This window comes from Erpetoichthys calabaricus, chromosome 7, assembly GCF_900747795.2.
Source record: "Erpetoichthys calabaricus chromosome 7, fErpCal1.3, whole genome shotgun sequence".
Taxonomy (NCBI): Eukaryota; Metazoa; Chordata; class Cladistia; order Polypteriformes; family Polypteridae; genus Erpetoichthys; species Erpetoichthys calabaricus.
The window spans coordinates 184272467-184344555 of NC_041400.2; the positions used below are offsets into that span (position 1 = coordinate 184272467).

The 72089-nt window shown below is 43.3% G+C and overlaps 1 protein-coding gene across 1 annotated transcript; it reads left to right on the forward strand.

Moving 5' to 3' along the window:
* The first annotated feature begins 2023 nt into the window (after nucleotides 1–2023).
* Nucleotides 2024–52136, forward strand: acer2 (alkaline ceramidase 2). The gene is made up of 6 exons (XM_028805825.2): nucleotides 2024–2374; nucleotides 17983–18097; nucleotides 23905–24046; nucleotides 29684–29821; nucleotides 41062–41199; nucleotides 49618–52136. The coding sequence occupies exons 1-6, from the start codon at nucleotides 2264–2266 to the stop codon at nucleotides 49802–49804; spliced, it is 831 nt and encodes a 276-aa protein (XP_028661658.1). The 5' UTR covers nucleotides 2024–2263; the 3' UTR covers nucleotides 49805–52136.
* Nucleotides 52137–72089: the final 19953 nt, after the last annotated feature.

The window sequence follows — 72089 nt, forward strand, 5'->3', positions numbered from 1 at the left end:
ATGGTCAGGGAAATGCTACTACTCTCTGGAGACTATCTCAGATAGACTTAAGGAGGAGCTTCTGTCCACAGTCTATTTGTATCCTAAATGAGCACAGTGCCTAGAGCTACATGAAGAAGAAGACATTACATTTATATAACATGTTCCTCACCACTCAGAGGTCTTTATACAGAGAATGGCACCGCACCCACTTCAGCCATTACCAATGTGCAGCATCCACCTTGATGATGTGATGACGGCCATTTTGCACCTGTACACTCACCACATATAAGCTATTAGGTGGCACAGGAGTAAAAGAGATAGCAGTCAGTCAGAGACAGGGGATAATTAGGGAGTCAGAAATGACCAGGTCGTGGTGGACAATTTTGCCTAGACATTGGTGAATACTCTACTCTTTATGAAGGATGTCCATGGAACTTTCATAACCACAGATGATCAGTACCTCAGTTCTCATCTGAAGGACGGTGCCATTTTTACAACATGGTGTTCCTGTTACTGCACTGGGGCATTAGGATCCACACACAGATGCCAGGGTATGTGCCCCCTACTAACCACACCAACACCTCTTTCAGTGGAATCCCCAGCTTTTCCTAGATGGTGTCTTATCCAAGTACTGATGCCCTGTTAACTTTTTCAATATTATTATTCATTTAATTTTTAAAATATGAATATAATACTGCCATTGTACATATTAATATTTGTAGAGTTGAGTATTTACTAGTTATTGTTGTTTTATATTCTAATGCACATTCTTTAAACTAAGCATTTCACTACCTACTGTATTTTACTGTGTATAATTAACTGTAAGTGACAAAATTTAATTGGATTTGATTTGCAAAAACTTTCAAATAACTTTATTCAGCAACATTATAATTGTACTCTTTTTTATGAGGTGGATTATGCTGCTGCTGAAGAATGTGAATTTCCCATTGGGATTAATAAAATATCTATCTATCTATCTATCTATCTATCTATCTATCTATCTATCTATCTATCTATCTATCTATCTATCTATCTATCTATCTATCTATTATTTCCTGCGGTGGGTTGGCACCCTGCCCAGGATTGGTTCCTGCCTTGTGCCCTGTGTTGGCTGGGATTGGCTCCAGCAGACCCCCGTGACCCTGTGTTCGGATTCAGCGGGTTGGAAAATGGATGGATGGATGTATTATTATTTCTTTCTGTTATTCATGTTGGAACTTACAGTTCCAGTGCCTTTCATCCAGATTAATGTTGGTGATTATTTGGATTTTTTTATATGCTGGCATGCATTTTATGTATCTTTTTCATCTTCAGTTTTAACAAGTATTTTAACCTGAAATATTATTTTTTCCCCATGACAGACTATAATATTGGACATGTGGAGATGGACAAATTGGAGTGGTGGCCCTGAGGCTAAGGATCTGCACCGGTACCCAGAAGGCCGCTGGTTCAAATCCCCATTACTGCCAAACTACATGCCACTCTGCTGGGTCCTTGAGCAGGACCCTTAACCTGCAATTGCTCCAGGGGTGCTGTACAATTGGCTGACCCTGCACTCTGACCCCCAGGGGAATGAGAAAAAATAACAGGTTCCTAATACAAGAAATTGTATAAGGTGAAATAACAGCTCTGCTACAGAATTCCAAATGCTTGCCATTTTTTGATTATTTGTAATCTTGCAAACAGACCTTTACCTGTATATATGTCAGGAAAGGCATTTGGCAGTAAAAATTACGCCGAACCCTCAATTAGCGAAGTCTAGCACAGCAACCCCATATAAAAATGGGAATAGCTATGGAACAAGATGATGATTAAGGAGTTTTCTCGCCTGCAATACTGCAGGAAATCGTGGGGGTTCTGCAAACAGCACAAACGCTCGGTGGTGGGCGCTTCTCTTTCAAGCGCTCCTCTCCAGCCTCAAAGAAGCCTCCTCGTCCCGGACTCCCGGACTAGCAAATTGTCAACACACACCAAGTGCTGGCGCCGCGCATGCGCACTTCGCGCTCTACGCTGCAAGTTTGATTGACCGTCCGGGGCTCCTCTCTTTCTTCCTCTCATCGGTTGGTTGTCTGCCGGTGTCCCGTGTCGTGCCCCGTCTTTAATGTCAGGAAGCTAGCGGCGACAGCCAGAGAAAAACAACAAATTATGCCTGATCTAGAGTGACGCGCGCGGACGTGGGGCGAGGAAACAGCTGACATCCGCTCGCTGGTGAGCACAAGTGGCAGCGGGGGCCGCCGTGTGTCACTAGTGGAGCGGAGCAGGCGGCGGCAGCAGCGGCAGCATGAGCAGCACCCCGAGGCTGTGGGAACAGCTGCAGGCGGGCAGTTCCGAAGTGGACTGGTGCGAGGGAAACTACCTCATCTACCCTAGCATCGCTGAGTTTTACAACACGGTGTGTACGCGTAGCGGCCTCTCGTATATATGCGTTGGTGTATGTGCGCTCGAAGTAATGGAAGAGCGCAGCTTTGTGTCGACTTGCTAATCGGAACGCATGAGTGTGTTGTGTCCTCCGTAGGGCGCCTGTTCCGTGGGTCTTTGTGTGTCCGTAGTGGTGAGCGCATCGGACTGGCGTTTGTGTCGGACTTGTCAGGGGGATCTGTGGTGGCACTCGAGAGGTGCATGTGCGCTGCTGACAGAGAGGCTGTGTGTGTACACGTCAGTCCGTGCATGTTTGTTTATGCTGCTGTGTCTCAGAATGCGTGTAACTGTGCGGGGCCACCTCTGCGCTCAGGACTGAGAAGCCTTGTCCGTTATGTTTCTTGACTTTGTTTATTTAGAACTTTTAAGCTTGTTCTGTCATAATGCAGGACAGGCTTTTGCGCTTGCTTGTGTTTTGATGTTTATAGCACGTTTACTTTTGTTCATGTAAAGCGAATGTCATCATGTGTGGAGGCATTAGTTCCGCGCAGTAGCTTTAGCGGTCACTGGTATGTGTGTCGTGCTTCTGTATCTGTTGTGTGTTTTGATTGTGTGCTTGTGTGTGGGGGAAGTACCTAGCAGTGCCCATGCCAGAGGAAGTGTACGGTACTCTGTTGAGTTTTGAGTTTCGGTGTTTTTAGAGTTTGTTTATCAACAAAAAAAATATCCGTTTGTAGAGCAAGAAAGGTGGGCTTATGCGTTTGTTTATTTTTAGTAGTGTGTTTAAGTTTATGTCTGTAAAGTGTCTGAGTGTGTACTTGCATTTAGCATAATCCAGATTTGTAATTGTGACAGAGGAGGTCTGTGTGTGTGACTGTCAAATGGTAGAGTTTGTGTTTGCCTTTTGATAATTGTGTTTCAGTGTAGGTCATGTTGGGGGATTTTCTTTTTTAAATTAGATTAGATAATCTGCAAGGGGAAATTCAGATGCAGGCAGCAGTAGACACATACAAAACAAGGACACATACATGCACACAGTTACACTGATAAACTGTAGCAGAAAACTAACAAGAACATGGGGAAAGGATTCGATTAGGTACATTTTGTTAATCCTAAGGGGAAATTCAGATGCATACAGCAGCAGAAGCATAAAAAAACAAGGATACAGACTTGCAGGAAAATAATACAGCCAATCAATTGATAAATAATTATGTATCGTTCAAATATTTCAAAATGAACTTCACAAGTACATTAGGTGGAAGCATTATGCCTGATAGCAGTGGGCAGTTAAGACTCCCCAGAGGTGCTTCTTAGCACACTGTAGTGGAATGAGCCTGTGGCTAAAAGTGCTGCAAGAGAGCACCTCCTGGAGGGGATTTTCCATAAAGGCATCCGATTTTGCCACCAACCTCTTTTCCAGTATGTCCAGGGCTATAATAATATTCTATATATATAATTCACTAAGTCCATGGCAAGCAAGACGCACGCAAGACAGCCACGCCCGCCAACTCACAGACCATGGCGCAAGAGCGAAAGCATTTGCCAAGAATGTGTTCATTAATCAAGAACGAAAGTCGGAGGTTCGAAGAAGATCACGTACCGTCGTAGTTCCGACCATACACGATGCCGACTGGCGATCCGGCGGCGTTATTCCCATGACCCGCCGGGCAACCAATCGGGTAACCAAAGTCTTTGGGTTCCGGGGGGAGTATGGTTGCAAAGCTGAAACTGAAAGGAATTGACGGAAGGGCACCACCAGGTGTGGAGCCTGTGGCTTAATGTGACTGAACACGGGGAAACCTCACCCGGCCCGAACGTGGCTCACAGGTGCATGCGACTGAGGCGGTGTGTGGAAAATGAACGGTCAACGTGACTCACAAGTGCATGTGGACTGTACACAGACGAAAGCAATTCAGGTGAGGAGTTGGGGGCGGACACATGAGCAGGCAGTGCATACTAAACGATGACTAAGAGATGACTTAAGAAATTGGCAGACTAAAATGGCGGGGGCAGAATGGGCATCAGACAATCGAACTTGCCTATCTAGAGGATGTAAATGTCCTAACACGGGTTCCGTAGGTGAACCCGTGGAAGGATCGTTACCGGTTGTGCCGACCCGTCGTTGGACGGTTAGGACCCGAAACCTCTCGGGCCCGCTTCCCCACCCTCTCTCCAGAGTTCCATCTTTGCATTCACTTACAGTCGTATCCTCAAACCCACCCCGTTTGGAGAACTGTGTCTTTTAGGAAGTGTTCACCCATCAAAACATAATTATGCGGCGTATGCTATGTTTTTTGGAAGGAGTTCTGGTGATGATACGAGTAGCTGCAGCGTTCTGAACCAATTGGAGTTTGCAGTTTGTGAGGAAGACCAGAAAGGATACAATTACAATAATCAATACGAGATGTAACCAGAGCATGGACAAGAATAGCAGTGCTGGTAGCTGAAAAAGATGGATGTAAACGGCTGATATTACATAGATGGAAATATGCAGACCGAGTGACATTATTTATATGTGCCTTGAATTTTAAGGTGCTATTGAGAATAACACTTAAGATCTTAACCTGGGAGGAAGAAGAAATTAAAGAATTATCAACAGTCAATGAAATATTATCACATTTATCTAAAACAGATTTAGTTCCCACCAGAAGAACCTCTGTTTTATCACTAGCAGACAGCCATGATTTAACTTCCTGCAGACAGTTAGAGAGGGAAGAAGGTGGAAGAGTGGCCCTAATACGATTCCGTAGGGCTATACCACAAATAGCATTATAAATGCAAGTTGCAGTTTTATTATTTACGCATATAGCTTAGCTTGAAGCAAGGTCCATATTAATGCAGTTTGCCTGAATGATGGTTCAGTTGGTAAAGATGTCATCACCAAGATTGCACTTGTTTTATTTTATTTTAATTTAGTGAATACTGTGTAATGCACCTGGGCCTGAAGCCTTGAAGTAATAGTGCAACTATCAGTAATAATACAATTATTTATTTTATTGTTATTATTTATTAGTTTAAATATTATGAAGTTTAATGATGGTAAAGTTGTTTAAAAAGTCACTTTAACGTGTCAGTGGACAGAGATTGTTAACATTAACAGAAAGTGTAGTTGTTTTACAAAAATATTTACTATTTATTCCTTTTCTAAGACATGTTCAGTGCAATACAACTTTTGACAAGCACTTCTGGATATTTTACTAAGTCTAAATGCCTCTTTGTATGGTTGAAAATATGTTGTCAAAATTACAGTTTAAGTTTTTGCAAAATTTGTTCAATAAAAAGGTTCTATATTTTAACTGCATCTGTCATGCAATGTGATACCTTCTCTTCATTAGAGCCACCTCCTTGAAAACTGTCACTTTATGGGGCAATGCAAACCTGTATTAAGTAATTGCAGTGGAAAATGTGGTTAACACCCACTCATGCATGGGAAAAAAATACCGTCAAATACCGTGAAACCGGGATAATTTAGAAAAATACCGTGATATAGAATATTGGTCATACCGCCCACCCCTACGAGACAGTTTTGCTTCCGCGGTTTCAGACGTGTGTTGTAGGCGCCCACGTCTATTGTTTTTATCCATGCGGGCTCGCATCTTTGTGGACCCGTGGGGCCTCCGTAGGTGTGTTAGAAGCGCGTGGACCATGCTGTGTTGTGTGGCCATTTAGTTCAGAAGCGCGTTGTAGGCGCATGCGCCTTTCATACTTTCACGCGCCTTCCGTACTATCTTTGTGGACCTGTGGGGCCTCTGTAGCCTCTTCCGTTTGACTCTGGGGTGCAGCGCGGAATCCTCTTTTTTGTGTGGCTGTGTCGTTACCTATGGGCGCGTTGCCTCATTTCTTATTTACGTTAGTTGAGCTCCTTTGTTTTTGAGCTGTGACTCCTTCATTCTCGGTGGATCAGACTTCGCTCGCTGTCGGCGCCTGCGCACTATGTCTCCTGCGTCCATGGGCATGCCATGTACCTGCGTCCATATCCGGTTTACCATTCTCGGTTAGTAATATGGATACATTTTGTAAAAGAGTGTCTGGTGTGGTAGTATGCACATGCTCCAGTGTCTGTCTATCATATGCTGTTTGTGTCTATTATATGACATTTGTGGTTTTTGGTGCTAAAGTGTGTTTATTTATATGTGTAGAGGAGTTGTTCCCAAACTTGGTTCTGGAAACCCCCTCTGGCTGCAGGGTTTTGTTCCAACCAGATTCACAATCTGTAATAATAATTGATAAAAACTGATTTCATTTAGTTAGCTGGTCTTTTTTTCTTCTTCTCTTATTCTACATTCAGAAAAGCACAGCAGCATGTTTATTACATTAGAAGACATTTAGTAATATTTCTGTTTTGTTCTAAAGCTTTAAGTGCTTCACTCTCTGTTTTTGTTTTCCAATTATTTTCTCCTTTTTCTGTATAGTTTTCTCCCTTCATTTAACCGTAAGCAGACACCCAGGAAGATGAAAGCTGAAGCTAGTTTAGAGTCAGACCCACTAATTAGTAAATAATGAATTAAATAACTAGAACACCTGGAAAAAGCAGAATGATTATTAGGATGAAAATACTGTTCTTTTTCTTTTGGCTGCTTCTGTTAGGGGTCGCCACAGCAGATCATCTTTTTCCATCTCTTCCTGTCCTCTTCATCTTGCTCTGTTACACCCTTCACCTGCATGTCTCCTCTCACCACATCCATAAACCTTCTCTTAGGCCTTCCTCTTTTCCTCTTGCCTGGCAGCTCTATCCTTAGCATCCTTCTCCCAATATACCCAGCATCTCTCCTCTGCACATGTCCAAACCAACACAATCTCGCCTCTCTGACTTTGTCTCCAAACCGTCCAACTTGAGCTGACCCTCTAATGTACTGATTTCCAATCCTGTCCATCCTTGTCACACCCAATGCAAATCTTAGCATCTTTAACTCTGCCACCTCCAGCTCTGTCTCCTGCTTTCTGGTCAGTGCCACCGTCTCCAGTCCATATAACATAGCTGGTCTCACTACCATCCTGTAGACCTTCCCTTTCACTCTTGCTGATATCCGTCTGTCACAAATCACTCCTGACACTCTTCTCCACCCATTCCACCCTGCCTGCACTCTCTCTTTCACCTCTCTTCCACAATCCTCATTACTCTGTACTGTTGATCTCAAGTATTTAAACTCATCCACCTTCGCCAACTCTACTCTCCTCATCCTCACCATTCCACTGACCACCCTCTCATTTACACACATGTTTGCTGTCTTGTTCCTACTGGCCTTCATTCCTCTCCTCTCTAGAGCATATCTCCACCTCTCCAGGGTCTCCTCAACCTGCTCCCTACTATCGCTACAGATCACAATGTCATCAGAAAACATCATAGTCCACGGGGACTCCTGTCTAATCTCATCTGTCAACCTGTCCATCACCATTACAAATAAGAAAGGGCTCAGAGCTGATCCCTGATGTTATCCCACCTTCACTGCATCAGTCACTCCTACCGCAGACCTCACCACTGTCACACTTCCCTCTTACATATCCTGTACAACTCTTACATACTTCTCTGCCACTCCCGACTTCCTCATACAATACCACAGCTCCTCTCGAGGCACCCTGTCATATGCTTTCTCCATGTCCACAAAGACAATGCAACTCCTTCCGGCCTTTTCTATATTTCTTCATCAATACCCTCAGAGGAAACATTGCATCTGTGATGCTCTTTCCTGGCTTGAAACTATAATGCTGCTCACTAATCAAGGACATCTATGAAGAGGATGAAAATACTGTTAACAAGTTAAAAAACATATTCCCCATATAACTGCTGTGGGAAACAGCCCGGACACAGACAGACGGACATCGTTTTAAATCCCAACACATGTTTATTTTACAAGTATTTACAAATATTAAAGTGCACAACCCAGTTCTGCAGCACCAATCACCCCAATAGTCCAGGCCAACACACAATGCCCTTCCTCTCTCTCTCACTCTCCCTCTCTGTCTCTCAATGACCTCGTCCTCTTCCACCCGACTCCAGCCATCGAATGGAGGGAGGCGGCCCCTTTTATAGCCACCCGGATGTGCTCCAGGTCCTTCCTGGCAATCTTCCACCGGCACTCCCCAGTGTGGCGGAAGTGCCGGCTGCAACCCCGGAAGCACTCCGGGTGTCCCTAATCCTCTTCCCCCCAGCACTTTCGGGTGTGGCGGAAGTGCTGAGGTCCAAGGCTGCCAAGGCATCCAGGTGCCCCCTGGTGGTGACCACGGACCCCTACAGGGTTGAACTTCAAAGCTCTGTACCCGTGGCCCCCAAAGCAACCAGGGCAGTCCTCCCCTTGTGGTCTGGAGGAGGCACAAGCCCTCCTCCGGTCCTCCTGGGCGTCCCGGCTGGGTACCACCCCCAGCCGCGTGCCACACTGCGTAACACACTTTAACCCTTTGAACCCGGCAGGCTGGAAAACTGGCCTGCCAGAAAGGTGTATATACCCAAAAGGCCGGTTTACCTGTCTGCCCATCTACCGTCATTACCCAGCAGGCCGCTATACCGGTGAGTGCTATGTTATTGTCTATGTCGTATGCACCACTGATGCTGCTTGGTTTTGCTGATCCGATCGCTTTCGTTGTTACATGTGGGTTTATAAGGCGAAACTGAGAATGTCCATCCATCCATCCATTTTCCAACCCGCTGAATCCCAGCCAACACAGGGCACAAGGCAGGAACCAATCCTGGGCAGGGTGCCAACCCACCGCAGGACACACACAAACACACCCACACACCAAGCACACACTAGGGCCAATTTAGAATCACCAATCCACCTAACCAGCATGTCTTTGGACTGTGGGAGGAAACTGGAGCGCCTGGAGGAAACCCATGGAGACACGGGGAGAACATGCAAACTCCAAGCAGGGAGGACCCGGGAAGTGAACCCAGGTCCCCAGGTCTCCCAACTGAGAGGCAGCAGTGCTACCCACTGCGCCACCGTGTCGCCCAACTGAGAATGTTTTATTAGTAAATTCAGAGAGGTTTTGATTGCTTTATTATGCTGAAACATAAAAATCAGTCAAGCAAAGCAAAAAGGGCAGTAGGTAGTACTGCAGTGGGTGGCAAGGAGCAGGTATCAGAGACAAAACACGGCCAAAAGCATTAGAACAGCACCACTGTGGTCAGGCAAACCTTTATTGGCTGTCGGCATGCTGTGAGATTATAATACACTGGTAGGGAGCATGTGCCGCACCCATCACACGGCAAACCACCCAGATTGAGATCCGAGAGCAGCTGTGCAACGGGTGACACTTCAGCACCACACTGAACAGTGCAGAACAAAAATTAAGAGAATGCTTAAGTCAATAAATGAAATATTCAAGTGGAAAATCGTTACTGAATAATACCATTTAATTCATTGAGAACAAAATGATGTAACGATGGTCTAAGGAAACCAAAACTGCAAACACATTGAGGGCTGATTCAACATCACACCGAAAGTCAAAGTCAAAAATTGAAATCACAGGCTGATCCAACTTGCATGAATTTCATCCCGGCAACTCCTAATATGACTCAGTAGTGTGTATGGCCCCCACATGCCTGGATGCACTCCCAACAATGTCTGGGCATACTCCTGATGAGCCAGTGGATGGTGTGTTAGGGGATCTCCTCCCAGACCTGGATATGGGAATCAGTGAGTTTCTGGACAGTCTGTGGCACAGTTGGCGCCCTCGGAAACACTGATACGTAATGTTCCACAGGTTCTCAATTGCATTAAGGTCTGGGGAATGTACAGGCCAGTCATTGGCATCAGTGCTATTGCTTCATCTACTCACTCTGGCCACCAGCGTAAGGTCTGACAATGACTCTGGGGTTTTCATCCTGGTACCTAATAGCAGTCAGGGTACCATTGCCTAGCACACTGAGGTCTTTTCGACCCTTAAAGTATATGACCCCCCCATACCATCACCGACCCACCACCAAACCGGTCATGCTGGATGATATTGCAGGCTACATAACGTTTTCTCAAGACTCTTTCACGTCTGTCACATGTGCTCGGTGTGAACCTGCTTTCATCTGTGAAGAGAATGGGGTGCTAATGGCAGAGCTGCCAATTGTGCTATTTTCTGGCGAATGCCAAACGAGCTACACAGTGACGGGCTGTGAGCACAGGTCCCACTAGAGGACGTTGGGCCCTCATACCACCCTCATGGAGTCTGTTTCTGACAGTTTCCCTCCTCACACACAGGAGCAGATACTGGTCCTGCTGCTGGGTTGATGTTCTTCCACGGCCCTGTCTAGTTCTCCTCATGTAATGGCCCGTTCTCTGATATTTCTTCCTGCTCTTGAAACTGTGCAAGGAGACACAACAAACCTTTTTTGCAACAGACATATGGAAGTGCCATACTAGATGAGCTGGACTACCTGTGCACCCTGAATTGGCTGCAGGTACCGCCTCACGCTACCAATACTGACAAGGACACAATTGATTGGGGTTTGACTGGGCTTGGGGTGCTGGACCGACCTGTATGGTGAAGTCTGGTCAAGCAGATCGACCCCACTTAAAAGCAGGGAAAGATGAAGAGGAAGAAGAGTGTTTACATTCATTAGTATGTAACTGTCAGTAGTGAAATAATTGAGTTGCTGAGCATGAACGTATACTATTGGCACAAGCAGTTCAATATTATGTACAGTACATGTTGTAAATCTCTGAATAAATAATAAAAGAAAAATCTTGACTAATACACTATATATTTCTCATAACAGACTGCAACTGTGCATTCTCAGTGGATATAAATGAAATTAACTAAGTCATTGGGGAGGATTACATAGCAGCTGTATCTGGGACAGAATTACTAAGCCTTTTACAGTCTTGAAGAAAGACGAAAAGCATCTGAAACACGTCAACCAGGCTTCTATGTGAACTGTGTTCATCCTTTTACAACATATGGGGGCTGAATAATAGAATACAGCAGTGGGCAAATTTGTTGGTACCCCTCCGTCAAAAAAGAAGAACCTGCAGTTGTCTCTGAAAAAACTTAAAACATCCATCATTGTTTATTCCACATTTAACAATAATCAGACTTTGCTTTAGAGTTTGGAGTCAACAGAATATTTCAAGTAAAAACACAAATAAAAATGGCATGGACAAAAATAATGGGACCCTTAACCTAATATTTTATTGCACTACCTTTAGAGACACTCATTGCAAACAAGCAATTCCTGGAGCTCTCAATGATATGTCTGCACCCTTCAACAAGTAGTTTGACCCACTCGTCCTGAGCAGACTTCTCCAGCTGTGCCAGGTTCATTGAGTTTTCTCCAGATTGCATGTTTCACTTCTTTCCATAGATATTTGATTTGTTTCAAATCATGGCTCATAGAAAACCTCTTCAGAATAGTCCAATGTTTTGTTCTTAGCCATTCTTGGTGCTGTTAGCTGTGTGTTTTGGCTCATTACCCTGTTGGAAGATGGATGACCTGCAACTGAGGCAGAGCTGTCTGACACTGGGCAGTACGCTTCACTCCAGAATGTCATGATAGTCTGAGATTTCATTGTTCCCTGCACAGACACAAGGCACCTTGTGACAGATGCAGCACATCAGCCCCAAAACATAACTGAGCCTCCTCCATGATTCACAGTAGCTATGGTGTTTCATCTGTGGACAAAGAGCTGATGTGACTTGCCAGAAAGCTCCAGTTGTGTCTTATCTGTCCAAATAACATTCTAACAGAAGCATTGTGGCTTGTTAATATGCATTTTAATAAATTCCAATGTGGAATTTTCATGTTTTTCTTTCAAAAGTGGTCTTCTTCCATTGAGCCCACTGTCACTCAAAAAGTGAAGGATGGCACAATCAGACACTGATGGAGTTCAGCTTGCATCTTCTTTGGAAGTTGTCCTTGGCATTTTGTCTACCATTGTCACAATCCTCCTGCCCATTCTGGGGTCAATTTTCTTCTTGCGGCCACATCCAGGAAGCTTGCCTAGAGTCTCAAGGACCTTAAACTTCTTAATATTTGCAACTGTTGTCACAGGAACATTAAACTGCTTGGAGATGGCCTTCTAGCCTTTTCCTTTAACATGCTTATCTAGAATTTTCTTTCTGATTTTCCCAGACAACGTTCTTCATTATCTTCTTTGGTCCATGTTCAGTGTGGGACACACGATGACACCAAACAGTAGAGTGAATGCTTTTCTCTATTTAAATCAGCTGACTGACTGACTGAACGATTGGAAATTCAAGAAAACAGCTAGTTTGAAAAATCACTAAAAACTGATTAGTGAGGACTTTTTCTAGGGATTTGAACAAATGTGTCCAGGTCATTTTAGAATATCTTTGTAGAATAAATAATACTTGATCTCTTCTCACACTTGCTTTGCTTTACTAGATAACATATCAAAGACGTGCAAGCATACAAGGTACAATTGATTTTCATTTCGTCACTTTCAAGGGGCACACAGCACTTTTTCAATGAGCTGTAAGAGGACCAAAATTTGTCCGTCTGTATTGATACTTGACTTCTTTAGAAGTGATGTTGTATATCTCCTGCTTTGAGACTGCATGGTTACAGACTATTATAAGAAATCTATAATGTATTAGTCAAGATTGTGTTTTGTTTATTACCATATATACTCGCGTATAAGTGTCTTGAAACCCAAAAAATCATAAAATCAGACCCAACTTATATGCCTATTCAAAAATACGACACCCCATTTTTTTTTTTTTTACATCTTCTTGCCTCCTCCAATCTCGCACCACTTTCTCAGACACATTGAATTTTGTTGCAGCAGCACAGTTTCCAATTTCTTTCGCCACTTCAATGACTTTTAATTTAAAACCAGCTTCATAATTTCTTCTAATCAAACGATCCAATATAGATAAGGGATGCTCTTATGATAAACGTGTATGAGGGTGTGAGATACAAAAAACACAAAACATTGCAAACGTTGCTTTGGGATAGTTTGGGTATTACTGTGTGCTCACGTAGGCACAGGTGGGCGTTAGCATATCGTAATATCTTGGATCAATAGCGAGAGTATTCTGCATTCAACTTATATGACCGACATTATAAAATACTGGAAATTATATGGTAAAATCAAGCCCTGACTTATTCGTGGGAGAACTTAAACGTGAGTATATACGGTATTTATAATTTATGCATGGATTTGAACATATACAATATTGAAGTGCTTGTGCCAATGGTATGTGTTTATGCTTAAAGGAATACACTTTTTTTATGTTACTTGCCCCATGTACAGTAATCCCTCCTCCATTGCGGGGGTTGCGTTCCAGTACAGTGACACTAAACTATGTACATGTAATAAGTACTGTACGTAGATAATTAATTATGGTTACTCACCAACAATGACACGACGACTTGTCCGATAACGATGAGTTTAATTTTACTGCACAACAAAGGATAGCGTTACAGCTCTTCTAAAGGAGCCTCTTCAGGCGACTGTTTACACCGCCGTTGTTCTTCTTCCATCACTCTTCAATCCAAATCCCTAAAGCAGATTCCATCCAGACTACTGCCTTATCACGTCCACTTGCAACTCGTTTTGTGCCCTGGTTAAAGGACACTGCGGCCGTAGATCTTATATGCTTTTCCTCCTTTTTAAATAAAAAGAATCGTGGACTCATTGATGCCGTAATGGTGTCCTGCAGCGGTGTAGCTGTTCCCTTCCTTCAACATATCCAAAACTTTTACCTTTTCTGCAATCATTTGCATCTTCTGTTGGCGCTTGGACACGGCCCCTGAAGCAGTAGCAGGAGCACGTTAATGCTGAATGAGTGAGATGAGACTTCCTGGTTAATGCAGCACTCCGTCGCTGAGCCAATCAGCAGCACACAGGAACTTAACTGTGTGCTCTGATTAGGTAGCTTCTCAGTCATCCGCCAATAGCGTCCCTTGTATGAAATCAACTGGGCAAACCAACTGAGGAAGCCTGTACCAGAAGTAAAAAGACCCATTGTCCACAGAAACCCGCGAAGCAGCGAAAAATCCGCGTTATATATTTAGATATGCTTACATATAAAATCGGTGATAGAGTGAAGCCGCGAAAGTCGAAGCGCGATATAGCGAGGGATTACTGTAGTTTGTAGTTATGGTTGAGAAAAATTTGTAATCTAATGTTTTCGTGGAGAATGGACATAACAAAATTTCTAATGGGACCCAGACAATATCAAAAAACATCCATGAAATAAAAAATCTCACGTTACTCGTGTTGCGTAATCCACACAAGTCATTCAGTTGCGCGTTCACAATGTGCTAAACATGTGTGTTTTTTGCTAGAATATTGTTAAAGTAGAAAACACATGGTCCTCCAGTTCTCCCAAAATCAAGGTTCTATCCCCTGAGGGTAACAGGTACTGACAGGTTGTGCACAGCAGAAAGTGGGGTTGTCATTCTTCTTCCTGTCATGGTTGTCTCGCGCTCCGCTGACATAGCTGCTCTTCTTTTTGTCTCTCCCGTGTTGCCCTCTCGATCACTTTCCCTATGCATTTTGCAAAGAAAAGATACGAACCGCAATAAGTGTGTCAAGGTTGCAGTTAGGCACATTCCGTGAATATCAGCAGGGTCACACACAGCATAGGCTGGAGCTGTCAACCTTCTTCTTCCTAGCCTTGTGCTCCACCGATGTTGCAGCGTTTCTTTTTGTCTCTGCCATATCACCTTTTTGATGTGTTTTTCTTTGTAGTTTGCCATACGAAAAACGCATATTTAACAATATTTTTGCAAAAACGTATATTTTACATGTAAACATATGGATGACTTGACTTATGGATTATGATATGAAAAATGTGAGACTTTTTTCATGATATTCTTTGGTATTGTTTTCTGTTGTCCAGCGTTGGTCACCACTGGGTCTTGTCCTATCAGAATCTTTTGTCTAAACATTTTTCTCGGCCATCACTACAATCTTCGTGGGTAAGTAACATATAAAAACAAATATTTTTGGGTGGAGTACTCCTTTAAGCAGTGTCTATATCAGTGTGTTTTTCATAGGGATTTTGTCACTCCATGGCAAAAATATGAGGGACGTTCAAAAAGTTTTATATTTTCGTTGGAAACGATGAAGGAATTGGTTGTGTCTGAGAGTGTCATGTGACTAGGAAAAATGCATTGCAAAGGAAGGTGACTATGTAGAAAAGTGATGTGACTTGTTTTTAAAATTCATAATAGAGTTAAAAAGAAGTGTGGAAACCTTTTTCGAATGTCCCTCGTAGTTGCACCCAGAAACAGTGGTCCTATTTATTGGAAAAACTGTATGGCATGGCCTTGTCTACAGTTCTGTTGCATTCACATTTGCCACTAGAGGATGGTGAACGGGCCTCACTATAAAAGAAGGTAATTTGATAGAGATGGATCATGAAGACCTTTGATTGCTTGTAATGCACCTTCAGCACACAAATAATACGTGAACAGCAATTTGGAGAGCAAGATCGAACAACCACATTGAAACTAGCCTTGGTCTTCCTGTAGCTGGATGGTATATTTAGCCAAACAGTTGTGAAAATAAGAAATGTTCATATGGAATGAATGGAAGTGCATTTAGGCCAGGAGACAGGACCCAAGTGATGGAGAATGGAGGATGCTGGGGAAAAGCGCAAAGACATATAGTGGAAACAGAAATGTTGGTAACCTTTAAGAAGTTTCTGGATGAGATATAGGGACTGCTTACCTATTAACAAAGCAAACACGCTTGATGGACTGAATGGTCTCCACTCCCTTGGCAATTTTCTTATGTCTTTTACTTTAGAAAATGGCTATAGGAAGGTTATTGCATCTATCGTTAAGGATCTGGGAGCCCCAGTGGAACAACAGCGCACAAGAAGTGAAGTATTGTATGATAATCTGTGTATCATCAGTTTTCACTATCTACAAAGATCAGAAGTCAATAATTTGTAGAAGTAGAACCCCCCGTTCATGATCTTCATTACAGTTTCTGCCCACGTCCACTTACCATTTTCATATCACCTTTGGTGGCTGACCAGTCTGGTATCATTTTTCCAGCAGGTCAATGCCTGACTTACAATGCTTACCCCTCCTACAAATTACTATTAGATGTTAATACCTTTTATTTGGCTAGCTGCAACTCCCGATGTGTATTTGGCAAAGCATGTGTTAAACATTCTTAAATACGAGCTACTATGAGATTCCTGCTCTCTGCAGACCATTACCACCCTGGAGGATCACTTACACAAGGCTTAAAGGTGCCACCTTTACACATCAGTGCAACTCCATTCCACTAGGAGTGTTAATCTCTGGGGGGCTTGCTTGAAGATAATGTCTCCCAAATGTGGCCCTTACCTAGACGTACAAATCTTTTTTTTTTCTCTGATATTGGCACCAGTTCTTTCTCAAGTGTGACCTCATCTGTATGCTGTTTTCCATGCAAAATGGATGACTGCTTTTGGGTACAACTGTTGTTTCACCAGAGCAAGAGTGTATCATTTTGAATTTTCTTAATGGCAGAACTCTGTGTCTCTAGAGTCATTGTTAATGGCGTGTCAGTATGGCATCTCTGGGTGTACACATGTATGTGTGTGTCTTCTGAAGTGTACTGCGTTTGGACAGTTGTGTGTGAGGGCTTCTCAGTCTGTATGTATGATCACTAGAGACGTGCACGTGTGTGTATCCACTGTGGCGGGCGGCTGGAACTCTTGACCGGCCGGGATGCCCAGAGTGTGGAAGGACGGGAGAGTATTTTTGGGACAGTTTCTCCCCCGGGCCGACAGAGGGCAGCCCCCCTGGTTTTCAGCAGGGCCATGGGTCATAAGCATGGGAGATCAACCCTGCTGGAACCCATGGCCACCAACAGGAGGGGGCACATGGACCTTTCCAGGGCCTTATTTGGCTGGAAGAAGCACGTTAGGCACCTGGAGTCCTTCCAGGTGCCCTATAAAATGGGGCCAGTCCCACCATTCAGAGGCCAGAGTCGGGAGGAAGCCTGAGAAAGAGTGGAAGAGAATGGACTGGCGGCAAGGAAGAGAATGGACTATGTATTGTGGTGTTGGTGGTTTGTGCACTTTTATTATAAATTAACCGGGTGTTGTGTGTTGAACCTGTGTCCTGCCTGTCTGTGTCCAGGTTAGGGTGGCGTCACACCACTTAGACTAGTGCTGTGTATGTACTTATTAAACTCTTTGAAATGTAAAACGAAGGCTACAAGTTATAGGAAACATACAATTTCTTTGTCTTTGTCTTTGAATGCGTGAAAGAAATCGTCTTCTGTTCCCTATTTTCAAGCTGCTGTAGTCAGCAAATATGGAGGATTTATATCTGTGAAGAATGTTGTGTTTCATTAGCCGCACTCCGTAACTGTGCTGGCTTTTAAAAGTGCAAAAAAAGAGCATCCAGATAATAAACAGAAATGTTAAGGGGCTCATTTTCTTTGATTTCACAGTTTTTGTTTTTTAATTTAACTTCTCATTTTGATTCATCTTTGTCTTCTATGTATATTTGCAAGTATTTTACACCCCAGATATTTTTTTCAATACGTTTTTCTTCATAAGTTCTTCTTATTTTCATTATTTCCTTCTGTTTTTTTGCTTTGCTTTACTTCTGCTTCCTTAGTACAAGTCATGTTTGGGTACTGGGGATGTGGGGAGGGTTCAATTTTATTTATGCATTGATTTTAAATTTTCTTGCAGTTGACTCTTTTTTTTATTCCATGTTGTATTTCATTTCAGATCAGCAACATATTATTTTTTATTTTGCCACCTCTGCTAATATGCTTATTTCGTCAATATGCAATACATTTCAACAGTGGGATTTATCTCATTTGGACCCTGCTGGTTGTGGTGGGTAAGTGGAGCCTCTTAATTTAAAACCTCCTAAGGTTAGGATTTCTTCACATAGAGATGTGGATGTGAAGGAACAAAATTAAATCAGTATAATTGTGGATGATTCACTTTTGTGGGGCATGGTGGACACACCACAGCCATTTTAAATGTGGAGGGATGATACTACATTACAGATGACTGGTGAAAAGAATGAATGGACAGGATTATACATTCAGGTTGCTCTTTCAACAGTGGGTGGAAATTTCAGAAAGTGTGGCCCAGTTCTGGTGGTGTCTTTGTTTCACTTGCAGAAAAAAATAAGCAAAGAAATCTTCTAATTCATATTACAACTTCACACCTAATTTATCCAACTCTGGGTTGCAGGAACCCAGAGCAGTAATACGTGTTGTGAAAGGGTGCGTCCCGGACACAGACAGGCACACACGTTTCAGTCCATCACCACACGTTTATTTACACTAATCACACTATATACAAAAGTCACTATGCACCACACCAACAAACCCCCACAGTCACCCAAAGTCCTGGCTCTTCCAACAGCCTTCCTTTCTTCTTCACACAACACTCAGGGCCTCTCCTTGCCGCCTCCTCTGACCTTGTCCACCTCCTCACCCGACTCCAGCCTTGATTGCCGGGCGGCGGCTCCTTAAATAGGCGGCTGATTGCGGGCCGCACCCAGCCACCTGTGACATAATTCCTCTGCTAGCTGAGACCTCCCGGGACCAGCGGACCGTTCCGCGAGGACGAGAATCCCTTGGCGGCAAGCCGACACACTGTAGCCTAGGGCCCGATCCTGCAAAGAAAACAGAAAAACAAGGGGCAGGGACATTGCCCTGACGCAGCCCCTCGGCTCGTCTTTTCGGTTGGGCCAACGCTATCCGCTCCGATTGGCACCCCAATGCTCCCTCTTTCGGCTTCCACCTCGGCGCCTTCCACGATCCCCGCCACGGGACCACCAGTGGGATCACGCTTTGTTTCCACCTCCCAAGCTGCGGTTTTCTCCTCTGCAGAGGACGGCCCTTCACGGGACGTGCGCACCCAGCAGCACATCCTCCCATATCGGAGGAACTGGCTTCCCCAAGCCGCTTCCTCCGTTTACTTTGGGACGCCGCGACGGTTCGGATCTGCCCATTGTAAGAGTGCAGACCCAGCCCCGCTGGCATCCGGAGCTTCACGGGGTCAATCTCCCTTACCTTCCCCGCTGTGCCTCTCCGTCCAGGAGCTCCTGCAGCGCGCCGATCCTCTCCTGCATGCGGCTCTCGATCCGACGCCACTGCCATCCCTCTTGACTCCAGCGTCTCCGCCCGGAGGGCACATTGCTCGGCTGGTGGCGACAGCACAAGGCGCAGTTGTTCTTGCAGGCCCTGTAAAATTGCCGCCAAGGAGAGAGAAGCAGCCGGCGGTGGGCTTACCTTATGAGTAGTTCCACTTACTGACTGCTCTCTATGGGCCCTTCCCTGTGGCCCACTCAGGTTTCTTCCTGGCATGAGATGGATATTCCCTGCTCCCGCCTCTGACCAATCGTTGGCGGGACGGCAGGACACGCTGTCCAATCCTGTGCCTGTTACAAGGAGGGACTTCCGGTCTGCGGCCTGAAGTTCAGGGCAACTCCGCGGCTGCTGCGGCTGTTGTGTGTGCAGCGTCTCCTTCCCGGCAGCCCTCCTTGCTGCTGCCGCGCTCTCGAGCTGCCCCTGAAACCATAATAAGTCCAACGGCGGACCTCCCGTGGTCCGCGACACACCTGGTACGTACGGGGTTGGGTGCACGCCGCACCTGCGGCACGTGGGCGAGGTTGCCTGCTGTGCTGGGCCTTTCACAAAACTCTCCAACAATACAGGTCCCCACCTTGACCCAGGTGGAGCATCCTGCCGGCTACGCCACTGTGAAAGGGTGCGTCCCGGACACAGACAGGCACACACGTTCCAGTCCATCACCACATGTTTATTTACACTAATCACACTATATACAAAAGTCACTATGCACCACACCAACAAACCCCCACAGTCACCCAAAGTCCTGGCTCTTCCAACATCCTTCCTTTCTTCTTCACACAACACTCGTGGCCTCTCCTTGCCGCCTCCTCTGACCTTGTCCACCTCCTCACCCGACTCCAGCCTTGATTGCCGGGCGGTGGCTCCTTAAATAGGCGGCTGATTGCGGGCCGCACCCAGCCACCTGTGACAGTGTATAAGTTTAATATGTCATTGTGCTCTGTGCAAATATATTTTATAAATGCCTTTTTCTACTTGCATGCACAGTTGACACAGAGCCAGATTTAGCACAGGGGTTCATTATATAAGAACTGCTAGGCAAGCATTATAAGACAAGACAGTCAAGGACAACTGTCAGACTGACGGCCATTGTATACTATTTTTGTATGTCAAAGTCACCATGAAGCAACTGCCTTGTTTGGGATTGCATGATCCACCTAAGTGGGGGCCTGCACATGAAGAAAGAGTATAAAGCCTTGGAGACACCTTTGAAGCTGATGGATGGATGGAAGATAACGTCATCCGATCCTGAAAATCCTTCTAATGGAGGGCGAAAATGGCAGACTCAACACATTCGGGCCCCAAATCCCGAACTGGTTTCTTGCCATTGGCTTCCTTCGTCTGTTATGCAGTGTAAGCCGTCATTAAAAAAAGCTAAGTTATTTCTCCTATGTGATTTCTTACGGCCATATCACTAAGTGATCGCCTTTTTATATTATATCTATATAGATTCGGGTTATGTAACGCGCCACAATTACAAAAGGACTCATTCCAACAAGGGAGCTAGCGCTCTCTGCTGGATACAAGAGCAAACTCTGAATGTGGCACCTGTCCATCGGCAATGCCAATTTATGGACACATCACACACACACAGGGCCTGTTTGTAATGTCAGTTATGCCGACCTTAACATCTTTAGAGATGTGAGATTAAATAACAGCAGCAATAATTTATTTCTTGTATAGCCCAAAATCTCACAGGTGTCTTTAGCAGGCCCTGTTTTTTGACGGCACCCCAGCCTTGACACCCTAAGAAGGCAAAACTCATGCAGACATGAAAAATACACATATGCTTCATACAAGCAACAACCAAGCATAGGATTTATACCCAAGGCACTGGACCCATGATGCATCAGTGTTAAGCACTGTGGCCTCCTGCTGCCCTCTTCAGATCCATTTGCTGAACACAAACATTTTGCAGTTTTGCATTTTTAAAAATTTTTGAATTGAATTAATTAAATTATGGGCAGCACGGTGGCGCAGCGGGTAGCGCTGCTGCCTCGCAGTTGGGAGACCTGGGGACCTGGGTTCGCTTCCCAGGTCCTCCCTGCGTGGAATTTGCATGTTCTCCCCGTGTCTGCGTGGGTTTCCGCCGGGCACTCCGGTTTCCTCCCACAGTCCAAAGACATGCTGGTTAGGTGGATTGGCGATTCTAAATTGGCCCTAGTGTGTGCTTGGTGTGTGGGTGTGTTTGTGTGTGTCCTGTGGTGGGTTGGCACCTTGCCTGGGATTGGTTTCTGCCTTGTGCCCTGTTTTGGCTGGGATTGGCTCCAGCAGACCCCCGTGACCCTGTGTTTGGATTCAGCGGGTTGGAAAATGGATGGATATATTCCCAAGATGCCAACTATTAAAATAAAACATGACTTCGATTGCAACAGGCTGGTGGGAAAATGGTGATATTTATATGCTGTCACTTTGGCTCTCCTTATAAATGACAATACCATAGAGAGTGAATAATAACCACATGCACAGTCAAAGTGACGGCACGTGAAGTCTGAAAGGTTTCAGTCTGTGGCCGACTTGTTTGTTTTCATTGAGATCAGCTGAATTCCATCCGTGTTTGGCTATGTCTAGACCCTTTCAGAGTGAATGGCCTATAGTTTACTTTTTAGAACTGCATTTGCTGACATTCCCTAAGAATCTAGCAGGGCTCGTCTGTCAGGAAATTGCAAGGCAAGAACTTCTCCCAGGCTCATGTCGTGTGACCAATTTAAAGCAAACAAACAAAAAAAAAAGTGCTTATGGGGAAGAAAATATGTGTATTCACGGTTATAAGATAGCCACAAATTACAGGTCCTATCATTTTTTTAATCACGTTACATTTCTCAATTTTGCACCACAGTGCAGGATGCAGATATAGGACACTGGAGCACTCTGATAAGACATGGCCATCTCAAATGTACAGGGCTCAGCCTAGTTTGTTTTGTTGCCATATTATGCATTGCCCGTAGTACAACTGCAGTTTTTAAAACTGAAATGCACCACTTAAGGAAGAAATTTAGTAATTCTACTTGGTTTACAATTTTAACAATCAGATGTACAGAGCAGTTCTATCAAAAGATGGAGCCGAGGATTTAGAAGCTAGCTAGACAGCTTGAGAAAGAAACACATCACCACTTTAAGCTTTCTTATAAACTTCAGGATGATTTTAGAAAGGATTCCACATTATGTACATAATTCAAATATTATAACTCAAATTCATTGTTATACTATGTGTGAGAGAGAGAGATGTTAGGAGCAGGCACTGATAACAGTGCATTGCTGCACCCACCACATGACAAACTAACTCAGGATCCCAGATTAGGACCCGAGTGTAGCCAAGCAACGGGTGACCCCTCAGCACTGCACTAGTTCAGATGGAATGGAACCAGTGTGAGATGTTTTTTATGGTGGCTGGAGTGCCAGTTCTACCACCAACCCCAGGTTTTTCCCTGCAGGTTGGAAGGCCTACATGCAGGGCTGGATGCAGATTAGCATCATACCCAATTGCAGGCTAAGGGCCTTGCTCAAGGTGCCCAATGAAGTAGAGTCACTTTTGGTGTTTATGGGATTTGAACCGGCAACCTTCCGATTGCTAGTGAAAATCCCTAGCCTCAGAGCCACCACTTATGTTATATTATATTATATTGATGGACAATGGAACTAGGAGTGCTAAGCTGCCTAATTTTGGTTTACTGTATTCTGTGCTGTTGTGTTTTACATAACATATGCAGTGAGTTTTGCCAAGAAAATTGGTGTTTGATTTGGGATATTCAAACTTGCAAATAAGAATTTGTTTGTTTTCCTTACATGAGACAATATTCATTAGAACATTTTTTTAGAATAGTCTAAATAAGAACCAGCCATTCAGCCCAAAGCTTTCTAGTCCTTTCCACTTAATTCTTCCAAAATAACACTAAGTGTAGTTTTGAAAGTCCCTGAAATCCTACTGTCCGCCTCACTACCTGGTCACTTATTCCATGTATCTATGGTTCTCTGTGTGAAGAAAACTTCCTAATGTTTGTGTGAAATTTACCCTTAACAAGTTTCCGAATGTGTCCCCATGTTCTTGATGAACTCATTTTACAGTCACCATCTTGATCCACTGGACTAATTGCCTTCATAATTTCAGACACTTCAGTATCAGTCTCTGCTTGTAGCTCATACCTCGTAATCCTGGCATCAGCCTAGTTGCTCTTCTGTGGACTTCCTCTAGTGCTGCTCTGTCTTTTGTTTCTGAATTGGAGAACAAAACTGAACACAGTGAGGCCTCACCAGTGCCTTGTATAACTTAACGCATAAACCTCCCCCCTTAACTTGTACTCCACACTTTAGGACACTACATAACCTAACATTCTATTAACTTCCTTGACAGCTTCTTAATGAGGTTTAACATTGATTATGTGAAACTCAGTTATATTTTTGTGTTCCTAGTACAATTAATGTTTACTTATAGTGAGTTTAATTTATAACTGATAAGATACAAAATTAACAAAGATGAACATGTATATGATAAACATCTCACCCGCTCTTTATTTTATTTTTATTTGTTTTTCTTAAATAGGTATTGGTTCTGTTTACTTCCATGCGACACTTAGCTTTTTGGGACAAATGCTAGATGAGCTGGCTATTCTTTGGGTCTTGATGTGTGCCATTGGCATGTGGTTCCCGAAGAGATACTTGCCAAAGATTTTCAGAAAAGACAGGTAATGAAAACTTCACAATTGCAAAAATTAATATATTTTTTAAACTGAGATCTGTGTATGAAATAGTTCAATGATTAATGAATGGACATTTATTGCTGGGCTCTAGTTACGGTAAATCCGGTTAGATCCACTTTGTCTCCTGTCTGTTTAAGCAGATCTGTAGGATGGGATCATTGAATGTGTTTACTTGTACACACAAAACCAGAATAAGGTGAGTAACCAGTTAAGGCAGAGGTGTGGGTTTTTTTTTTTTTTTTTTAAAAAGTGGAGTTACAGTGCATCCGGAAAGTATTCACAGCGCATCACTTTTTCCACATTTTGTTATGTTACAGCCTTATTCCAAAATAGATTAAATTCATTTTTTTCCTCAGAATTCTACACGCAAAACACCCCATAATGACAACGTGAAAAAAGTTTACTTGAGGTTTTTGCAAACTTATTAAAAATAAAAAAACTGAGAAATCACATATACATAAGTATTCACAGCCTTTGCTCAATACTTTGTCGATGCACCTTTGGCAGCAATTACAGCCTCAAGTCTTGTTGAATATGATGCCACAAGCTTGGCACACCTATCCTTGGCCAGTTTCGCCCATTCCTCTTTGCAGCACCTCTCAAGCTCCATCAGGTTGGATGGGAAGCGTCGGTGCACAGCCATTTTAAGATCTCTCCAGAGATGTTCAATCGGATTCAAGTCTGGGCTCTGGCTGGGCCACTCAAGGACATTCACAGAGTTGTCCTGAAGCCACTCGTTTGATATCTTGGCTGTGTGCTTAGGCTTGTTGTCCTGCTAAAAGATGAACCGTCGCCCCATTCTGAGGTCAAGAACGCTCTGGAGCAGGTTTTCATCCAGGATGTCTCTGTACATTGCTGCAGTCATCTTTCCCTTTATCCTGACTAGTCTCCCAGTCCCTGCTGCTGAAAAACATCCCCACAGCATGATGCTGCCACCACCATGCTTCACTGTAAGGATGGTATTGGCCTGGTGATGAGCGGTGCCTGGTTTCCTCCAAACGTGACGCCTGACATTCACACCAAAGAGTTCAATCTTTGTCTCATCAGACCAGAGAATTTTCTTTCTCATGGTCTGAGAGTCCTTCAGGTGCCTTTTGGCAAACTCCAGGCGGGCTGCCATGTGCCTTTTACTAAGGAGTGGCTTCCGTCTGGCCACTCTACCATACAGGCCTGATTGGTGGATTGCTGCAGAGATGGTTGTCCTTCTGGAAGGTTCTCCTCTCGTCACAGAGGACCTCTGGAGCTCTGACAGAGTGACCATTGGGTTCTTGGTCACCTCCCTGACTAAGGCCCTTCTTCCCCGATTGCTCAGTTTAGATGGCCGGCCAGCTCTAGGAAGAGTCCTGGTGGTTTTGAACTTCTTCCACTTACGGATGATGGAGGCCACTGTGCTCATTGGGACCTTCAAAGCAGCAGAGATTTTTCTGTAACCTTCCCCAGATTTGTGCCTCGAGACAATCCTGTCTCGGAGGTCTACAGACAGTTCCTTTCACTTCATGCTTGGTTTGTGCTCTGACATGAACTGTCAACTGTGGGACCTTATATAGACAGGTGTGTGCCTTTCCAAATCATGTCCAATCAACTGAATTTACCACAGGTGGACTCCAATGAAGCTGCAGAAACATCTCAAGGATGATCAGGGGAAACAGGATGCACCTGAGCTCAATTTTGAGCTTCATGGCAAAGGCTGTGAATACTTATGTACATGTGCTTTCTCAATTTTTTTTATTTTTAATAAATTTGCAAAAACCTCAAGTAAACTTTTTTCACGTTGTCATTATGGGGTGTTGTGTGAAAAATTCTGAGGAAAAAAATGAATTTAATCCATTTTGGAATAAGGCTGTAACATAACAAAATGTGGAAAAAGTGATGCACTGTGAATACTTTCCGGATGCACTGTACATGCGCATGCACACTTACAGAGTTCACCTTTGGCAAAAATGGTCCGAAACACTAAATAGCACTTAAAAAAATGATTAAACATCATCACCCGCTGCTGTGAATCCTAAAACAACCAGTGTGGAGCCTGTGTCTGCTGAGCAGTGTGGGGAATGTTTCTTTTAAAAGTAACTTGATTACATTGTTTGTTCTTACAACAAAAATAAAAAAATCTTCTACTGTATAATGAAACACTGAAGTTTGTGTATCCAGTCACTCAGAGCAATATGATTGGTCAGTTAAGCTTTGGTGACACATTGAAAGAAGAAGTACTAGAGTGAGGCACAGGTGAACTAAAGGTGTAAGAGGCATGCTGAGAGACTCGGAAAAAGAGTCGCCTTCAGAGATGGAAAGTATAAAACCGGAGAGGAGGAAAGAAATGTGCTTTGAAAATAATAAAAGGGTGTGAGACGCATTCTTTTGCTTGCTTGAGGAAAGAAGATGTAAAAAAAATGTAAGTGCCGCATTTTTAAACGGGCGTATAAGTTGGGGTCTGATTTTATGATCGATTTTTCGGGTTTCAAGACCCGACTTATACGTGAGTAAATACGGTATTCTAACATTTGTTTTTGATAGGTGCCATGGATAGTGTTATTTAATTACTTATTAGAAAATGTAATGCGTTGCAAATGGTGTGTTACTTTTGCATTACATTTTCTTCTTTTATTTGAAAAACTTTTGAGTGGCCAGCATGCATCCATCAACCAACCTGCTATATCCTAACTACAGGATCACGGGGGTCTGTTGGAGCCAATCCCAGCCAACACAGGGTGCAAGGCAGGAAACAAACCCCGAGCAGGGTGCCAGCCCACCGCAGGGCACACACTAAGCACGCACTAGGGACAATTTAGGACCACCAATGCACCTAACCTGCATGTCTTTTGGACTGTGGGAGGAAACCAGAGCACCTGGAGGAAACCCTCGCAGACACGGGGAGAACATACAAACTCCACACAGGGAGGACCCGGGATGTGAGGCCGGGTCTCCTAACTGCAGGGCAGCAGCGCTACCCGCTCTTTGATATCCAATCAAATGTAAACATTGTAATCATCATGTGTCATAAATTGTAGCTCTGTATCCTTACATGCATTTTGATCTTTTTGCTACATCTCTTTAGCGTTTCTGATTTAAGTCTGTGTATGAGTAAAGCTGTTGTCATTACAAGACTTCTATTTGAATCTCATGTCATACTTGCTGAATGCAGGTGCTGAAAATCTCAGGCCATATCAAATTATGTGGCTGCAGGACAATTTTCCAGCATAGATGCACTCGCCCCTTTTTCATTTATGTTTACATTTATTTGCTTAGCAGATGCTTTTATCCAAAGCGACATACAAAAGAGGTACACTTAATCGAGCAACATTAGAAATAGGGCCTGTTTGTTCAGCAAGTGTAGTAGGACAGGTAACATATATAACTACCGTATATACGTTCTCCCACAGATGAGTCGGAACTTGATTTTATCGTATAATTTCTGGTATTTTATAATGTTGGTTGTATAAGTCGAATGCGGAAAACTCACACTATTGATCCAAAAGATTATGATATGCTAACGCCCACCTGAGAGAGTCACCATGGAGCACACTGCCTTTTTTTACTTTGTGGGTGCGGCAGTGCGCTGTATCACCACGTGCTCCTAACCTCTCTCTCATTCTCTCTCTCTATAGTGCCTACATGACCACACGGTAATCCCCGAATTATTCCGAAGCAACATTTGCACTGATTTGTGTTTTTTGTATCTCACACCCTCATACACGTTTATCGTAAGAGCATCCCTTATCTACATTGGAGCGTTTGATTGATCAGAAGAAAATATGAAGCTTGTTTTAAATTAAACGTCGTTGAAATAGCGAAAGAAATTGGTAACTGCGCTGCTGCAACAAAATTCGATGTGTCTGAGAAACTGGTGAGAGATTAGAGGAGGCAAGAAGATGAAAAAAAAAATTTAAGTGTTGTTTTTTTTGAATGGGCGTATAAGTCGAGGTCTGATTTTATGATCATTTTTTTGGGTTCCAAGACCCGACTTATACGTGAGTATATACGGTAATACATTTTTTTCATTTCAAAGAGTTAGATATTCACATAACATTTGGGTTTTCAATTGCTTCTTAAATATGAGGGACATTGAAAACGTTTCCACACTTTTTTTTTTAACTCTTATTTATTAAGAATTTCAAAAACAAATTACATCACTTTTCTACATAGTCATCTTCCTTTGCGATGCAGTTATCCCAGTCACATGACGCTTTCAGACATGACCAATTACTACTCCTCCCGCCTTCACCGTTTCCAACGAAAATGTAAAAGTGCAGAAACTTTTTGAACGTCCCTAGTACATTGAGAGCATCATTGTTTGGATAGAGGTGGGCAGCACGTTCAACCCTTTTTCTGTCTGCCAGTGATGTGCTGCCTTAAGGAAGCCGGTTCTGTATGAAGTGTTAATAATTTCCATGAGTCCAATCATAATCTCGGCACTTTTTTTCTATTTTGTTATGGATTGTAAAACATGAGACATCAGACATATGAGCCTCTATTCTGTTTTTGAGGTCCAAAACACTCATGTTCTTTATTCCTTGTCTCTGCTTTATATGCATTGTACTTCCAAGCTCATTGGTTGTTGGTGCCCCTGCAGACAGGGCTGGCCCCTACAATTTAACACAAAATCAGACCTGTTAAAGTTTGTCCGGTGGATCGTGGACTAGTTGGAGTGGGTTGCTGTCTGTGTCAGTTTGTGTGAGTGGCAGTTCCAGGAGCCTCAGACTCACTAAGGCTATGTAAATGAAGTCTGCATCTGAAAATCGCTCGAAGAGTCGTCTAATATGACATGGCTTTAAAGGAAGGAAATCCATCCATTTTCCAACCCGCTGAATCCAAACACAGGGTCACGGGGGTCTGCTGGAGCCAATCCCAGCCAACACAGGGCACAAGGCAGGAAACAATCCTGGGCAGGGTGCCAACCCACCGCAGGACACACACAAACACACCCACACACCAAGCACACACTAGGGCCAATTTAGAATTGCCAATCCACCTAACCTGCATGTCTTTGGACTGTGGGAGGAAACCGGAGCGCCCGGAGGAAACCCACGCAGACACGGGGAGAACATGCAAACTCCACGCAGGGTGGACCCGGGAAGCGAACCCGGGTCTCCTAACTGCGAGGCAACAGCGCTACCACTGCGCCACCGTGCCGCCCAGGAAGGAAATATTTACCTTAACTATTAGTAAATGTAGGTTAGTTAATTGCAAAAATTAAAATGCTATCTGAATGCTGTATACATTTTTTATTTATTTTTGATAGTGTAAAGTATTTAGAGGGTAACCCCAAAGTAAGGTAATTAGAAACATGATTCATTTTTTCAGGAAGTAATCCCTTTACAATTTGAGAAAAGTAATTTGTAATAGATTACTCTCTTTGAGTTACCATCCCAACTCTAGAGATGAGTTTCGGATTTGTGTTTAGTATGTTTACCTCTTCAACACCGACAAGAAATACGTACATTTGGTTTCCATTTTTAGTGGCAAGAGAATTTCAGTGTTGTGGACAGCAGTAAAACCAATAGTGTGCCTGTAAACTAGAATAAATGTTTAACTGCACATTTTATTAGTGAGTATGGATTTAATAAATACTTAAGTGGAGTTAGACTCGTCTAAGTTAACTGTCCTGTCTTCCATTTCCCACAGGAGCAGATTTAAAGCGGCAATCGCCATTCTTTCAGGAATAACAACCTGTCTTGCATTTGTGAAACCAGTCATCAACTCTGTGTCCTTGATGACCCTGGGCATTCCTTGTACGGTGTTGCTGATTACAGAATTGAAAAGGTGAGATTTTGTTTCTCTCTACTGTTGGATTATGGATTGTTGCAAAAACATTTTGCATTACATGAAGTGATTTAATTGGACATTGTGCAACTTTATCTAGTGCATCTAGTGTACATGTGCATGCTTGCTTCAGATAACACTAAACAGAATTCACTTCAGTTCAGTGCAGTTTAATTTAAAGCATTATTACAGACACACTGAGAATGATTTATAAATAACTAACAAATCCATGCAATATCAAAGTACACATTATATATTGTAACAAAGGCACTATATAGGCGCCCGACCCGGCACAGATGGACACAGATGCATGTAATAAATGCACAAAGCCTTGATTTTTCTTCACCCATGGGCGCACGTCGTCCCCGTGACCCACAGGCAATACACAGTCCAACACAGCAACAACCTTTCTTTTACCACCACTCCTCCGCAAGTGTAGTCTTCCTCTTCCTCCCGACCCTGGCTCCCTGAGTGGTGGTGGCTGGCCCTTTTTATAGCCCACCCGGAAGCGTTCTAGGTGCTTGACCACCTGGTCCTAATTGCACTTCCGGGTGGGGCTGAAGATTCGTCCAGCTGGGCTGCTGACTCCATGCAGCTCCCCCTAGCGGCCACCCGAGCCCCCAACCAGGCTGTGGAGGACTCCATCTCCCATGGAGCCCTGCGGGATGTTGGGGAATCACCGTTGGCCAGGGAGGCTGCCACAAAGCGACCCGGGGAAGGTACTGAGCTGTCCATGGCTGCTCCCCTGGAACATAAGTAGCAGGGGCGTCCCTGGCGGGCATGGGACCCGGCTGTCCGCCACTATATATATATTTATAAAATTTCACTAGAGAACTACTTAACAGATTTAGATGTTTTTAAGTTTCTATAGTTTGCTTGAACATTCCGGTTGATTTTGTGACTTCTCTCATTGCGTTAAGTATCATAGTTTGCTTGCGGTTCCGATTTATTTGCACAAATCTGAGAGAGACACAGGCCGAGGGGAAGTGTACCTTACCTCTGCTTAGCTAGCAAACAAGAGAACTGCTTAATGGATTTGGATCTGGCTTTTTTCTGGAATTTGCTTGAACATTCTGGTTGATTTTGCAACTTCTTTCATCGAGCTAAGAATCACAGTTCACTTGTAGGAGTGATATATTCACGCTAACCCAAGACAGAGGCTGCGGGCCGAGGGGAAGGGGAAGAGTGACATCAGGATTGGGGAGTTGGTCTACCTCTGCGTTTTGGAGTGTACCTTGTCTCCGCTTAGCTAGCAAAACCTTTTGTTTATTGATTTTTAAAGCTTGTCCTGTTTCACTGATACACGGGCTAGTCTGAAATAAAATGCATAGTCACACGGAGAGAGACATTCATTGACTTCTAACTGCTCCCAGATTAGGAATTAAAAAGTACAATTATATCAGTTTAGTTTACGAAACAAAAATCAATTTAATCTAAGTCATGGCTAGTGGTGAACTAGATGATAACATCAAATGTGTGCCTGCCACTTTTATGACCTTCAGCTGTGTAAATGACAAATTATTCTGTGTTTAGTATTTTCTAGACTTGATGGTGACATTGCTTTGTTTTAAATAATCTATCTTTTCTATCCAGTAGCCTCAGGAGTTAATATACTTTTCATCTGTTTAAGAACACTATATTCTGTCAAGTTATTATTTTCATTGTTTCGACTTGAGTAAACATTTGTCTTGGCTGCTGGCCTACACTTTTCATGCACATGTTGTTCTATATTAGCTAAGTGTTCAGATTTCCTAATATATTTTTTATCCCTTACATTGTCATCTTACAAAAATCTATTGAGACAGCCCTGCAGTAGGTGGCTGGCAAATAGCTATATACTGTAAATGCATAGCTAAAATAGCAACTCATACAGTTTTCTGAAAATACTTTACTTAATTCTTGGTTTATTATAATACAATACAATATTTTACAAGAATAGTAACTAGTTAACTTGCTGTATTTTTGTTGTAGTAGAATGTGATGTAGTATGTAGTAGCTGTACTTTCACGAGTACAGAGTACAGGTCACCCCCTTGCGATTTTTTGGGAGGTTTGTGTTTTGTGGATTCTCCTGTTTGCGGATTTGTTATCAATAAATAAATTGTCAACATTCAGCCCGACTGCAGACAGACAGCAGGACACATGGAAGTCCAAACACAAGCTTTTTTTATTTTCCCAATGCACAGTCCTTTGTACAGCACACACAGTGCACAACTTTCTTTCTTTCTTTCTTTCTTTCTTTCTTTCTTTCTTTCTTTCTTTCTTTCTTTCTTTCTTTCTTTCTTTCTTTCTTTCTTTCTTTCTTTCTTTCTTTCTTTCTTTCTGCTGCCCTCACTCCTCCACTCGCAAGCTCCATTCTCTGCCTCCTGGCTCCGGCTCTCCAATTGGAGTGAGGCAGCCCCCTTTATAGTGCACCCGGATGTGCTCCAGGTTATCCCTAACGTTCTTCCTGCAGCACTTCCTGGTGTGGCGGAAGTACTTCTGGGTGCCCATGCAGCACTTCCGGTTTGCCTGGATTCTGGTACAGTCAATCTGAATTATTTGTGTTTAGTTTAAACAGTTTCATCCATAATCACCTAAAATTTTCAGGATACAAAACCTTTTGTCCAGTGTAATATTAATTTTGGACTAACTGCTTACTATATATCTAAACTTGAAGTGCTTTGCTTGTGGTGTTTTTATTAAGACTGAACTTTGTTAACTGCAAAGTAATCAGTTATTAAGATGAATGGCCTCTACTAATGAAAAAATAATACACTAATACAGTATAGCGTAATGCTTTATTAATTTTTTGTGAAACAAATCTTTGGTGCTCCTACAAATAAGAATTTTATTTAACACACTTTGCTTTGTAATAGCACTAAGGATTTAAAAGTCAAAGCAGTTTTTAATATCTTAATAATACTGATTAATCATCATGTGATTTTGTTAAGAACATAAATTTAAAATTACTAAAAAAATGAATTGCCCAAAATTACACAGCTATTTTTGACTCTCCTAGTCCCTATATTTATGCATGCTAGTCTTTATTTAAAATGGTGGTTTCTGTTAACTGTAGTCTTTTATCAAACCCCTCATTTCTTGCTTACAATCCTTTTATTTTTCATTCTGTATTGATATATAATAAGATGTGGACTAAGCAGACTAGTAGTTATTTTAATTAAGAAACTAAACTTTTGTAAAATCGATGCTTTAGTAGATTGCACCACTTTTAGCCTCAATGTTTACATTGACTAACCAAGTAGAAGAAGAAATAAACACACATACTGTAACTGGAATACAGCTGAGAACCTTCCTTCTGCTCTGTATTTTTTGCTGCCAATTGTTGAAATGTTGTAACTTTCTTTATTTGTGACACACGTAATGCAAAAAGAAATCACTATATATATTGAAAATATAGAAAACAACAGGGAAATAATGAGGGGTTGGGGACCAGCCAGTGCTCCATTTATTATATTGAAGAAAATGGAAAAGACGGGCCTGTAATTAAATGAATTGCAGACACTGCACATCTGATGTCGTATCTCTCTCTAGGCTGCTCAGTTCCAAGTTGTTGGAGCTTTGGACCCTTTTGAATCTTAATCTTTTGTTCATACATGAACTTGGCCTTCTTGGACTTTTGCTCTTTAAATCACCTGTTGGGAGCGGAAGTGGTGGGATCTTCTGGGGCCAAACTGGAAGTGACCTTAATGGTGTTCATCTTCTGGGCTGCTGTTGTAAGAGAAGAGGTTGTTAGTAGCTGTGTTTCCCCACGTCGCCGCTCGTTTGCAAGTCCTTAACTCTGAATTTTCGCTTGGACGCTTCTGATTTATCTATGTGTAATGATATATAAAGCGTGATTCTAAAATTGTTTCTTTTTGTTTTTGTGATGAAATTTTTATTGATAAATGTTAATAAGTAGAAGGGAACATGAGTCAATTGTTAAACAACATGAGGTTAAATGACAATAGCCTCAGCCAAAAAGGAGGAAAACCAGAGAAATATAATAAGGCGGTTTAAGTAATCATTTACTGTAAATAGTAGACTAAAATAAAGAAACTCACCCTCAACAACTCTCACCCAAGTCAGTCCTACAGAGATAAATGAGACTTGAGAACAATTAGGGATGCCTTTGTGGAACTGAGGAGAGAGGCATGCACCCCGCAGCAATTTAATGGTCACGGTAACCAAAGAGAATTCTCTCCACCAGACATAATTGAAAGATAAAGAACAACGAGGTCCCCGCAGCGTCACATGGTGGTGCCCACGGTACCCAGCAGGGTTGTGAATCCAAACTCCATCTCCCATGATGCCCTGCGGGAATCTGGGGCACCTCTATGCTGCAGGGAGGACTCCATCTAACGTCTTGGATGTGTTGAACGGGATAAGCTGCCGGCTGTCCATCACAATATATTTTGTCTTTTTTCTCTTTCTTCATCCTGTAAAGCACTTTGAGCTACATCATTTGTATCAAAATGTACTATAGAAATAAATGTTGTTTGTTGTTGTTGATTAGGTCGAGAAGGCGACAAAAAAGCCAAGCGGCTACTGCAACTTTTTCTGTTTTCACAGCTATTGCTGGCACTGCTACACCAAGAGATGTGTGGGTACGAGAAAGTAATGGTGGCCCCGTGACTGTTGTCACACTTGTAGCTCTCCTCCATTGTTGTTTTACCCCACTGCCGGTGGTGGCTGGTGATAGCAGCACTCAGCCCATGGGCATAGGAAAAAAAAACAACACTTGAATTCAGATCTCACCGTTCTCAATCATGTCGCATGGCCACAAATCAGATTTGTATCAGATCTAAGACCACATATAAAAAGGACTCAAATCTGATTTGAAAAGATTGGATTTCTGTGTCCAAACAGCTCTGGAAACACCAGATTTGCGTCACATTAATGCAAAAAATCGTATTGGAGTCACTTCAGCCTTAATGTGAACATAGCCTTACTTTTTAAAAAATAAATTGTAACCTGATATTCTTTTTCAATTAAAGGTTTGTAAATAGTTCTTGAATAAAAGATTTGCCTTGAATGAAAAATGTCTACTATAGGATCACAACCTGTCTGAACGTTCCTTTGTAACTTTAGTAAAGGATTATTGATTACCTACAGATGTGGGCTGAATGCTTAGTTTGCGTTGGGCTCCACAGAATCAAGAGTAGAACAGTCAGGGAAACAAAACAAAATTGGAAAAGAATTGTCTTGCATGCATATCCACATTACAAAGTGTGCTGCTTCAGGTGCTGGTGAAAGAAACTCAAGTATAGTAGCACAAGGGTGGGACATAAAATTCCACCCCACTTTTGAGGAAAAGCACATCAATTCTTTGCCTTTGACCAGGAAGAAGCTGCCAACAACCTTTCAGCAAGTTTTTAACAACTCCCAAAAGTGTTGTCTTTCCTTAGGAAAGTATTTGTTTAAATTTTGAGTTCCAGATGTTCACAATGGGCCTGTTTAAATTTTATTCTTCCTTACTGTTCCTTGTCTTAAGCTAAACTTTCTCTAAACCTGTACATAGCGCTGCGGAGAAGAACTACAGCATACAGCAGGTGACATCTCCCATGTTCTCTGTTTTGAAGAACACATCTGTAGGTCAAATCTTGATATGACGTAGTAACAAAAACTTGTTCTGGTTTTAGCACCTCTCAACCTGCCACAAAAAAATTCAGATTTCCATTCAATTTACTTTATTTTTGTGTAGTTTCTTTACAGAGCACTTTGACAGGTTCTCAAGTAAAATGCAAATGTAAACCTTATAAATTACTAACTACATAATGAGTATTACATAAAGATACAACTTTGTTTAAACAGACAGGACAGCAAAGTAGTTTGAAACTGATTCACATAAATGGAACCCAACAATATCTGCCCATTAATTGACTGTCGCACTATGGTCCGTTGACCATTGTGGAAAGCGAGAAACAAAAAAATCCAGTCCGCAGTGTCCCTGGAGAAAATAAACCACTGAGTGGTTCAACCAAAATCCTGCCTGTCCCCTCCTGGGCAGTCTATGCCGTGCCGTCTAATCTGATGACATAAATTGTAGAAAACTGTCGCTAAGAAAGGTTTCTGAGGGATGTTGACATATCAATCCTTGTCCGCTTTATACTGAAGAAAATAAACTCTGGAGGGTCCACAGTCAGTTGTAACAGTGAAAGTCAAAGACTACTTCAGACACAAAAAAAAAAATAAAAGCCGTGTCACCCCGTTATGCTTTGAATTAATCATTTCTACCGAGTCTTGAACTAAATGAAGTGTCAAGTCCTTTCTCCTGTAAAATTTCCCCATATTGTTGTGCACTGCTGTCTGAAAGAGTTTTAAAAGTATGAATTAGGGGAGCAGTGGAGCAGAAACTCTGACAACCTTTAAGAAAAATCTGGATGAGATACTGGGACAGCTCAGCTATTAGCTAAACAAACGAGCGTGATGAATGGATGGGCGGCACAGTGGCGCAGTGGGTAGCGCTGCTGCCTCGCAGTTGGGAGACCTGGGGACCTGGGTTCGCTTCCCGGGCCCTCCCTGCGTGGAGTTTGCATGTTCTCCCCGTGTCTGCGTGGGTTTCCTCCCACAGTCCAAAGACATGCAGGTTAGGTGGATTGGCGATTCTAAATTGGCCCTAGTGTGTGCTTGGTGTGTGGGTGTGTTTGTGTGTGTCCTGCGGTGGGTTGGCACCCTGCCCGGGATTGGTTCCTGCCTTGTGCTCTGTGTTGGCTGGGATTGGCTCCAGCAGACCCCCGTGACACTGTGTTCGGATTCAGCGGGTTGGAAAATGGATGGATGGATGAACTGAATGGTCTCCTCATGTTTGTCAAATGTTCTAACCATAGAAAACTAAGTCAGTGACTGCTTTTTAACACAGTAAAAATTTTAAAGGTTTAAATACTATTTGGGATTGGTGCTGGCCTCCTAAGGAGAGGCGATGGAGAGCTCATACCTACTTAAGTGATTAGTTGGGCATCTGACTGCTGGGGTGTTTCACTTAAAAGTGGGCTTGTTCTATTTCATGCCCGCTTTTAGGAAATAGGTGCTATTATAGGGTGAGGTGCTTCTTAGGCTTGTAATAGCAGTTTAACCAATGCATACAAAAGTAGATTAACTTGGATAAAAGTAAGTTATAATAAAATAGAAAGATTTTGACTTGGTGTGGGCTGCAGTCATAATTACTTAAGTTTAAACAAATGTAAGTACAGGCCCGGAATATTCTGTTGAAACTCCCGTTAGGATGAAGCAATCTGAACCAAAAAGTATGCTATATACCTTGACGTATGTGAAATCGATTGCATTACATGCGATGCTGGAAGTGGTTTCTGTTTTCTGCCAGGCAGATTTCGATGCGGCGCTTCATGTTCCTGAACTTATCAGCAAGCGTCTCGGGGGGAATAGCAGCAATTTCACGTTGGATGTTTTCCTTCAAATCTTCCACAGTGCAAGGCTTGTTCCGATAGACTTTTCCTGTGTGCAGACCCCAGAGGAAGAAGTCTGGTGGTGTCCAAAGCCCCTTTGAAATTACCCTGTTGTCGAAGAAGGACTCGATTTCTGCCATGCTCCTTGCCGATGTGTGACACGTTGCTCCATCTTGCTGGAAGTAACCTTCCGTTAATTCACGATCATCCATTTGATTCTGACATTGTTTAAACGAATTGGTGACCCAATAGGTTGGCACCATGAAGACGTGCTGCTCAATACTGTACACCACCATCCTGATGAGAAATCGAGTGACTGAGTGGAGGGGTACGGGCAGTAGGCACCCAGACGTTGCAAATGGAGGTTAAACGTCGCAGCAGCTGTCCGGCGCCAACTCATCGCTCCGACGCAGGGGCATCCCAGCTTGTTCAAAGCTCCATATACCGAGGAGCACATTGCACGTTGCTTCGTTCAGATTGCTTCGTCCTAGCGAGAGTTATTACCGAATATTCAGGGCATCTTTCTAGTGAATAGATAGATAGATAGATAGATAGATACTTTATTAATCCCAATGGGAAATTCACATTCTTCAGCAGCAGCATACTGATACAATAAATAATATTAAATTAAAGAATGATAATAATACAGGTGAAAAAAACAGACAATAACTTTGTATAATGTTAAATGTTAACGTTTACCCCCCCCTGGTGGAATTAAAGAGTCGCATAGTTTGGGGGAGGAACGATCTCCTCAATCTGTCTGTGGAGCAGGACAGTGACAGCAGTCTGTCGCTGAAGCTGCTCTTCTGTCTGGAGATAACATTATTTAGTGGATGCAGTGGATTCTCCATAATTGATAGGAGCCTGCTGAGCGCCCTTCGCTCTGCCACAGATGTTAAACTGTCCAGCTCCATGCCAACAATAGAGCCTGCCTTCCTCACCAGTTTGTCCAGGCGTGAGGCGTCTTTCCTCTTAATGCTGCCTCCCCAGCACACCACTGCGTAGAAGAGGGCGCTCGCCACAACTGTTTGATAGAACATCTGCAGCATCTTATTGCAGATGTTGAAGGAAGCCAGCCTTCTAAGGAAGTATAACCGGCTTTGTCCTTTCTTGCACAGCGCATCAGTATTGGCAGTCCAGTCTACTTTATCATCCAGCTGCACTCCCAGATATTTATAGGTCTGCACCATCTGCACACAGTCACCTTTGATGATCACTGGGTCTATGAGGGGTCTGGGCCTCCTAAAATCCACCACCAACTCCTTGGTTTTGCTGGTGTTCAGGTGTAGGTGGTTTGAGTCGGACCATTTAACAAAGTCATTGATTAGGTCCCTATACTCCTCCTCCAGCCCATTCCTGATACAGCCCACGATAGCAGTGTCATCAGCGAACTTTTGCACATGGCAGGACTCCGAGTTGTATTGGAAGTCCGATGTATATAGGCTGAACAGGACCGGAGAAAGTACAGTCCCTTGTGGCGCTCCTGTGTTGCTGACCACAATGTCAGACGTGCAGTTCCCAAGACGCACATACTGAGGTCTGTCTTTAAGATAGTCCACGATCCATGCCACTAGGTATGAATCTAATCCCATCTCTGTCAGCTTGTCCCTAAGGAGCAGAGGTTGGATTGTGTTGAAGGCGCTAGAGAAGTCTAGAAACATAATTCTTACAGCACCACTGCCTCTGTCCAAGTGAGAGAGGGATCGGTGTAGCATATAGATGATGGCATCTTCCGCTCCCACCTTCTCCTGATATGCAAACTGCAGAGGGTCAAGGGCGTGTTGAACCTGTGGCCTAAGGTGGTGAAGCAGCAGCCTCTCCATGGTCTTCATCACATGTGATGTCAGAGCAACAGGCCGAAAGTCATTCAGCTCACTAGGACGTGATACCTTTGGGACTGGGGTGATACAAGATGTTTTCCAAAGCCTCGGGACTCTCCCCTGTTCCAGGCTCAGGTTGAAGATGCGCTGTAGAGGACCCCCCAGCTCCGATGCACAGACCTTCAGCAGTCGTGGCGATACTCCATCTGGACCCGCTGCTTTGCTGGCACGAAGTCTCCTCAGCTCTCTGCTCACTTGCGCTGTTGTTATTATGGGTGGGGATGTTTTTCCTATGCTGGTATCAGCAGAAGGATGTGTGGAGGGTGCAGTACTCCGAGGTGAGAGTGAGAGTGGGTTAGGGTGGTCAAACCTGTTAAAAAAGTTGTTCATTTGGTTTGCTCTCTTCACGTCTCTCTCAATGGTGGTACCCCGCTTCGAGCTGCAGCCAGTGATGATCTTCATCCCATCCCACACTTCCTTCATGCTGTTATTCTGCAACTTCTGCTCCAGCTTTCTCCTGTACTGCTCCTTCGCCGCCCTGAGTTGGACTCGGAGTTCCTTCTGCACGCGCTTGAGCTCATGCTGATCACCGTCTTTAAAAGCCCTTTTCTTCTGATTCAAAAGGCCCTTGATGTCACTTGTAATCCATGGCTTGTTGTTAGCATAGCAGCGTACTGTTCTTACTGGAACTACAATGTCCATACAGAAGTTGATGTAGTCAGTAGTGCAGTCAACAACTTCCTCAATGTTCTCATTATGAGATCCCTGCAGGATATCCCAGTCTGTAGTTCCAAAAAGTTCTCTCAGAGTATTCTCAGCCTCCGGGGTCCACTTCCTGAATGATCGTGTGGTTACAGGTAGGACTCTAACTTTTGGTTTATAGTGAGGCTGAAGCAGAACCAGGTTATGATCTCCTTTCCCAAGCGCAGGCAGCGGGGTGGCGCTGTATGCATCTTTAACGTTTGCATACAGTAAATCAATAGTCTTATTTCCCCGGGTGTTACAGTCCACATACTGGGAGAATGCAGGCAATGTTTTGTCCAGCGTCACATGGTTGAAGTCTCCAGCGATTAGCACAAGCGCCTCAGGGTGCTGCGTTTGTAACTTAGCAACAGCGGAATGGATGATGTCACTCGCTGACTCCACGTCTGCCCGAGGAGGAATGTATACAATAACAACAATGACATGTCCAAACTCTCTGGGCAAATAGTAGGGACGTAAACTTACGGCCAACAGTTCGATATCCCTGCAGCAAGTGGAGATTTTGACGTTAACATGTCCAGAGTGACACCACTGTGTATTAACATAGAGAGCGAGTCCTCCTCCTTTGTGCTTACCACAGGTACTTGCGTCTCTGTCCGCTCTAACTGTGCTAAACCCGGGTAGCTCCACGTTGGCATCTGGGATGGTGTTATTTAGCCACGTTTCGCAGAAACACAACAAACTGCATTCTCTGTAGGTCCTTACATTTTTCACCAGCGCAGCCAGTTCGTCGATCTTATTTGAGATTGAGTTTACATTCCCCAGAATCACAGAAGGCACCGAAGGCTTGAAACGCCACTTTCTTGCAAGCCGCTTCTTTTTTAGCTTAGTGCCGGCTCTGCTGCCACGATACCACCTTCTTACCTCGTCGGGTAAATATGGAACCACACCGGCACTTGCATTTGTTCTCAGCGCCCGAAGTTGAGTACTTGAATAGGCGAGTCTCGGCGTGTTAAAATCCATGCCCACGTTGTAAAAGTAAGTGTGTCCAGGGAAGGAATCCACATAAAATAAAGTGGTAGGAGTGATCAATAAATAAAAATAGAAAGATAAAAGTAGAAAAGTACACATACATATACAGTCATACACGGAGCTGCTGAAAAGGCTGCCACTCACGGCGGCGCCGGATGCATCATGAATCTCCCTGTATATTCCAGTTTTCACCCTTAAGTGTTCCTTTGGATTATTGATTTTATACCATATAACTGATATGAGACATTTTGTTTATTTGTGAAAATGTTTTCTTATTTCTCTCCATTTGTCTTTCAACTAAGGTGCGAAAACCTGCGTGTTTTCAAATTGGGCCTATTTTCTGGCTTGTGGTGGATGTTGGCGCTCCTTTGCTGGGTCAGTGACAGGATTTTCTGTGAGATGTGGTCTTCTGTGAACTTCCCGTACTTACATTGTGCATGGTAAGTTCTTGTTTATAACGGTTTGTAAATGTGACCTTTTTTTTTTTTTTTACTAAATAGGAGGCAATTGCTATAAATCTTGTACCGCAAATCTTGAAAAATGTCACTGCCATTAAGACATTTTGATATTTAAAAGGCAAAACTCTTAAGGAAAAAAGTCGACATACACAGTGTTTTAGTCAGGAGACACTTCACTGAAGGAGTAAGGATTGATAACTTTAAGAGGCTAACCATTTCCTGATCCTCTGGTTGTCCAAGTGGAATGAGTGTGGCCAACTGTTACCATTTCTTGGCCCTCAGGTAGTATGTGTCAATTATGATTTTTACTGTTTGATTATTATAACTTTTTAATGTTATCTTTTATTCTTAACAAGCATTTTAATTAAAGACTTTTGATCTGTGACCCAGTCATTCCTAGCTGTAAGTGGTGCTGATATGTACAACGTTAGAATTGAGAATTGGCATTTCGCAGAATTAGAGAAAACATCCTGACTTCAGGGTCCTGTTTATCAGTAACCTATATGGACATGCAAACTGCTCCCTAATCTATCTATCGGTTCACCGACAAATGCGCGATAATTAGTAATAATAATAATAATAATACATTTTATTTATATAGCGCCTTTCCCATGCTCAAGGCACTAAAGAACGACAGCGTATACAGTGTATAGCATTGTACAAACCAGATAAATAAATAAAGAAAATTAAGACAGTGAATTCTGAAAAAAAAAAAAAAAAATAAAGTAGTACAGTAATCCCTCCTCCATCGCGGGGGTTGCGTTCCAGAGCCACCCGCGAAATAAGAAAATCTGCGAAGTAGAAACCATATGTTTATATGGTTATTTTTATATTGTCATGCTTGGGTCACAGATTTGCGCAGAAACACAGGAGGTTGTAGAGAGACAGGAACGTTATTCAAACACTGCAAACAAACATTTGTCTCTTTTTCAAAAGTTTAAACTGTGCTCCATGACAAGACAGAGATGACAGTTCCGTCTCACAATTAAAAGAATGCAAACATATTTTCCTCTTCAAAGGAGTGCGTGTCAGGAGCACAGAATGTCAGAGAGATAGAGGAAAACAAACAAATCAATAGGGCTGCTTTTAAGTATGCGAAGCACCGCGGCACAAAGCTGTTGAAGGCGGCAGCTCACACCCCCTCCGTCAGGAGCAGGGAGAGAGAGAGAGAGAGAGAGAGAAAAACAAACAGTCAAAAATCAATACGTGCCCTTCGAGCTTTTAAGTATGCGAAGCACTGTGCAGCATGTCGCTTCACGAAGCAGCTGCACAGAAGGTAGCAACGTGAAGATAATCTTTCAGCATTTTTAGACGAGCGTCCGTATCGTCTAGGTGTGCGAACAGCCCCCCTGCTCACACCCCCTACGTCAGGATCAGAGAAAGTCAGCGCAAGAGAAAGAGAAAAGTAAGCTGGGTAGCTTCTCAGCCATCTGCCAATAGCGTCCCTTGTATGAAATCAACTGGGCAAACCAACTGAGGAAGCATGTACCAGAAATTAAAAGACCCATTGTCCGCAGAAACCCGCGAAGCAGCGAAAAATCCGCGATATATATTTAAATATGCTTACATATAAAATCCGCGATGGAGTGAAGCCGCGAAAGGCGAAGCGCGATATAGCGAGGGATTACTGTAGTATAAAAGCATAAAAAGTTCTACTTAAATATGGTTTGTAAAACTTAATTTAGATGTCAATATTATGAGATATGAGAAATAAAACATTTTGCTATATATTACATGATACCTGGCTACATATTAGTGGGTCAGCACAGTCAATAGGCTTTCCACAGCTTGTTGATACAGAGATTTTGATTTTCGCGGTTTTGTCGGGCGCGCATTTGTCCATCGCGCATTTGTTGGGTCACACTATCTATCTATCTATCTATCTATCTATCTATCTATCTATCTATCTATCTATCTATCTATCTATCTATCTATCTATCTACAGTATCTGTCTGTCTGTCTAATCACGTTGTCACACACGTGCACATGGCAGGCAGCTAAAGGACTCAAATGAAGGTAATTCCACGCCAGACCAGGGGATGGCAGGGTGCACTGATCCTTCCTCTTTTTCATCGGCAGACCGACCGCGGGAAATTTTGTCCGGAATCGATGATGTCACTTTTGGTTCCGGCCCCAAGGACGTCATCGAAACCAGGCGAAATATGTATTTTTTTTTTGATCCATTTGTACAACTTTCTAAAATGCCATTTTTCACTTTGTCAATCTGGGGTATTGAGCTTTGCTTGATGAAGGAAAATCAATTTAAATTTAACGTAAGGTTACAACATAAACAAAAGTGAAAACAAGGTGAAGGGGGTCTGAAACCTTTTTGAATGCACCGATATGACTTGTAAAATTTTCATTAATACAGTATGACCTTTAAATATAGGAAAAGGGATATTAGCATAACTATCAAACTGATCCCAGTGTCAAGAAAACTATTAGGGAAGCAATTCCATTACTATGAAAAATGTCATCTGCCCCATGCCAGAAATGAGGATCCCACATCAATATCACTGCAGTTTATTTGACTTGTTCATGTCGTTTGGACACACAGGACTCAAAAACCACAGCAATTCTCAGGAGATGAAGCAATCGCAACTCATGCCCATGTGTACATTTTACACATCATACTCACTTAAAACCACCTGTTTTTTAGCACCGTAGTCCCAATGGGACTCATTTAAAAACACCTGCTTCTTAACTCACTAGTCCCATTTGGCACCTCCAGACCTTTGAAGGTTAAATTCAGTCAAACCTTTTTCATTTCAAATTGCACACCTTACATTTTCAACCTTTTTTTTGTTTAGAATGGATTGCCCGGGGTCCTCACTACATAGAGTTTGTATGTTCTCCCCGTGTCTGCTTGGGTTTCTTCTCATTTTCTAAAGATATACAGATTACGTGGATTGGTGATGTTATTAGCCCTGGTGTGTGTTTGTGTGTGAGTGTGAATACCCCGCTATGGACTGGTGCCCTTTCTAGGGATCGTGTCTGCCTTGCTCTTAATAATTCCTAGGATAGGCTTCCACTTTCCTTCAATCCTGCTCTGGATATTCAGGTTTAGAAAATGGATAGATGGATGAAAATGAATGTATTTAGTGTTTTATGGGGATTGGGAGGTAGGTGGTATCTACACAGTAGAAATATATTTTGTCCTTTTAATTCTATTTATAAAACATGCAAAATAATTCATGTGCAAAAAGTAATTTTTTATTCAGTGTTTCCCTTGAACATTTCTTAATGTTACACCATTCATGCATCTCTTGTAGTATAGGTGTAGTTTTTATTTTGTAGTGCTTTCTTTTTCTTTTTCTTTTTTTTTGCATGCATTTTGCTGATGACATTGTGTTGTGTAGCAGCAGAAAAGAGTAAGTGGAGAAGAAGTTGGAAGAATGGAGAAGAGCTTTGGAATTCAGAGAGTTGAGGATAAATAGGAAGAACAAAATAGAGTAATTGACGTTTAATGATTCTGATGATCAGAATTCAGAAGTTAGCTGCAGGGAGAGCTATTGAAAAGAGTGGATACATTTGGATCAGTGGTAGCTTGAGATCCCCTCCTTTAACCGTCACCTTATCGTGGTGGAGGGGTTTGCGTGTCCCAATGATCCTAGGAGCTCTGTTGTCCGGGGCTTTATGCCCCTGGTAGGGCCACCCAAGGCAAACTGGTCCTAGGTGAGGGATGAGACAAAGAGCGGTTAAACAAACCTCCTATGAAGAAAAACCATTTTGGACGGCGTTTTCCCTTGCCCGGACGCGGGTCACCGGGGCCCCACTCTGGAGCCAGGCCTGGAGGTGGGGCTCGATGGCGAGCGCCTGGTGGCCGGGCCTGCACCCATGGGGCTCGGCCGGGCACAGCCCGAAGAGGCAACGTGGGTCCCCCTTCCCATGGGCTCACCACCTATGGGAGGGGCCAAGGAGGTCGGGTGCAGTGTGAGTTGGGTGGTGGCCGAAGGCGGGGACCTTGGCGGTCCGATCCTCGGCTACAGAAACTGGCTCTTGGGACGTGGAATGTCACCTCTCTGAAGGGGAAGGAGCCTGAGCTAGTGCGCGAAGTTGAGAGGTTCCGGCTAGATATAGTCGGGCTCACCTCGACGCACAGCTTGGACTCTGGAACCAATCTCCTTGAGAGGGGCTGGACTCTCTACCACTCTGGAGTTGCCCCCGGTGAGAGGCGCCGAGCGGGTGTGGGTATACTTATTGCCCCCCGACTTGGAGCCTGTACATTGGGGTTTACCCCGGTGAACGAGAGGGTAGCCTCCCTTCGCCTTCGGGTGGGGGGACGGGTCCTAACTGTTGTTTGTGCGTATGCACCGAACAGCAGTTCGGAGTACCCACCCTTTTTGGAGTCCCTGGAGGGGGTGCTAGAGGGCATACCTTCTGGGGACTCCCTCGTTCTGCTGGGAGACTTCAATGCTCACGTGGGCAATGACAGTGAGACCTGGAAGGGCGTGATTGGGAGGAATGGCCCCCCTGATCTGAACCCGAGCGGTGTTTTGTTATTGGACTTCTGTGCTCGTCACGGATTGTCCATAACGAACACCATGTTCAAGCATAGGGGTGTTCATATGTGCACTTGGCACCAGGACACCCTAGGCCTCAGTTCGATGATCGACTTTGTGGTCGTGTCGTCGGACTTGCGGCCACATGTCTTGGACACTCGGGTGAAGAGAGGGGCGGAGCTGTCAACTGATCACCACCTGGTGGTGAGTTGGCTTCGATGGTGGGGGAGGATGCCGGTCAGGCGTGGTAGGCCCAAACGTGTTGTGAGGGTCTGCTGGGAACGTCTGGCAGAGCCCCCTGTCAGAAGTAGCTTCAACTCCCACCTCCGGCAGAACTTCGACCACATCCCGAGGGAGGTGGGGGACATTGAGTCCGAATGGGCCATGTTCCGTGCCTCTATTGTTGAGGCAGCTGACCGGAGCTGTGGCCGTAAGGTGGTCGGTGCCTGTCGTGGCGGCAATCCCCGAACCCGCTGGTGGACACCGGCGGTGAAGGATGCCGTCAAGCTGAAGAAGGAGTCCTACAGGACCCTTTTGTCCTGTGGGACCCCGGAGGCAGCTGATAGGTACCGGCAGGCCAAGCGGAATGCGGCTTTGGTGGTTGCTGAGGCAAAAACTCGGGCGTGGGAGGAGTTTGGGGAGGCCATGGAGAATGACTTTCGGACGGCTTCGAGGAGATTCTGGTCCACCATCCGGCGTCTCAGGAAGGGGAAGCAGTGCAGTGTCAACACTGTATATGGTGGGGATGGTGCGCTGCTGACCTCGACTCGGGACGTTGTGGGTCGGTGGGGGGAATACTTCGAAGACCTCCTCAATCCCATTAACATGCCTTCCAATGAGGAAGCAGAGCCTGGGGACTCAGAGGTGGGCTCCCCCATCTCTGGGACTGAGGTCACCGAGGTGGTCAAAAAACTCCTTGGTGGCAGGGCCCCGGGGGTGGATGAGATACGCCCGGAGTTCCTCAAGGCTCTGGATGTTGTAGGACTGTCTTGGCTGACACGCCTCTGCAACATCGCATGGACATCAGGGACAGTGCCTCTGGATTGGCAGACCGGGGTGGTGGTCCCCCTCTTTAAGAAGGGGGATCGGAGGGTGTGTTCCAACTACAGAGGGATCACACTCCTCAGCCTTCCTGGAAAAGTCTATTCAGGGGTCCTGGAGAGGAGGGTCCGTCGGATAGTCGAGCCTCGGATTCAGGAGGAACAGTGTGGTTTTCGTCCTGGTCGCGGAACAGTGGACCAGCTCTATACCCTTAGCAGGGTCCTGGAGGGTGCATGGGAGTTTGCCCAACCAGTCTACATGTGTTTTGTGGACTTAGAAAAGGCATTCGACCGTGTCCCTCGGGGAATCCTGTGGGGGGTACTCCGAGAGTATGGGGTACCGGCCCCCCTGATAAGGGCTGTTCAGTCCCTGTACGATCAGTGCCAGAGCTTGGTCTGCATTGCCGGCAGTAAGTCGAACCCGTTTCCAGTGAGAGTTGGACTCCGCCAGGGCTGCCCTTTGTCACCGATTCTGTTCATAACTTTTATGGACAGAATTTCTAGGCGCAGCCAGGGTGTTGAGGGGGTCCGGTTTGGTGGGCTCAGGATTGGGTCACTGCTTTTTGCAGATGATGTTGTCCTGTTTGCTTCATCAGGCCGTGATCTTCAGCTCTCTCTGGATCGGTTCGCAGCCGAGTGTGAAGCGGCTGGGATGAGAATCAGCACCTCCAAATCCGAGACCATGGTCCTCAACCGGAAAAGGGTGGAGTGCCCTCTCAGGGTTGGTAGCGAGATCCTGCCCCAAGTGGAGGAGTTCAAGTATCTCGGGGTCTTGTTCACGAGTGAGGGAAGAATGGAGCGTGAGATCGACAGGCGGATCGGTGCGGCATCCGCAGTAATGCGGGCGTTGCATCGGTCTGTCGGGGTGAAAAAGGAGCTGAGCCGCAAGGCGAAGCTCTCAATTTACCAGTCGATCTATGTTCCTACCCTCACCTATGGTCATGAGCTATGGGTAGTGACCGAAAGAACGAGATCGCGAATACAAGCGGCTGAAATGAGTTTCCTCCGCAGGGTGTCTGGGCTTTCCCTTAAAGATAGGGTGAGAAGCTCAGTCATCCGGGAGGGGCTCAGAGTAGAGCCGCTGCTCCTCCGCATCAAGAGGAGTCAGATGAGGTGGCTCGGGCATCTGATCAGGATGCCTCCTGGACGCCTCCCTGGTGAGGTGTTCCGGGCACATCCAACCGGGAGGAGGCCCCGGGGAAGAACCAGGACACGCTGGAGGGACTATGTCTCTCGACTGGCCTGGGAACGCCTTGGGATTCTCCCGGAAGAGCTAGAAGAAGTGGCCGGGGAGAGGGAAGTCTGGGCATCTCTGCTCAAGCTGCTGCCCCCGCGACCCGACCTCGGATAAGCGGGAGACAATGGATGGATGGATGGATGGTAGCTTGAGATGGAAAACTAGATGTGGAGATAAATCGTAGAGTACAGTGTGGATGGAACAATTGGAAGAAAGTATAAAGGAGTATTATGTGATCGAAGAATTAAGGTGAAGGTTAAAGGTAAAGTTTTTAATAAGGTGGTAATACCAGCTTTAGACAGATGGCTCCTAGGTAAACATCACAAAAAGCAGGTCTGCATATAGTGTTTATTGATTTGGAGAAGGCTTATGACAAAGTGTCACGTCAAGAGGTCTGGAGGTTCATGAGAGAGAAAAGAGGACCAAAGAAGAAGGTGAGGATTGTCAGGGATTGTCAGAGTAGTGTTGGGGTAACAGACAAGATCCCAGTAAGAGGAGGTCTGCACCAGGGGCCTTCTTTAAGTCCTAACCTCTTTGGTCTTTCTATGGATGTGTTGAATCATGGGATAAAAGACCAATCCCCCTGGTGCAGGCCTTTTTGCTGATGACATTGTGTTCTGTAGCACCAGAAAAGAGGGATTTGAGAAGAAGTTGGAAGAATGGAGAAGAACTTTGGAATTCAGAGAGTTGAAGATAAATAGGAAGAAGAAAACAGATTATTTGAGATTTTAGTGATAATCAGGATTTAGAAGTTAGCCTGCAGAGATAGCTATAGAATAGAATGGATAAATGTAAATATCTAGGATGAATGGTAGCTTAAGATGGAAAATTACATGCAGAGATAAACCATAGAGTGCAGTGTGGATGGAACAATTAGAAGAAGGTATCAGGGATATTGTGTGGTCAAATAATTAAAAGTGAAGGCTAAAGGTCAGGTTTTTAAGACCATTGTAAGACCAGCAATAGAGAGACAACTGATAGAGGATCATCGAGAAAAACAAAGGTTTGCACATGGCATTTATGATAGAGTGCCACATCAAGAGGTCTGGAGGTGGTCAGCAAAGAGGTTATTAGATGAAGAGTAGAGCTGACCAAAGTGTTGGTAGAGCTGCAATTCAGCCATTCACTGAAGTGTTCACTCAACATGCTTTGTGTGCCACTAAAAACCTCACAAAATGGGCAGTGCCCACTTTGTGCTACAGTTTCCTGTTCACCATTGGTTGCTGCCATGCCCCCACTGCTGTAAAGACCATCTCCAACTACTGTGACCCTTAACTGGATTAAGTGGGTTTGAAGATGAATGTATGGACAAAACCGTTTCAGTGAAGACACCTCTTTTCTGCTTCAGTGTTCTATAGCAAAATCTTTTTCTTTCTTCAAATCTGAGGCACCGTCTCACATGGTGAACAGTAATATTACTTTGTGACAGTTTTAAAATGTGCCCAACTACTTTGAATGCTCTATTTCCTTTCACAGTTTCTCCACATCTTCTGATCATATGTTGGGTAATCTGAATGACAAAGTGGAGTCAGAAAATGGATTTATTAGATGTGTGTGATGCTGATATTTAATCAGACTTTTCAGAGCTCCTTCACTATTTAATGATGTGCTTTTTCTTTAGGCATATCCTCATCTGCTTGGCTTCCTACCTGGGTTGTGTCTGCTTCGCCTACTTTGATGTCGTCACCGAAGCCCCCGAGCAGGGTCCTGTCATTAAGTTTTGGCCAAGTGAGAAATGGGCCTTCATTGGAGTTCCATACGTTACTTTACTCTGTGCAAACAGGAAGTCTTCAGTTAAAGTGACATAAATACAGTCACGTGATTAACTGGGGGTCCAGCTGAGGAAGAGACGTTTGCTTGTTTTTCTTTCTCATTTGTACCTTTTTGAGAACCGTAAACTGAACTGTATGTTGTATAATATGTATTGATATATTTTTGCAGGTTATCTTTCGTAAAAACAGTACTTTATCTTCAAGGAAATTATTAAATTATATATTCATGTATATTTTTATACAGATTGTTTAATATTCTAAGTCTCTAAACTCTTTGAAGAATAGTCTTCTGTACAGGGGGCTGAGCACATTTCTTTTGTAATGCAGTTAGTTTGTCATTCATCTTTGTAACAAATTGAATGCCAGCAGATATTTGCATTTTTACTCCACAAGAATACTGCTACAGTATATTATTGAATATACTATATGGTGCATTGTTTTATATCTTTAAAAATAAGTTATTTATAAAGGTATATTTTTACCATAAAATGTTAACATTATATTGTCAGGATAAATGTTTACAATTCTCCTCTTGTTAAAGGAATGCTTCACCCAAAAATTATGTTTTATTTTTCTCTGTTACCCTGGGTTGTTTGTAGAAATGTTTAAGAAAAACATTTAATCTCATGCTTTCATCAAGAATGGACAGAACACATTTCCTATACAATGGGGGCCCATGTTAAACTACTGTAAACAAAATGAAAAATATCAAATTAGGCCGATGTCACATTACACGATTTCAAGTCATGGGGTAAGTCAAACCTTTCCGACTTCAGTTGCTGATCTCGTCGCCAGACTGTTTCTAGTTACACAGCTGAAAATTGCTGGGCATGTCAAATTACATGACTGGATTCCAAATTTCCAGCACAGTCTTGCTTGCCCTTTTTGTGATTGCCAATGATAATAATAATAATAATTCATTACATTTATATAGCGCTTTTCTCAGTACTCAAAGCGCTATCCACAGGGAGGAACCGGGAAGCGAACACACATAATAATGTGCTTGTCTGACAGAGCCGGTACTGTATGACGGGTTAACAGGTATGGGGAGTTCAGCCACAATCTCTGCCCTCTTCTTCTGTTTTCCATTGTGTTGTGGTACTTAAAACACAAGACATCAGACAGACTGGCTTCTTTTCTGTTTTGTATGGTCCAAAACACCTAATCGTTGCATTATGTGCGTTGTACTTCCAGATGAACATTGATTGGTTGTCCACTTTGATGCACATCGAGCCCACCCCAAAGACTAAAGACAAGATCAAACTTTAGAACCTCAGAAAAATTTAGACGAGAACAGGCCATTCAGTCCAACAAAGCTTGCCAGTCCTGTCCACTTAATTCTTCCAAAATAAAAGTAGAGTTTTGAGGGTCTCTAAAGTTCTACTGTCTACCACACTACTTGGTCACTTATTTCATGAGTCTGTCTAATGCTTCTCTTTGTGGGGGAAAAAAAAAAACTTCCTGATATTTGTACGGAGTTTACTCTTTAAAAGTATTTTTCTTAATGTCCTTCTGTGTTTTTACAACATTAGAACAATCTAGATGAAAACAGGCCATTCACCCCAACAAAACTCATCTAAACGAAAACAGGCTACTCATCCCAACTAAACTCATCAGTCCTATCCACTTAATTTTTCCCTAAATAAAATCAAGTCTAGTTACTTATTAATTCTAAACCTGGGTGAGCTACAGTCTAGTCGGAGATTGCGAGACTGGCCTTCATAGAAGTACGTTTCAGACTTATGACATTAAGTAAATGGAAGCTATGACTGAAAGAGAGAACTCGTCTAACGTGACATTACCTCCACTCAACTCAATCATCCACATTTCAGGTACCCGATCATGTGCTCACGATGTCCCAAACATGTAATTTGGCTAAAATATTGTTAAATATACAACACAGGAGGAATACCTAATAATATATGTGATTTTTGGTTGATGTATTCCTTTTAACTCCGGGGTTTCTCTGACTTTTATTTCAGAGGTTCAGGCACTAAATAGCACTTCAGATATTAAGTATGGTATCTCTTTATCTTTCTCTCTTGTTAACAGACTGATTTTTTTGACTGATTTTTTGAGAATGTTTTAGTATGCAGTTACACTTACTGTATGTGGCTAGTAGACAAATGTATTTTTCTTTTTATTGACCCTAAGTTGAGCTCTTACATTTTTAGTAAGCAGTTGTTACCAAACAGTAAAGTTTTTTTTTGTTTGTTTGTTAAAAATGAATACTATCAAATGTATGAAACACTCCTTATATTTCTCCTTGTCCAAATTCATTAGCTCGAGATTCTTCTTAAAATTCTGAATACGATGATCATATATGTCAGAAGTAAACATTCTGGGTCCCCAGTGAGTACAGACGTCACTTATGTTTAATTATTCAGGATGAATTTCTGACCCATGACTAATCCTATTGAGTCTGCTGTTGTTCATTTTGGTTTACTCGGTGGTAGAAACATTTTCCTGGATGGGATTCTGCAGTCCATTCCCGGTCTCTGGCACATAAGCCGGACTTCTCTTAGTACACCTTGATTAGGCAAAAATTTGTCTTCATAAAGCATGTTGTTCTTTAATGCTACAAATTCAATGATTCTGTAATAGTTTATTTTGAGGCATCTATAATGACCTGGTTCTGAAACTAAAAAATAAAACTACAGTAGAAACAAATAGTGTAGATATTGTGATTGGTGAACACAAGCATTGTGAAAGTGTATTAAAGCCTCTTAAGAGCCGTAAAGCAGACCAGAACTTTCACAGGCAAACCTAGAAGAGGTTCAACCAGGATTGGTTTTCCTTCCCAACCACTATCTGCAGGATTCATCCTGAGCAACCCTTCACTCGCCAACTCCCCCAACTGTGCTATGCACCAGCGACTTCACGTGTCTGCCGCACGCGTATGTGGATTTCACTTTCACCAAACAACAAATCTTTTAATTCTCGCAGATAGGCCTCTTCATTGGAAAGAAACACTACTTTTCCCTGATGGCAACACAAATTATACGATCTACAAGTCTCTGAGTTAAAGTTTAAAGCCAAACAACAGCTACATACTTCTGTCATATCACTGATGTCCATATATTCGATCTCTTTTCGCTTTTACCTTTTCGTCAATATCGCATTGAATTTTGATTCTGTCTTTGGAATTACATCGTGACAACACAATGTATAACTGCCCATGAGTGAATATCGTTTCTTTCTCTCTACATGAACTGTGCCTGACAATAGCATTCACACAAATGAGAAATGATTGAACCGTGTGTGTGGTTGTAAATGTTTTAGATGTGGACAGGACTTTTCCAAACCTTTTTGCATAAAGTCTTGTCTTGTGGGGCTTGAAATCTTCTCTCACAGGATTTCACTTTCACCAAACAACAAATCTTTCAATTCTCGCGGATACGCCTCTTCATTGGGAAGAAGCACTACTTTTCCCTGATGGCAACACAAATTAGACGATCTACAAGTCTCCGAGTTAAAGTTTAAATCTGAACAATATATTCCATCTCTTTTTGCTGTTCCGTTATTTCACCGAGTAATAATTTCCGTTTGTTTGCGCTAATGCGATCTTTACTATCATTTTTTGAGACTTTCGAATTTTCATACTTCCATTATCTCTAATCTGCTCTGCATGTGTATTGCGCCAATGTTTTTGAATTCATTATGATGTTCTACTTTGTCATCTACTCTTTGTCTTTTATTTCCGGTCCTAGGTGCAGTTAAATCTCTTGGCACAAAGTCTCGTCTCACGGGATGTGAAAGTGTCTCTCTGAGAAAGTCACATCTCGTCTCTCTACCCAAGATTTTTTTATTATAATAGAGAGATGTCTTACAAGAGGGAGAAAGCATGAAAACTCCAGCTTGATGAGGCAAATGAAAGTGCAGATTTGTTTTTTATCAAATGAGAATATTTATTGAGAAAGGAAAAATATTACAAAAATACCTAAGAGAACAAAAATGGAGTTGCCTAAAACACAGTCCAATGTAAACAAATCCCAATAATGATAACCCAAAGACGGAGCAGAAAAACATCAAAATCAATAAATCTATGTATGTAAAACAATACTCAACATTCGACTCCAAACTTAAGTGCACCTCTGCCTGAGATCCTCCTTTCCGGGATTTCAGTAACTAGAGGGAGGTCTCAGGGGTGGTGATGTCAGTGGTGTCCCCACCTCTTGGGGGTACAACCCACTGAAGATATGGAATGTTAGTACACAATTACAGAAGAGGAAATAAAACCAGCAAAAATAACAAAGACATGAAAAATAAGAAATGAAATATAACAATAACAGTAGAACAACAAACAGATACCAGCCACAGAAAAAACTGTAGAAACCTGAAACTCTCATATCGTGGTGCACAGGAGCTACAGCAGTCTTTGGGCAGTTTGAAATCACCTTTTCAGGTCCAGGCTCAAAAATGTTGTGTCCACCTCTCTTAAAGGAATATTTTTTATACGTTACTCGCCCCATGTAGTCTGTAGTGTAGGCAGAGGAAAAATTTTAAGTTCTGTTTTCCTGCAGATTGGAGGTAGCAAGTTTCTGACAGAATAGCCGTGTGTAGTGATCAACGCAGACAATATTAAAAAGTGAATATAAAGTGCTATGTTAATCGTGTTGAAATATCCACATGTGAAGTTATCCAGTTGTATGCTCAAAACGTCTCAAACACATGCATTTTTAGAAAAACGTTAAATAAAGAGCTTCCGGAAAATGCTCTTGTGAACTAAAACAGAACATAGTTAGATGCAGACGAGAATTTGAATTGTCTCCTGTTATTACATATACTGTATATTCATATCCACTGGAAAACCTCAGGATTATTTAATGACAATCCGTAAACCTACCCAGGTGGAATGACCATCTTGGATATGCACTAGTATGGTGCATGTTCTCTTCCTATCAATTTTTTCATTCATTTTTCTCTTAACTTTTAATCTTTAGGTATACACTGTCCATACCACGTGATTAAATAACCTGTTGCTGGGCTTTACCTGTGGCCAATGAATGAGTCAGGTCATTCATTCATTCTTTTAATCCACTTTTCCAAGACTGGGTCACGGGGGTAACAGTCTCTGAGGGTCATATGTTCCTTTCCCCAGCCACACTTGCCAACTCATACCTTGGGATTAGCAACAGTATCAGAATGTATGGCAGCGCATTTGAGCAACAGAGAAAAAAATTAAGGACACAGTGAAAAGGTGTATTTTGTTATTAAAGTGGATGTTTCGGCTTTAATCTCGAAATGTCCACTTTAACCTTGTAATTTACTTTATCATTAAAGTAGACCATCATAATAGTCATCTTAAAACTGACCCAGTTGTAAATAGCTATGTATTTCCGGGGCTTCCTCCTAACCTGACAGCAGCGATTGCCACACAGAACATATTAAATTTACGATATTCCAGCTCTCGGCACATTTAGAATCCTTAGATTTATACTTGATATCACTTTCATGATGAAATGCACTAATGTATTATGTTACATTTTACAAATAAGTTGTTAATTTCATTTAAATAATGAATACTGATAATAATTACACATGTTGTTATGTTACACAATAATTACACGGTCTGTTTTGCAGGGAGTCACGTCGCTGGTATTCCCTGCCTGGAGTTTGCATGTTTTCCACCGTGTGCTCTGGTTTCTTTCCAAAGATATGCAGATCTGGTGACACTAAAATGACGCCAGTGTATGTGTCTGCTTGTATTGACCTTGTGATGAGCTGATGCCCCGTCCAGGAATTGTTTCTACCTCGTCCCAATGCTTGCTGGAATGGGCACATTCCTGGATTGATGGATGTAAGCATTAAACATCCTTTTCAGAGATATTGCGGTAAGGTGTCATCGGAATTTTTAATGGATGTTCCAGGCAATTCACAACACAGCGAAGCCAAACTTGTTCTCACCGAGATAATATGTTGTACTGCCATCTGGTGGATTCTTCCAGATGTACGTAAAGTATGCACGCAAGTATAAACAGTAAAATGCTTGCGTAGCAGGAGCGTCTGCTGGAGCATGCTTCGTGTCGCGTGAAGTATAAACCTGGCCTTAGGGTTATTGTCCTGTTAGAATGTGAACCTTGGGCCCAGTCTGAGGTCCAGTGAACCGTAGAGCAGGTTTTCATTAAGGGTATCCATACTTTGCTCTGTTCAGCATCCCCTCCACCCCATTTAGTCCCCCAGTCCTCAAACCCAAGGCGAGATGATGCCACCACGACACTTCACCGTTAAAAAAAGTATTGTGCAGGTGACGACCGGGGCCTGGTGTCCTCCAGATGCTGACATGTACAATTGAGACAAGACAGTTTAATGTTGGTTTCATCAGGCCAGAGAGTCATTTTTTTCCCCACATTCTGAGAGTCCTTTGGGTGCCTTTTTGCAAACTCCAAGTGGGCTTTCATGTGTCTTTTACTGAGGAGAGGCTTCTGTCTGGCCACTCTGAAATAAAGCCCAGATCGGTTGAGTGTGGCAGTGATGCTTGTCCTTCTGGAAGTTTCTCCCATATCCATTCAGGTTCTCTGGAGGTCAGCCAGAATGACCTTTGGGTTCTTGGTCACCTCTCTTACCAAGGCCATTCTCCTATGATTGTTCAATTTGCCAGGCAGTAGGAACGGGTTGTTGTTGTTCCCAATTTTTTCCATTCAAGGATTATGGAGGTCACTGTGCACTTGGGAACCATCGATGCTGCAGGAACTCTTTTTCTCGACTTCCCCAGATTTGTGCCTCAACACAATGCTCTCCAGCAATTCCTGAGATCTCATGGCTTGGTTTTTGCACAATTGGGGGACCTTCTATAGACAAGTGTGGGCCTTCCCTAAACATGTCCAGTCAATTGAACTGAAATCTAAAAATGCTGTAGAAACATCTCAGTGATGATCAATATACTGTAAACGGGAAGCACCTGAGCCAAATTTCAAGTGTCTTAGCAAGGAGTTCAAAGGTTTGTGTCAATGTGGTATTTCTTATTTTGTATTAATTAGGATGTAAGCAAAATGATCCCTTTTATTGGCTAACTAAAAACATTACAATATACAAGCTTTTGAGGCAACTCAGGCCTCTTCTTCAGGCAGAAACTGGAGGTCCCTGTGTTTATATACACACTAGGACAAGTAACAACACTGAAAAATCTTTAAGTGAGACATCTTAAATGTAATAAATGAATAGACCTCTTCAGGCTAAGGTTCATTTAACAAGAGAGAAGAACAATGTCTGGTCAAGATCTTTGGATAAGATAACTGTCCAACAAAGTCTTTTGAAGTTTCTGATGAGTTTTCCCATACAATGTGGATCCGTAGTCAGGTTGTCTGTGTCAGTCCGAGAGATGCAAACAATCCTCACACTTGGCCATAAAACTCTTGTCTCTATTCAAACGATGTTGTAACGTGTTCAATTTTAGCATGAGTTCCACTTCTTTTCTCTCTTGCTGTGTTCTGAAGTTGCCCATAAGCCCTGTGACTTTAAAGTCCCTCTCCCAGTGTCCATGGCTGTTGAAGTGGGCCGCTACAGGAACATCTGTGTTGCCATGCTTGATGTGGAACCTGTGGAAATTCATTCTCTGCGGAGTGTTTGTCCAGTTTACTCCCACATAGAGTGCAGTGTCAGGACATTTCATACAGAGAATTAGGTAGACCACATTAGATGATCTGCAGCACTGGTTCCCAAACTCGGTCCTGGGGACCCACTGTGGCTGCAGGTTTTTGTTCCAACCAGATTCACAATTGGTGATACTGTAATAATCGATAAAAACTGATTTCATTTAATTAGCTGGTCTTTTTCACTCTTCTCTTATTCTGCATTCAGAAAAACACAACAGTATGGATTTTACATTTATAAGACATTTAGAAATATCTCTATTTTTTCTAAAGCTTTAAATGCTTAACTCTCTTTTGTTGTTTTCCTATTATTTTCTCCTTTTCCTGTGTAGTTTGCTCTCTTCATTTAACCCTAATACAGTAATCCCTCCTCCATCGTGGGGGTTGCGTTCCAGAGCCACCCGCGAAATAAGAAAATCCGCGAAGTAGAAATCACATGTTTATATGGTTATTTTTATATATTTTAAGCCCTTATAAACTCTCCCACACTATTATCAACATTTCACACACAATTATACAGCATAAACCCTTTGTATTCTCTTAGATATTAGGTAAGATTTCGTTGAAATTATGTATGTAAACACAGCTTTATATACAGTAAAACCTAAATATTATTTTAAGATATCAAGCGTCTCCGATATCAATACGTTACAGCCATTACGACAGACAGGCCACCAGCAATAAATACGTACAATGCAAGAAAATTGTATACAGTAAAATGTGTGTACAGCGACACTAAACTATGTACATGTAATAAGTACTGTACGTAAATAATTAATTATGGTTACTCACCAACATGACACGACGACTTGTACGATAACAATGAGTTTAATTTTACTGCACAACAAAGGATAGCGTTACAGCTCTTCTAAAGGAGCCTCTTCAGGCGACTGTTTACACCGCCATTGTTCTTCTTCCATCACTCTTCAATCCAAATCCCTAAAGCAGATTCCATCCAGACTACTGCCTTATCACGTCCACTTGCAACTCGTTCTGCGCCCTCGTTAAAGGACACTGCGGCTGTAGATCTTATATGCTTTTCCTCCTTTTTAAATAAAAAGAATTGTGGACTCATTGATGCTGTAATGGTGTCCTGCAGCGGTGTAGCTGTTTCCTTCCTTCAACATATCCAAAACTTTTACCTTTTCTGCAATCATTTGCATCTTCTGTTGGCGCTTGGACACGGCTCCTGAAGCAGTAGCAGGGGCACTCGTTGAGTGAGATTAGACTTCCTGGTTAATGCAGCACTCCGTCGCTGAGCCAATCAGCAGCACACAGGAACTTAACTGCGTGCTCTGATTGGGTAGCTTCTCAGCCATCCGCCAATAGCGTCCCTTGTTTGAATTCAAATGCGTCCCTTGTTTGAATTCAAATGGGCAAATCAACTGAGGAAGCACACGTACTGTAGACCGCAGACATCCGCGAAGCAGTGAAAAATCCGCGATATATATTCACATATGCTTACATTTAAAATCCGCGATGGAGTGAAGCCGCGAAAGACGAAGCGCGATATAGCGAGGGATCACTGTAGTGACGATTAATAACCAGCACAGCAGACAACAGGATGATGAAAGCAGCAATGACTTCATTGTCAGACCCGCTAATTAGTAAATAATCGATTAAATAACCAGAACACTTCGAAAAGCAGAATGAAAATCAGATTGAAAACACTGTTTACGACTTAAAAAAAACTATTTATTCCCCATATAACTACTTATTACATTTTAATAAAAATCTACCTAACTTAATGACTCACTCAATACCTAATGACTCACTTGATTAGGCTACGAGTCCAATGGAAAATAGAAGTCGGTTGGAACAGAAACCTGCAGCCACAGGGGGTCCCCAGGACCGAGTTTGGGAACCACTGATCTGCAAGGAAACGATCCCGTTATGTGATGTTCTAGTCGGCAGAGTGGTATAACTCCATGGTCTTTATTACAAATGTGAGCACACGTTTTACATCTTTTCTGTAGGCAGGGAGATGTGCCATTTTCTGTTGGTCCACTTAGGGAGTTTCGGACAATTAGTTGCTGCAGGTTTGGTGGTTGTCTGTATGCCAGGAGGGGAGGTTCTGGAAATACATTTTTCAGCATTTTGTTATTGTGTAGCATTGGCTGAAGTTCTTTTATAATTTTTCGAAGTGCTTCAAGATGTGGGTTGTAGGTGACAACGGTTCTTGTTGTCTTTGTTTTTATATTCCAGAAGGTTGTCTCTGGGTATGGCAGTAGCTCTTCTTATTTGAGTGTCTTGTGACAACTGGCTCGGACACAGACAGGCAGACACGTTCATGTCACCCAACACACGTTTATTTACACTAATATTTACAGTCTTACTGTGCTCACAGACCCCAAAGACCCCAAAGACCCCAAAGTCCTGGCCTCTCAACAATGCCTTCTCTCTCTTCAGGCCGCCTCCTTGCCGTCCTCCCGACATCATCTTCCTTCCTCCCGACTCTTGTCCATGACTGGAGGGAGGCGGCCCCTTTTATACACACCCGGATGTGCTCCAGGTGCTCCCCGGCAATCTTCCACCGGCACTCCCCAGTGTGGCGGAAGTGTCGGCTGTGTACCCGGAAGCACTCCGGGTGTCCCTTCTTCTCTTCCCCCCAGCACTTCCGGGTGTGGCGAAAGCGCTGGGGTCCAGGGTCCCCAAGGCATCAGCGCACCCTCTGGCGTTGGCCACAGGCCCCTACAGGGTAGAGCTTCCAAGTTCTGTACCCCAATACAACCAGGGTGGACGCCCCCTCACGTTCTGGAGGAGCAATAAGCCCTCCTCCTGTTCTCCTGGGCGTCCCGGCCGGGTGTGAGCCCCGTCTGGGTGCCACAGTGTATAACCTTGTCTGATGAAATCTTGTCTGAGCTCCTGCAGTTGTTTATCTCGGCCTGTCAGGTTGTATCGTATTGAGCCTTATATGCTTGGGGTGGAAGCTGTGACTTCTCAGGTAGGTCCGTCTGTCTGTCAGTTTGTGAAAAACAGAAGTTACAAGGGAGTTGTCTTTCAGTTGAACGGTGGTGTCAAGGAAGCTGACTTCTGTTTTTGAGTAATTCAGCTTCAGCTTTATGTTGGGGTGGAAAGAATTCTATTCATTTTAAAAATGGAGGAGGTCCTTTTCACTGGCAGTCCAGATTATGAAGATGTCATCTATGTAACGGAGATTACAACATTGGTTTTAAGACGCAAATTGACATAAAATCTTCCTCCAATTTTACCATAAATAGTTTTGCATAGTGAGGTGCAAACCGACAGCCCATTGCAGTCCTCATTTGTTGCAAGTAGAGGTCTTGTCCAAATGAGAATTAAGGATGAGTCGGAGTGAATTTTATCATTGGTATAACTGACTCTGTTGGGTAAGTCATGTTGTCTGAGGTATGTTTCACATGCCAATATGTCATCATCATGGGGGATGTTTGTGTAAAGTGACTCAACACCCATTGTGACCAGTGAGGTTCCTTCAGGTAAGGGGCCTATAGCAGACAGTTTTTTTAAGAAGACAGTGGTGTCCTGGACATAGCTGGTTGTATTGCGGGCGAGGGGTTTAAGGATGTGCTCCACCCAACCTGAAACATTTTCTCTAAGGGAGTCAATTCCTGAGATTATAGGGTTTCCTGGGTTCCCTTCTTTGTGGATTTTAGGAAGTATGTAGAGCTAACCCATTTTGGGTTTCTCAGGAATTAAACTGTTTACGTGATCTCTGATGTCAAGAGGAAAGCTACTTGCTATCTTTTTTACAACAACAACATTAATTTATATAGCACATTTTCATACAAAAAGTAGCTCAAAGTGCTTTTTAGTTCCTTCTTGTAGAGATTCTGTAGAGATCTGACTTCTCACTACATCCATAATGGCTAGCATGGTACAACACCCTAGTATTAATTAGGAGAAATGTTTGCAGACGTCCTCGTTTGGGGTGTTTAAGTGTTGTTTCATGAGGAAAAAAACCTAATGTAAATGATTTGAGCACAATAATACGATACAATACAACTTATATTTATTTAGTGCTCTTCACTGACGGCAGGCGCAGAGCACCGTGAACAAGTTCTCAGTAGAACGCAAGTATAAATTATACTAATTACCTAAATACAGAGTTAGTGGAAATAAAGACACAGATTTGTTCAAGCACACCGAAAACAAAGTAGAAACTGATTAACAGAGATGGAAACCAACGATATCCATCCATGAATTCACTGATGACCTACAGACGTGAACAAATGTGTTGGACCTTTACAGCTCACTAAAAAGTGCCGTATGGCTCCTGAAAAGTGATGACATGAAGAGCAATTGTCCCCTGTGTACCTGCCTGCCTTTGATGTGTCATCAAGTGACAAGAGCTCAACTGTGACAAGAGATCAAGAGTTACTTATTCTACAAAGAGATTCTAAAATGGCCTGCACACATTTATTGGTAGCCCTAGAAAAGATCATAAATAACTGCATTTAAGTGATTTTTCAGACCTGCTGTTTTCTTGAATTCGTATCCTACATGTCATGCAGACAGTCATTCAGCAGATTTAAATGGAGAAAAGTCGTCACTCTGAGGATTGGTGATATCGTGTGTCCCACAGTGAAAATGGACCAGAGAAATAGCAAAGGAGAGAGTTGACTGTGGATATTAAAATTAAAATGACAGACCAGCATGTTGAAGGCAAAGGCTAGAAGACCATCTCAAAGCAGCTTGATGTTCCAGTGACAACAGTTTCAAATATTAAGAAGTTTAAGGTCCATGGGACTGTAGTCCATCCCCCTGTATGTGACCTGCAGAAGGAAAGCCGACCCCAGAATAGGCAGAAGGATAGTGAGGATGGCAGACAAAAAGCCAAGGACAATGTCCAAAGAGATCCAAGCTGAACTCCAAGGTTGAGGTCCATCACTGTTTGATTGCACCATTCATCGATTTTTGAGTGACAGTATGCTCAATGGAAGAAGACCCGGGAAGACTCCACACAAAAAAGCCAAATTGGAATTTGCTAAAATACATCTTGACAAGCCACAATGACTTCTTGGAGAATGTCCTTTGGACAGATGAGACAAAACTGGAGCTTTTTGGCAAATCACATTAGCCTTTTGTCCACAGATGACAAAATGAAGCTTTCAAAGAGCATAGCTACTGTGAAAAATGGAGGAGGCTTTTTGAGGTTGCTGTGTTGGGTCTAGCACAGGGTGTCTTGAGTCTGTGCAGGGAACAATGAAATCTCAAGACTGTCAAGATATTCTGGAGTGAAACGTCCTGCCCAGTGTCAGAAAGCTCTTTCTCAGTCACAGGTCATGGATCTTCCAAAGGGGTAAAGAGCCAAAACACACAGCTAACAGCACCAAGAATGTCTGAGAACTAAACATTGGACTATTCTGAAGTGGCCTTCTAGGAGCTCTGATTTGAATCCCATCAAACATCTATGGAAAGAACTGAAACATGCAATGTGGAGAAGACCCCTTCACACCTGACACAGCTGGAGTGGTTTGTTCAGGACGAGTGGGCTGAATGACCTGTGGACAGGTACAGAGGGTCTCATGGAGAGTTCCAGGAATCGCTCGTGTGCACTTATTGCTCTAAAGGTTGTACAACAACATATGAGGTTAAGGGTCCCCTCATTTTCCTCTGTGTCATTTTCATTTGTGTTATTATCCGAAATATTCTGTTGAGTCCAAACTCTAAAGCAAAGTCTGACTTGTGTTAAATACAAAACAAACAACAATGGGTGCCAATGACTTTGGTCAGTTTCAAGTTATTTCAGAGACAATTGTGGGCTCTTCCTTTTTTTGTGGAGGGGTACCAACACATTTTGTCCAAATCTGTTGACAACGGAGGAGATGTAAATTGTGAAAAAAACGAAAGTCCAAGTCAGACATGGGCACAGTCCAACTAGTGTGGAAATAACTGGGGCCATACCGCTCCCCGAACCCGGACACAGACAGGAACAGAGGCACAAGTCCAAGCACACGCTTTTATTTTATTTTCCTTGTGGGGCAGCTCTGTTCCCCAGCTCCCCACATCAGAGCATAGTACACAATAAACAATCAACAATGCTCAGTCCCTTCTCTTTTCTTCTTCTCTCTTTCTTTCTCTTTTTTCTTTCTCTCTCTCTCTCTTTTTCTCTTCTCCACTCCTCTCCCAGCATGTTTTGTCCTCCACTTCCCGACTAGATCCTCAAATGGAGTGAGGTGGCTCCCTTAATAGTGCACCTGGAAGTGCTCCAGGTGCCCTTAGATTCTCTTCTGGCAGCACTTCTGGGTGTGGTGGAAGTGCTGCAGTCCAGGGCTCCAGAACTGTCCAGGCAACCCCTGGTGGTGGCCATGGGCCCGAGCAGGGTTGAACTTTCAAGCTCCAAGTCCGTGGTCCCTGATTCAATCCAGGGGGGTTACCCTCTCGTGTTCCGGGGGAGGTATTGCTGTGGACATGTCCTCTTCCCAGGGCCTTCCATCACAGGGGCGTCCCAGCCATCCACCACACTAGCCATTTAGCATAAAGCTGCAACATAGACAAATGTGTAAAAGTGAAGGGGTCTCCGAATACTTTTTTATCAATAGCACCTGATTACCCCGACTCTGTTGTTTCACTAACACAATGTCTTACTTATGTTTTTAAATGGATGAATAGTAATTTTCTCAAGCTAAATAAAGAGAAAACAGAAATTTTAGTGATTGGCAATATTGGATATAATGAGGTTATTAGAAATAAACTTGATGCATTAGGATTAAAAGTCAAGACGGAGGTGTAGAATTTAGGGGTAACTGTTGACTGTGACCTGAATTTTAAATCGCATATTAATCAGATCACTAGGACAGCATTTTTTCACTTAAGAAATATAGCAAAAGTTAGATCTCTTATATCATTGAAAGATGCTGAGAAATTAGTTCACGTGTTTGTTTTCAGTCGACTAGATTACTGTAACGCACTCCTCTCAGGACTACCCAAAAAAGACATAAATCGTTTGCAACGAGTGCAGAATGCAGCTGCTAGAATATTAACTAGGAAAAGAAAATTCGAGCACATTTCTCCAGTTTTGATGTCACTACATTGGTTACCTGTGTCATTCAGAATTGACTTTAAAATACTACTTATGGTTTACAAAGCCTTAAATAATCTCGCTCCATCTTATATATCGGAATGTGTGACACCTTATATTCCAAATCGTAACCTTAGATCCTCAAATGAGAGTCTGCTTAGAATTCCAAGAGCTAAACTTAAAAGAAGTGGTGAGGCAGCCTTCTGCTGTTATGCACCTAAAATCTGGAATAGCCTGCCAATAGGAATTCACCAGGCTAATACAGTGGAGCACTTTAAAACACTGCTGGAAACACATTACTTTAACATGGCCTTCTCATAACTTCATTTTAGTTTAATCCTGATGCTCTGTATATTCAATTAATTATCATGATTATTCATGGTGGCTCTAAAATCCGTACTAACCCCTACTCTCTCTTCTGTTTCTTTTCCTGGATTTCTGGTGACCTGCACCACCACCACCTAATCAAAGCACCATGATGTTCCTACATTGATGGATTAAAAGCCAGAAGTCTACATGACCATCATCATCAAGTCCTTCCCTGAGAACCCTAAATACAAAGAGGACTGATCATTTATGTTAGGTAAAATGCCCAGAGCTGGGCTGGGTGGTCTCGTGGCCTGGAACCCCTGCAGATTTTATTTTTTTTCTCCAGCCATCTGGACTTTTCTTGTTTTTTCTGTCCTCCCTGGGCCATCGGACCTTACTCTTATTCTATGTTAATTAGTGTTGTCTTATTTTAAGTCTTACTTTGTTTTTTCTCTCTCTTTTCTTCATCATGTAAAGCACTTTGAGCTACATTATTTGTATGAAAATGTGCTATAGAAATAAATGTTGTTGTTGTTGTTGTAGAGTCCACCAGACCTGCAGGGCCAGTTAGATGTTCTTCCCTTCTTTGGCACACCAGGTCTGGCTGCTCATATCTTGTTTATTTCTTTGCCCACAGCCCCTCTCTCACACCCAAGCATAAAGAACAGACTGTTTCCTCATTCTTTTGTATGTCCTGTCAAAGTTTAAAAAATAAAATAAGTTGGTTGCCTCTGCGGTTTCGAGTTTCGATTGTAGCTGTGAATTTGTGTGAAGCCGAGCCTGAAATGAGTGTCCTTAGTAAAATACGACTTGGAACGCGGACAGAATTACAGCAACGCTTAGCTCAACTAGAACAGGATATTCTCTTCCGTTTGAAAGGGAAATGGACTTTGACTCCAGCAACATCCAGCCGAGCCTTTTAATCTAAACCTCCCTGCTTAGGTTCCTGGAATTCGTGCAACTGCTAGATAAATGAAAAGCTGGGCACGACTCCAAAAACAATACAGCCTGATAACAGGGTGATTTAAATTCTCCATAGTTTTGAACTAGTAGAGTCTGGATGAAATGAATTAGTTTGTTTCCTTCTCTGTGATCTGCTTAACCCGCTCTGTCTTTTATTTTTACAGAGCGCTACACTGCGACTGTGAGGGTTCATTCATCCTGTTCCCTTTTTTGAAGAGGGTGGGTGCCATTGGCAGCAGGTACAGACGCAAGAAACAGTTAAGTGAATTCCCAGGATTCCTCCATTGATTATTAGTATAATGTGGTCTGATCTTCATGTAAATCACAATTCTGGACCATCACAGTCTGACTAGACTGATAACACACACACAGTTGGACCTTTCATGTCTTTATTGAGCACCATCAGTGAACCCTGGAACTGTAGATCCTCCTTTAGCAGCATCAACTTCCACCAACTAGCTGCTTATAAGACGTTGAGGATGAATTTTGGACCATTCCTCCCTACAAATCTGTTTCGGTTCATCAACATTTCTGAGTTGTCATGATGCCATAGCCCCCTTGAGGCCATGCCACAGCATCTCAATCAAGTTAAGGTCAGTACACTCTGTAGGAGATGCTATAAAGGTTTGGAACACCCATACAACTGAAACTGAAATTAAACAAAAACACGCAATGAATGTGTTGGCATCGTCTTCAGACACAAGGTGACAGAGGAGTCGTTTTTCAGAGCTGAGAAGCAGAAGAGGCGGGTTATGGAGGTCGAAGGTTGGAAGTGACGTCATAATGTTCAAGGAAGAGAAGAGACATTTAGTGACAACTCCAAACTCTGGCTTGGAGTGGAATTGCAATTTGACAAGCCCTAAAGTTGTCTTTCAAGGGCATGTGTATGACACCACCAAAACCCCAATCTTCTTCTGAAGTCGATTTAGTTGATGGGTCATTGTCTTGTTTTTCCATCATCCAGCCTCTCTTAAGCTTGCTGACCTTACATTTACCTATAAAATGTCTCGATACACCTTTGAGTTGATTTTTCCATCAATGATTGCAAGGTGTCCTGGCCCTGTCACAGACAAGCAGACCCAAGCTGTGATGCTCCCTCCATCATGCATCAGAGTTACGATGAGGTTTTGGTGTTGATGCACAGTGTCCTTTAGCCTCCAAACAAAGCATTGTGTCCAAAAGTTCTACTTTTGTCTTACCTGTTGTCACTCAAGTGCACATGGGAGGCAGTCTAATGGCTTAGGCGGGAGTAAGAAGTAGAGTCTGGGGATCAGTAAATTGCACTAATGCCTTTTCTCCTTCTTCCTTAGACCTCCAGAAAGGAAAGCCCGTCTAGAACTCCTCCCACTTCTGGCAGCAACTCACACCCTCCTACTGAGTCCATTTCATACTGAGGACCTGCCTCTTCTTGTCCCCCAACTATACCCTCTCCTTTAGCTATTCTTGTGTTAGGACTCAGTCTTGAATGATTACTTGTTTTGAACTTGTTTTGAACCTTGCAGAAAACGGGTTGGATCCCCTCAAACCTTTATCTTGTCTTTGTCTCTCTTTACACTGTCCGCAGAACATATTCCCAGAAATGTTGTGGAATATCCATGTGGCCTTAGGCAATGTGCTGCAATTTTTTTTTCGACAGCAGTGGTGGCCTTCCATGAACACCATTCTTGTTCTGTGTGTTTGTGGTAGTGGACACACGAACAAAGACTTTTGATGTTTCTGGAGGACCTTTGCTGTTCCCCCCCTCTTTCATTATTACCCTTTGTGACTCTTGGAGGGATCTTTACTGGACTTTCCTTTCCTAGGAACAGTAGCTACCATCCTGAACCTTCTCCATTTCTTCATAATTCGTGTTAGGGTGGATTGATGAACTCTCGGGTCTTGAGCAATGCTTCTGTCACCCTTTCCAGCTTCATGCATTGCTGTAATGCATCTACTAAGGTAATGTGACAGATGTTTGGATCAAGGCATGGTTCACCCTAACCAGTCTTTTTTGAGAAGAACAAATATCTTAGTAAGCAGGCTTTTTGTGCCTTTATTTAAAAGATGAGGCCCCTGTGCCATCCATACTTCCAATCTCATCTCCTTCATTGAAACATCTTTCTCTAGTTAGCTTTTAGAGAAGTCATGAACACAGAGGGTCACTTACTGTCAATGATGAACTCAATGTGCTCAATAAATACATGAAGAGCACATCTGTGTGTGTTGTGAAAGCTAGGGGACATCACTGAGCCCCAAACACAAACGCACAAAACAGTCCCGGGTTCAAATCAATGTTTTTTTTTATTACACATATACCTCGTATAACAATAAACTGGTGTCTCTTCCCTACTCTACTCTACTCTACTCTTCTCCCCACACTACAAGGGGCAGTCAAGAAGTTCCTGGAATTGTGATATAGTGGGAGAGTGAGAGATCAGATTACGCACACATTGTTGTGGAGGAGAGCGAAGTACATCTTTAGACCAGTTACAACAGATCTGGATTGGTTTCGGCATGTAGTATTGTTTTAATTACCTTTTGAGTTAGACGTGTTGTGAAAGAAGTATGGCTACTGACAGACACTGAGAGACACAATGCCCAAAAGCACACACTTTTATTTTGCGTTTCTTCTACAAACAACACAGTGCACCAAACAGCCACAATAAACTCACAGTCCTTTTCCTTCTGCTGCCTCCACTCCTCTCCTCGCAAGCTACGTCCTCTGCCTCCCGACTCTGGCTCTCTGCATGGAGTGAGGCGGCCCCTTTTATGTTGCACCCGGATGTGCTTCAGGTACGCCCTGATGAACTTCCTGCAGCACTTCCTTATGTTCCGGAAGCACTCCAGGTGAATTTGGTTCCTCTTCTGGCAGCACTTCCTGGTGTGGCAGAAGTGCTGCTATTCAGGGCTCCGAGATCGTCCAGACGCCCCCTGGTGGTGGCCCCAATGTAATCCAGGGGGACTGCCTTCTTGCGCCTCAGGGAAGATATTGCCCCTCTCCTGGTCCTTCCCTTCTTCAGGCGTCCCAGTGGGGCAAGTTCCCCGGTCGTCTGCCACAGTGTGCATAGTCATTGGGCACAATGTTGCAGTTCAAACAATGTGCTAACATCAAGTTCATGTAGAAATTGGGGAAATCAGCTGCAGATATGCTGATGCACTTGCTGCAGTGATGTTAGCACGTTGTTCGAACTGCGACGTTGCGCCGAATGGCTATGCACACATCTAACTCAAACGGTAATTAAAACAGTAATACATGCCGAAACCAATCCAGACCTGTTGTAACTGGTCTACAGACCTGCTGCACTCCCCTCCACGACAATGTGTGCACAATCTGATCTCTCACTCTTCTGCTCTATCAAAATTCCAGGAACTTTTTGACTGCCCCTCGTATTACTCCTCCAAGACGAGTGTTTCCTTCCTTCCTTCCAGCTCTGACTTGTCGGGCTATGGCAGTGGGCTCCTTTTTATGCTGGACCATCACTTCCAATGACATGATGTGTCTAGTTGGAAGTACTTCCAGGTCATAAGAAAGCCAGGGAGGACCTACCGGCAGGGCCCTCTGTCATCTGCCATAGACCCCTACAGCGCTGCACTTCTGGACTCCAACTCCCATGCAGCCCTGAGGGTGTCCAAACTGGCACTCTATATGAGGGACACTGCCACCTGTTATAGGGGAGGATGAACTGCTCTCTGCCATCCTGTCTTGTCGGTTCCTGTAACCAGGATGGGAATCCTAAGGTGTTCCGGCCAGGGCATTGCCCCCAATTAGTCTATCCTTCCATTATTGTATCCCAGCCAGGTCAGAATTCCACCTTCGTCCAGGGCGGGACACTCAACTGTCCTTCTGGGGCATCTACAGTGAGTTTAATCGATTTAATCATATTGTGTTGTCCTAGAATTGTGACTTAGATTAAGATCAGACCACATTTGATAAGCAATCAATACAGAGATTGAGGGAATTCCAAAGGGTCCACTTAGTTTTCTTGTAGCTGTAGGGTTGCTTCTAGGCGCTATTGCAGTTCATCTGTAATTATTTAATTATTAATTTAAATTATTCTTTATGGGTGGCGCGGTGGCGCAGTGGTAGCACTGCTGCCTTGCAGTTAGGAGACCTGGGTTGCCTTCCCGGGTCCTCCCTGCGTGGAGTTTGCATGTTCTCCCCGTGTCTGCGTGGGTTTCCTCCCACAGTCCAAAGACATGCGGGTTAGGAGCATTGGCGATCCTAAATTGTCCCTAGTGTGTGTTTGGTGTGTGTGTGTGTGCCCTGAGGTGGGCTGGTGCCTTGCCCGGGGTTTGTTTCCTACCTGGGATTGGCTCCGGCAGACCCCCATGACCCTGTAGTTAGGATATAGCTATAGATATAGGGTTAGGGTCCATCCATCCACCATATTGCAGCATACAGTGGTATGAAATAACAGGACTGCAGTGCAGTGTATTATTGAATACAGGACAAGTGCAAGACAGGTAAAGAACTGTACTATACTGTAAATGGATAACTAATAGCAAAGTGAAAAGATATTAATAATATGAAATACATCTCTCTATTATAAAAGGAAAGCCTGAGATGAGACTTTTTGAAAGAGATAATTTCAAGTCCCGCGAGATGAGACTTTGGCCATGAGATTTTTTCAACTCCCGCCCTCCTGTCAACCATATTCAACCACACACACAGTCCTCTCACCTCTCATTTGTGTGAATGCTTTTGACAGACACAGTTCCTGCTCTCTTAACTCTTATAAATTTTTATGTTTTCCTCACTTTAAGTTCCTAATAAAAGAAGACTTATTATGTCCAAATCTTATTGAAGAATTTCATCCCGAAGGGTTATCAACAGAAGAAATGAGTACAGTGCCCTGTGGTGGGCTGGCGCCCTGCCCGGGGTTTGTTTCCTGCCTTGTGCCCATTGTTGGCTGGGATTGGCTCCAGAAGACCCCCGTGACCCAGTAGTTAGGATATAGCGGGTTGGATAATGGATGGTTAATTACTCGCTGTAATGTAAAATAGTTACAGTGGATACGGAAAGTATTCAGACCCCCTTCAATTTTTCACTCTTTGTTATATTGCAGCCATTTACTAAAATCATTTAAATTAATTTTTTTCCTCATTAATGTACACACAGCACCCCATATTGACAGACAAAAAAAAGAATTTTTGAAATTGTTGCAGATTTATTAAAAAAGAAAAACTGAAATATCACATGGTCCTAAGTATTCAGACCCTTTGCTCAGTATTTAGTAGAAGCACCCTTTTGAGCTAATACAGCCATGAGTCTTCTTGGGAAAGATGCAACAAGTTTTTCACACCTGGATTTGGGGATCCTCTGCCATTCCTCCTTGCAGATCCTCTCCAGTTCTGTCAGGTTGGATGGTAAACGTTGGTGGACAGCAAATGAGAATCATGAGGTCAAAGGAACTGCCTGAAGAGCTCAGAGACAGAATTGTGGCAAGGCACAGATCTGGCCAAGGTTACAAAAAAATTTCTGCTGCACTTAAGGTTCCCAAGAGCATAGTGGCCTCCATAATCCTTAAATGGAAGACGTTTGGGATGACTAGAACCCTTCCTACAGCTGGCCGTCCGGCCAAGCTGAGCTACCGGGGGAGAAGAGCCTTGGTGAGAGAGGTAAAGAAGAACCCAAAGATCACTTTGGCTGAGCTCCAGAGATGCAGTCAGGAGATGGGAGAAAGTTATAGAAAGTCAACCATCACTGCAGCCCTCCACCAGTCAGGGATTTATGGTAGAGTGGCCTGTTGGAAGCCTCTCCTCAGTGCAAGACACATGACAGCCCGCATGGAGTTTGCTAAAAGACACCTGAAGGACTCTGAGATGGTGAGAAATAAGATTCTCTGGTCTGATGAGACCAAGATAGAACTTTTTGGCCTTAATTCTAAGTGGTATGTGTGGAGACAACCAGGCACTGCTCATCACTTGTCCAATACAGTCCCTACAGTGAAGCATGGCGGTGGCAGCATCATGCTGTGGGGGTGTTTTTCAGCTGCAGGGACAGGACGACTGGTTGCAATCGAGGGAAAGATGAATGCGGCCAAGTACAGGGATATCCTGGACAAAAACCTTCTCCAGAGTGCTAAGGACCTCAGACTGAGCTGAAGGTTTACCTTCCAACAAGACAATGACCCTAAGCACACAGCTAAAATAACGAAGGAGTGGCTTCACAACAACTCTGTGACTGTTCTTGAATGGCCCAGCCAGAGCCCTGACTTAAACCCAATTGAGCATCTCTGGAGAGACCTAGAAATGGCTGTCCACCAACGTTTACCATCCAACCTGACAGAACTGGAGAGGATCTGCAAGGAGGAATGGCAGAGGATCCCCAAATCCAGGTGTGAAAAACGTGTTGCATCTTTCCCAAGAAGACTCATGGCTGTATTAGCTCAAAAGGGCGCTTCTACTAAATACTGAGCAAAGGGTCTGAATACTTAGGACCATGTGATATTTCAGTTTTTCTTTTTTAATAAAT

Bases quoted from the DNA above. Each gene is read 5' to 3' on its own strand.
- acer2 (XM_028805825.2), top strand. From the start codon at position 2,264: ATGAGCAGCACCCCGAGGCTGTGGGAACAGCTGCAGGCGGGCAGTTCC. The intron at 2,375-17,982 runs GTGTGTACGCGT...ATTTCATTTCAG, and splicing joins TCGCTGAGTTTTACAACACG to ATCAGCAACATATTATTTTT. The intron at 24,047-29,683 runs GTAATGAAAACT...CATTTCCCACAG, and splicing joins AAGATTTTCAGAAAAGACAG to GAGCAGATTTAAAGCGGCAA.